The sequence below is a fragment of the Microtus oregoni genome, unplaced genomic scaffold, assembly GCF_018167655.1.
Source record: "Microtus oregoni isolate MIOR12 unplaced genomic scaffold, Mior012 000051F_ref0000332, whole genome shotgun sequence".
NCBI classification, from domain to species: Eukaryota; Metazoa; Chordata; class Mammalia; order Rodentia; family Cricetidae; genus Microtus; species Microtus oregoni.
This window is the reverse complement of record NW_024543811.1, coordinates 13,972,959-14,045,047: the sequence shown is the minus strand read 5'-3', so window position 1 is coordinate 14,045,047 and position 72,089 is coordinate 13,972,959.

The following is a 72,089-nucleotide window of genomic DNA, read 5'->3' as shown; positions in this document are numbered from 1 at the left end:
CAGCACCCTGAGTACTGAGCACACTGAGGACTGAGCACCGATCACCCTGAGCACTGAGCACCCAGCACCCTGAGTACTGAGCACCCAGCACCCTGAGTACTGAGCACCCAGCACCCTGAGCACTGAGCACGCAGCACCCTGAGTACTGAGCACCCAGCACCCTGAGTACTGAGCACCCAGCACCCTGAGTACTGAGCACCCAGCACCCCGAGCACTGAGCACCCAGCACCCTGAGTACTGAGCACCGAGCACCAAGAGTACTGAGCACCGAGCATCCTGAGCACTGAGCACCGAGCACCCCGAGCACTGAGCACCTAGCACCCTGAGTACTGAGCACCCAGAACCAAGAGTACTGAGCACCGAGCACCCCGAGCACTGAGCACCCAGCACCCTGAGTAATGACCACCCAGCACCCCGAGTACTGAGCACCGAGCACCGTGAGTACTGAACACCCAGCACCCTGAGTACTGAGCACCCAGCACCCTGAGCACTGAGCACAAAGCACGCTGAGTACTGAGCACTGAGCACCCTGAGTACTGAGCACCAAGGACCCTGAGCACTGAGCACCCAGCACGCTGAGTACTGAGCGCTGAGCACCCTGAGTACTGAGCACCGAGCACCCTGAGTACTGAGCACCCAGCACCCTGAGCACTGAGCAGCCAGCACCCTGAGCACTGAGCACCCAGCTCCCCGGGCACTGAGCACCCAGCACCCTGAGCACTGAGCACCAAGCACCCCGAGTACTGAGCACCCAGCACCCTGAGTACTGAGCACCGAGCACCCCGAGCACTGAGCACCCAGCACCCCGAGCACTGAGAACCCAGCACCCCGAGAATTAGCACCCAGCACCCTGAGTACTGAGAACCGAGTACCCTCAGTACTGAGCACCCAGCACGCTGAGCACTGAGCACCCAGCACCCCGAGTACTGAGCAAACAGCACACCGAGCACTGAGCACCCAGCACCCCGAGAATGAGCACCCAGCACCCTGAGTACTGAGCACCCAGCACCCTGAGTACTGAGCACCATGAGGACTGAGCACCGATCACCCTGAGCACTGAGCACCCAGCACCCTGAGTACTGAGCACCCAGCACCCTGAGTACTGAGCACCGAGCACCCCGAGTACTGAGCACCCAGCACCCTGAGCACTGAGCACCTAGCAACCCGAGCACTGAGCACGCAGCACCCTGAGTACTGAGCACCCAGCACTCCGAGCCCTGAGCACACAGCACCCTGAGTACTGAGCACCCTGAGTACTGAGCACCTAGCACCCCGAGCACTGAGCACCCAGCACCCTGAGCACTGAGCACCCAGCACCCTGAGCACTGAGCACCCAGGACCCTGAGCACTGAGCACCCAGCACCCTGAGTACTGAGCACCCAACCTACTGAGCATCGAGCACCCCGAGCACTGAGCACCCAGCATTCTGAGTACTGAGCACCGAGCACCCCGAGTACTGAGCACCCAGCACCCTGAGCACTGAGCACCCAGCACCCTGAGTACTGAGCACCGAGAACCCTGAGTACTGAGCACCCAGCACCCCGCGCACTGAGCACCCTGAGTACTGAGCACTAAGCACCCTGAGCGCTGATCACCCAGCACCCCAAGCACGGAGCACCCAGGACACCCAGCACTTAGTACTGAGCACCCAGCACCCTGAGTACTGAGCACCGAGCTCCCCGAGCACTGAGCACCCTGAGTACTGAGCACCCAGCACCCCGATCACAGAGCACACAGCACCCTCAGCACTGAGCACCTAGCACCCCGAGCACTGAGCACCCAGCACCCTGAGTACTGAGCACACTGAGGACTGAGCACCGATCACCCTGAGCACTGAGCACTCAGCACCCTGAGTACTGAGCACCCAGCACCCTGAGTACTGAGCACCCAGCACCCTGAGCACTGAGCACGCAGCACCCTGAGTACTGAGCACCCAGCACCCTGAGTACTGAGCACCCAGCACCCTGAGTACTGAGAACCCAGCACCCTGAGTACTGAGCACCCAGCACCCTGAGTACTGAGCACTGAGCACCCCGAGTACTGAGCACCCAGCACCCCGAGCACTAAGCACCCAGCACCCTGAACACTGAGCACCCAGCACCCCAAGCACTGAGCACCCAGCAACCTGAGTACTGAGCACCCAGCACCCTGAGTACTGAGCACCCAGCACCCTGAGTACTGAGCACCCAGCACCCCGAGCACTGAGCACCCAGCACCCTGAGTACTGAGCACCGAGCACCAAGAGTACTGAGCACCGAGCATCCTGAGCACTGAGCACCGAGCACCCCGAGCACTGAGCACCTAGCACCCTGAGTACTGAGCACCCAGAACCAAGAGTACTGAGCACCGAGCACCCCGAGCACTGAGCACCCAGCACCCTGAGTAATGAGCACACAGCACCCCGAGTACTGAGCACCGAGCACCGTGAGTACTGAGCACCCAGCACCCTGAGTACTGAGCACCCAGCACCCTGAGCACTGAGCACAAAGCACGCTGAGTACTGAGCACTGAGCACCCTGAGTACTGAGCACCAAGGACCCTGAGCACTGAGCACCCAGCACGCTGAGTACTGAGCGCTGAGCACCCTGAGTACTGAGCACCGAGCACCCTGAGTACTGAGCACCCAGCACCCTGAGCACTGAGCAGCCAGCACCCTGAGCACTGAGCACCCAGCTCCCCGAGCACTGAGCACCCAGCACCCTGAGCACTGAGCACCCAGCACCCCGAGTACTGAGCACCCAGCACCCTGATTACTGAGCACCGAGCACCCCGAGCACTGAGCACCCAGCACCCCGAGCACTGAGAACCCAGCACCCCGAGAATTAGCACCCAGCACCCTGAGTACTGAGAACCGAGTACCCTCAGTACTGAGCACCCAGCACGCTGAGCACTGAGCACCCAGCACCCCGAGTACTGAGCAAACAGCACACCGAGCACTGAGCACCCAGCACCCCGAGAATGAGCACCCAGCACCCTGAGTACTGAGCACCCAGCACCCTGAGTACTGAGCACCGAGCACCCCGAGTACTGAGCACCCAGCACCCTGAGCACTGAGCACCCAGCACCCTGAGTACTGAGCACCGAGAACCCTGGGTACTGAGCACCCAGCACCCTGAGCACTGAGCACCCTGAGGACTGAGCACCGATCACCCTGAGCACTGAGCACCCAGCACCCTCAGTACTGAGCACCCAGCACCCTGAGTACTGAGCACCGAGCACCCCGAGTACTGAGCACCCAGCACCCTGAGCACTGAGCACCTAGCAACCCGAGCACTGAGCACGCAGCACCCTGAGTACTGAGCACCCAGCACCCCGAGCCCTGAGCACACAGCACCCTGAGTACTGAGCACCCTGAGTACTGAGCACCTAGCACCCCGAGCACTGAGCACCCAGCACCCTGAGCACTGAGCACCCTGCACCCTGAGTACTGAGCATCAAGCACCCTGAGCACTGAGCACCCAGCACCCTGAGCACTGAGCACCCAGGACCCTGAGCACTGAGCACCCAGCACCCTGAGTACTGAGCACCCAACCTACTGAGCATCGAGCACCCCGAGCACTGAGCACCCAGCATCCTGAGTACTGAGCACCGAGCACCCCGAGTACTGAGCACCCAGCACCCTGAGCACTGAGCACCCAGCACCCTGAGTACTGAGCACCGAGAACCCTGGGTACTGAGCACCCAGCACCCTGAGCACTGAGCACCCTGAGTACTGAGCACTAAGCACCCTGAGCGCTGATCACCCAGCACCCCAAGCACGGAGCACCCAGGACACCAAGCACTGAGTACTGAGCACCCAGCACCCTGAGTACTGAGCACCGAGCTCCCCGAGCACTGAGCACCCTGAGTACTGAGCACCCAGCACCCCGATCACAGAGCACACAGCACCCTCAGCACTGAGCACCCAGCACCCCGAGCACTGAGCACCCAGCACCCTGAGTACTGAGCACACTGAGGACTGAGCACCGATCACCCTGAGCACTGAGCACCCAGCACCCTGAGTACTGAGCACCCAGCACCCTGAGTACTGAGCACCCAGCACCCTGAGCACTGAGCACGCAGCACCCTGAGTACTGAGCACCCAGCACCCTGAGTACTGAGCACCCAGCACCCTGAGTACTGAGCACCCAGCACCCTGAGTACTGAGCACCCAGCACCCAACATACTGAGCATCGAGCACCCCGAGCACTGAGCACCCAGCACCCTGAGTACTGAGCACCGAGCACCCCGAGTACTGAGCACCCAGCACCCTGAGCACTGAGCACCCAGCACCCTGAGTACTGAGCACCCAGAACCCTGCGTACTGAGCACCCAGCACCCCGAGCACTGAGCACCCTGAGTACTGAGCACTAAGCACCCTGAGTGCTGAGCACCCAGCACCCCAAGCACGGAGCACCCAGGACCCCGAGCACTGAGTACTGAGCACCCAGCACCCTGAGTACTGAGCACCGAGCTCCCCGAGCACTGAGCACCCTGAGTACTGAGCACCCAGCACCCCGATCACAGAGCACACAGCATCCTCAGCACTGAGCACCCAGCACCCCGAGCACTGAGCACCCAGCACCCTGAGTACTGAGCACACTGAGGACTGAGCACCGATCACCCTGAGCACTGAGCACCCAGCACCCTGAGTACTGAGCACCCAGCACCCTGAGTACTGAGCACCCAGCACCCTGAGCACTGAGCACGCAGCACCCTGAGTACTGAGCACCCAGCACCCTGAGTACTGAGCACCCAGCACCCTGAGTACTGAGCACCCAGCACCCCGAGCACTGAGCACCCAGCACCCTGAGTACTGAGCACCGAGCACCAAGAGTACTGAGCACCGAGCATCCTGAGCACTGAGCACCGAGCACCCCGAGCACTGAGCACCTAGCACCCTGAGTACTGAGCACCCAGAACCAAGAGTACTGAGCACCGAGCACCAAGAGCACTGAGCACCCAGCACCCTGAGTAATGACCACCCAGCACCCCGAGTACTGAGCACCGAGCACCGTGAGTACTGAACACCCAGCACCCTGAGTACTGAGCACCCAGCACCCTGAGCACTGAGCACAAAGCACGCTGAGTACTGAGCACTGAGCACCCTGAGTACTGAGCACCAAGGACCCTGAGCACTGAGCACCCAGCACGCTGAGTACTGAGCGCTGAGCACCCTGAGTACTGAGCACCGAGCACCCTGAGTACTGAGCACCCAGCACCCTGAGCACTGAGCAGCCAGCACCCTGAGCACTGAGCACCCAGCTCCCCGAGCACTGAGCACCCAGCACCCTCAGCACTGAGCACCCAGCACCCCGAGTACTGAGCAACCAGCACCCTGAGTACTGAGCACCGAGCACCCCGAGCACAGAGCACCCAGCACCCCGAGCACTGAGAACCCAGCACCCCGAGAATTAGCACCCAGCACCCTGAGTACTGAGAACTGAGTACCCTCAGTACTGAGCACCCAGCACGCTGAGCACTGAGCACCCAGCACCCCGAGTACTGAGCAAACAGCACACCGAGCACTGAGCACCCAGCACCCCGAGAATGAGCACCCAGCACCCTGAGTACTGAGCACCCAGCACCCTGAGTACTGAGCACCCTGAGGACTGAGCACCGATCACGCTGAGCACTGAGCACCCAGCACCCTGAGTACTGAGCACCCAGCACCCTGAGTACTGAGCACCGAGCACCCCGAGTACTGAGCACCCAGCACCCTGAGCACTGAGCACCTAGCAAACCGAGCACTGAGCACGCAGCACCCTGAGTACTGAGCACCCAGCACCCCGAGCCCTGAGCACACAGCACCCTGAGTACTGAGCACCCTGAGTACTGAGCACCTAGCACCCCGAGCACTGAGCACCCAGCACCCTGAGCACTGAGCACCCTGCACCCTGAGTACTGAGCATCAAGCACCCTGAGCACTGAGCTCCCAACACCCTGAGCACTGAGCACCCAGCACCCTGAGCACTGAGCACCCAGCACACTGAGTACTGAGCACCCAACGTACTGAGCATCGAGCACCCCGAGCACTGAGCACCCAGCACCCTGAGTACTGAGCACCGAGCACCCTGAGTACTGAGCACCGAGCACCCCGAGCACTGAGCACGCAGCACCCTGAGTACTGAGCACCCAGCACCCTGAGTACTGAGCACCGAGCTCCCCGAGCACTGAGCACCCTGAGTACTGAGCACCCAGCACCCCGATCACAGAGCACACAGCACCCTCAGCACTGAGCACCCAGCACCCCGAGCACTGAGCACCCAGCACCCTGAGTACTGAGCACCCAGCACCCTGAGTACTGAGCACCCAGCACCCTGAGCACTGAGCACGCAGCACCCTGAGTACTGAGCACCCAGCACCCTGAGTACTGAGCACCCAGCACCCTGAGTACTGAGCACCCAGCACCCTGAGTACTGAGCACCCAGCACCCTGAGTACTGAGCACCGAGCACCCCGAGTACTGAGCACCCAGCACCCCGAGCACTGAGCACCCAGCACCCTGAACACTGAGCACCCAGCACCCCAAGCACTGAGCACCCAGCAACCTGAGTACTGAGCACCCAGCACCCTGAGTACTGAGCACCCAGCACCCTGACTACTGAGCACAAAGCACGCTGAGTACTGAGCACCCTGAGTACTGAGCACCAAGGACCCTGAGCACTGAGCACCCAGCACGCTGAGTACTGAGCGCTGAGCACCCTGAGTACTGAGCACCGAGCACCCTGAGTACTGAGCACCCAGCACCCTGAGCACTGAGCAGCCAGCAACATGAGCACTGAGCACCCAGCACCCCGAGCACTGAGCACCCAGCACCCTGAGCACTGAGCACCGAGCACCCCGAGCACTGAGCACCCAGCACCCCGAGCACTGAGAACCCAGCACCCCGAGAATTAGCACCCAGCACCCCGAGTACTGAGCACCCAGCACCCTGAGTACTGAGCACCGAGCACCCCGAGCACTGAGCACCCAGCACCCCGAGCACTGAGAACCCAGCACCCCGAGAATTAGCACCCAGCACCCTGAGTACTGAGAACCGAGTACCCTGAATACTGAGCACCCAGCACGCTGAGCACTGAGCACCCAGCACCCCGAGTACTGAGCAAACAGCACACCGAGCACTGAGCACCCAGCACCCCGAGAATGAGCACCCAGCACCCTGAGTACTGAGCACCCAGCACCCTGAGTACTGAGCACACTGAGGACTGAGCACCGATCACCCTGAGCACTGAGCACCCAGCACCCTGAGTACTGAGCACCCAGCACCCTGACTACTGAGCACCGAGCACCCCGAGTACTGAGCACCCAGCACCCTGAGCACTGAGCACCGATCACCCTGAGCACTGAGCACCCAGCACCCTGAGTACTGAGCACCCAGCACCCTGAGTACTGAGCACCGAGCACCCCGAGCACTGAGCACGCAGCACCCTGAGTACTGAGCACCCAGCACCCCGTGACCTGAGCACCCAGCACCCTGAGTACTGAGCACCCTGAGTACTGAGCACCTAGCACCCCGAGCACTGAGCACCCAGCACCCTGAGCACTGAGCACCCTGCACCCTGAGTACTGAGCATCAAGCACCCTGAGCACTGAGCACCCAGCACCCTGAGCACTGAGCACCCAGCACCCTGAGTACTGAGCACCCAACGTACTGAGCATTGAGCACCCCGAGCACTGAGCACCCAGCACCCTGAGTACTGAGCACCCAGCACCCCGAGCACTGAGGACCCAGCACCCTGAGTACTGAGCACCGCGCACCCTGAGTACTGAGCACCCAGCACCCCGAGCACTGAGCACCCAGCACCCCGAGCACTGAGCACCCAGCACCCTGAGCACTGAGCACCCTGAGGACTGAGCACCCAGCACCCTGAGTACTGAGCACCCAGCATCCTGATTACTGAGCACCGATCACCGTGAGCACTGAGCATCCAGCAACCCGAGCACTGAGCACCCAGCACCCTGAGTACTGAGCACCCTGAGTACTGAGCACCCAGCACCCCGAGCACTGAGCACCCTGCACCCTGAGTACTGAGCACCCTGAGTACTGAGCACCCAGCACCCTGAGCACTGAGCACCCAGCACCGTGAGTACTGAGCACCCAGCACCCTGAGCACTGAGCACCCAGCACCCTGAGTACTGAGCAACCAGCACCCTGAGTACTTAGCACCCAGCACCCTGAGCACTGAGCACCCAGCACCCTGAGTACTGAGCACCAAGCACCCTGAGTACTGAGCACCCAGCACCCTGAGTACTGAGCACCCAGCACCCTGAGTACTGAGCACCGAGCACCCCGAGTACTGAGCACCCAGCACCCTGAGCACTGAGCACCCAGCACCCTGAGTACTGAGCACCCAGCACACTGAGTACTGAGCACCCAGCACCCCGAGCACTGAGCACCCTGAATACTGAGCACTAAGCACCCTGAGCGCTGAGCACCCAGCACCCCAAGCACGGAGCACCCAGGACCCCGAGCACTGAGTACTGAGCACCCAGCACCCTGAGTACTGAGCACCAAGCTCCCCGAGCACTGAGCACCCTGAGTACTGAGCACCCAGCACCCCGAGCACTGAGCACCCAGCACCCTGAGTAATGAGCACCCAGCACCCCGAGTACTGAGCACCCAGCACCGTGAGTACTGAGCACTCAGCACACTGAGTACTGAGCACCCAGCACCCTGAGCACTGAGCACAAAGCACGCTGAGTACTGAGCACTGAGCACCCTGAGTACTGAGCACCAAGGACCCTGAGTACTGAGCCCCCAGCTCCCTGAGCACTGAGCACAAAGCACGCTGAGTACTGAGCGCTGAGCACCCTGAGTACTGAGCACCGAGCACCCTGAGTACTGAGCACCCAGCAGCCTGAGCACTGAGCACCCAGCACCCTGAGCACTGAGCACCCAGCACCCCGAGCACTGAGCACCCAGCACCCTGAGCACTGAGCACCCAGCACAACGAGTACTGAGCACCCAGCACCCTGAGTACTGAGCACCCAGCACAACGAGCACTGAGCACCCAGCACCCCGAGCACTGAGCACCCAGCACCCCGAGAATGAGCACCCAGCACCCTGAGTACTGATAACCGAGCACCCTGAGTACTGAGCACCCAGCACGCTGAGCACTGAGCACACAGCACCCCGAGTACTGAGCAAACAGCACACCGAGCACTGAGCACCCAGTACCCCGAGAATGAGCACCCAGCACCCTGAATACTGAGCACCCAGCACCCTGAGTACTGAGCACCCAGCACAAGGAGCACTGAGCACCCTGAGTACTGAGCACCCAGCACCCTGAGTACTGAGCACTAAGCACCCTGAGCGCTGAGCACCCAGCACCCCAAGCACGGAGCACCCAGGACCCCGAGCACTGAGTACTGAGCACCCAGCACCCTGAGTACTGAGCACCAAGTTCCCCGAGAACTGAGCACCCTGAGTACTGAGCACCCAGCACCCCGATAACAGAGCACCCAGCACCCTCAGCACTGTGCACCCAGCACCCCGAGCACTGAGCACTCAGCACCCTGAGTACTGAGCTCCCTGAGTACTGAGCACCGATCACCCTGAGCACTGAGCACCCAGCACCCTGAGCACTGAGCACCCAGCACCCTGAGTACTGAGCACCGAGCACCCCGAGCACTGAGCACCCAGCACCCTGAGGACTGAGCACCCAGCACGAAGAGTACTGAGCACCGAGCATCCTGAGCACTGAGCACCGAGCACCCCGAACACTGAGCACCCAGCACCCTGAGGACTGAGCACCCAGCACCAAGAGTACTGAGCACCGAGCACCCCGAGCACTGAGCACCAAGCACCCCAAGCACTGAGCAACCAGCACCCTGAGTACTGAGCACCCAGCACCCCGAGCACTGAGCACCCAGCACCCTGAGTAATGAGCACCCAGCACCCAGAGTACTGAGCACCCAGCACCGTGAGTACTGAGCACCCAGCACCCTGAGTACTGAGCACCCAGCACCCTGAGCACTGAGCACAAAGCACGCTGAGTACTGAGCACTGAGCACCCTGAGTACTGAGCACCAAGGACCCTGAGTACTGAGCACCCAGCACCCTGAGCACTGAGCACAAAGCACTCTGAGTACTGACCGCTGAGCACCCTGAGTACTGAGCACCGAGCACCCTGAGTACTGAGCACCCAGCACCCTGAGCACTGAGCACCCAGCACCCTGAGCACTGAGCACCCTGCACCCCGAGCACTGAGCACCCAGCACCCTGAGCACTGAGCACCCAGCACCCCGAGTACTGAGCACCCAGCGCCCTGAGTACTGAGTACCCAGCACAACGAGCACTGAGCACCCAGCACCCCGAGCACTGAGCAACCAGCACCCCGAGAATAAGCACCCAGCACCCTGAGTACTGAGAACCGAGCACCCTGAGTACTGAGCACCCAGCACGCTGAGCACTGAACACCCAGCACCCCGATTACTGAGCAAACAGCACACCGAGCACTGAGCACCCAGCACCCCGAGAATGAGCACCCAGCACACTGAGTACTGAGCACCCAGCACCCTGAGTACTGAGCACCCAGCACAACGAGCACTGAGCACCCTGAGTACTGAGCACCCAGCACCCTGAGTACTGAGCACTAAGCATCCAGAGCGCTGAGCACCCAGCAGCCCAAGCACGGAGCACCCAGGACACCGAGCACTGAGTAATGAGCACCCAGCACCCTGAGTACTGAGCACCGAGCTGCCTGAGCACTGAGCACCCTGAGTACTGAGCACCCAGCACCCCGATCACAGAGCAGCCAGCACCCTCAGCACTGAGCTCCCATCACCCCGAGCACTGAGCACCCAGCACCCTGAGTACTGAGCACCCTGAGGACTGAGCACCGATCACCCTGAGCACTGAGCACCCATCACCCTGAGTACTGAGCACCCAGCACCCTGAGTACTGAGCACCGAGCACCCCGAGTACTGAGCACCCAGCACCCTGAGCACTGAGCACCCAGCACCCTGAGCACTGAGCCCCCAGCACCCTGAGTACTAAGCACCCAGCACCCTGAGTACTGAGCACCCTGCACCCTGAGTACTGAGCACAAAGCACACTGAGTACTGATCACCCAGCGTACTGAGCACCGAGCACCCCGAGCACTGAGCACCCAGCACCCTGAGTACTGAGCACCCAGCATACTGAGCACCGAGCACCCAGCACCCTGAGTACTGAGCACCCAGCACCCTGAGCACTGAGCACCCAGCACCCTGAGCACTGAGCCCCCAGCACCCTGAGGACTGAGCACCCAACGTACTGAGCACCGAGCACCCTGAGCACTGAGCACCCAGCACCATGAGTACTGAGCACCCAGCACCCTGAGCAATGAGCACCCTGAGTACTGAGCACCCAGCACCTTGAGCACTGAGCACCGAGCACCCCGAGCACTGAGCACCCATCACCCGGAGTACTGAGCACCCAGCACGCTGCGTACTAAGCACCGAGCACCCTGAGTACTGAGCACCCAGCACCCTGAGCACTGAACACACAGCACCCTGAGTACTGAGCACCTCGAGCACTGAGCACCCAGCACCCTGAGTACTGAGCACCGAGCACCCCGAGCACTGAGCACCCAGCACCCCGAGCACTGAGCACCCAGCACCCCGAGCACTGAGCACCCAGCACCCTGAGTTCTGAGCACCCAGCACCCTGAGTACATAGCACCCAGCACACTGAGCACTGAGTACCCAGCACCCTGAGCACTGAGCACCCAGCACCCTGAGCACTGAGCACACAGCACCTGAGCACTGAGCACCCAGCACCCTGAGTACTGAGCACTGAGCACCCAGCACCCTGAGTACTGAGCACTGAGCACCCAGCACACTGAGCACTGAGCACCCAGCACCCTGAGCACTGAGCACCCAGCTCCCGAGTACAGAGCACCCAGCACCCTGAGTACTGAACACCCAGCACCCTGAGTACTGAGCACCCAGCACCCCGAGTACTGAGCACCCAGCACCCTGAGTACTGAGCACCCAGCACCCTGAGCACTGAGCACCCAGCACCCCGAGCACTGAGCACCCAGCACCCTGAGTACTGAGCACCCAGCACCCTGAGCACTCAGCACCCAGCACCCTGAGCACTGAGCACCCAGCACCCTGAGCACTGAGCACCCAGCACCCTGAGTAGTGAGAAACCAACGTACTGAGCACCGAGCACCCCGAGCACTGAGCACCCAGCACCCTGAGTACTGAGCACCGATCACCCCGAGCAATGAGTACCCAGCACCCTGAGTACTGAGCTCCGAGCACCCCGAGCACTGAGCACCCAGCGCCCCGAGCACTGAGCACCCAGCACCCTGAATACTGAGCACTGAGCACCCAGCACCCCGAATACTGAGCACCCAGCACAATGAGTACTGAGCACCCACCACCCTGAATACTGAGCACCCAGCACCCTGAGTACTGAGCACCCAGCACCCTGAGCACTGAGCACCCAGCACCCCGAGCACTGAGCACCCAGCACCCTGAGTACTGAGCACCCAGCACCCTGAGCACTGAGCACCCAGCACCCTGAGCACTGAGCACCCAGCACCCTGAGCACTGAGCACCCAGCACCCTGAGTAGTGAGCACCCAACGTACTGAGCACCGAGCACCCCGAGCACTGAGCACCCAGTACCCGGAGTACTGAGCACCCAGCACCATGAGTACTAAGCAACGAGCACCCTGAGTACTGAGCACCCAGCACCCTGAGCACTGAACACACAGCACTCTGAGTACTGAGCACCTCGCGCACTGAGCACCCAGCACCCTGAGTACTGGGCACCGAGCACCCCGAGCACTGAGCACCAAGCACCGCGAGCCCTGAGCACCCAGCACCCCGAGCACTGAGCACCCAGCCCCCTGAGTACTGAGCACCCAGCACCCTGAGTACTGAGCACCCAGCACCCTTAGCACTGAGTACCCAGCACCCTGAGCACTGAGCACCCAGCACCCTGAGCACTGAGCACACAGCACCCTGAGCACTGAGCACCCAGCACCCTGAGTACTGAGCACTGAGCACCCAGAACCCCGAGCACTGTGCACCGAGCACCCTGAGTACTGAGCACTGAGCACCCAGCACCCCGAGCACTGAGCACCCAGCACCCTGAGCACTGAGCACCCAGCACCCGAGTACTGAGTACCCAGCACCCTGAGTACTGAGCACCCAACACCCTGAGTACTGAGCACCGAGCACTCTGAGAACTGAGCACCCAGCACCCCGAGTACTGAGCACCCAGCACGGTGAGCACTGAGCACCCAGCACCCCGAGCACTGAGCACCCAGCACCCTGAGTACTGAGCACCCAGCACCCTGAGCACTGAGCACCCAGCACCCTGAGCACTGAGCACCCAGCACCCTGAGCACTGAGCACCCAGCACCCTGAGTAGTGAGCACCCAACGTACTGAGCACCGAGCACCACGAGCACTGAGCACCCAGCACCCTGAGTACTGAGCACCGATTACCCCGAGCACTGAGCACCCAGCACCCTGGGTACTGAGCTCCGAGCACCCCGAGCACTGAGCACACAGCGCCCCGAGCACTGAGCACCGAGCACCCTGAGCACTGAGCACCCAGCAGCCTGAGTACTGAGCACCCAGCACCCCGAGCACTGAGCACCCAGCACCCTGATCACTGAGCACCCAGCACACTGAGCACTGATCACCCAGCACACTGCGCACTGAGCACCCAGCACCCTGAGTACTGAGCACCCAGCACCCTGAGTACTGAGCACTCAGCACCCTGAGTACTGAGCACCGAGCACCCCGAGCACTGAGCACCCAGCACCCTGAGCACTGAGCACCCTGAGGACTGAGCACCCAGCACCCTGAGCACTGAGCACCCAGAACCCCGAGCACTGAGCACCCAGCTCCCTGAGTACTGAGCACCCAGCACCCCGAGCACTGAGCACCCAGCACCCTGAGTACTGAGCACCCTGAGTACTGAGCACCGATCACCCTGAGCACTGAGCTCCCAGAACCCTGAGTACTGAGCACCCAGCACCCTGAGCACTGACCACCCAGCACCCTGAGTACTGAGCACCCAGCACCCTGAGCACTGAGCACCCAGCACCCTGAGTACTGAGCACCCAGCACCCTTAGCACTGAGCACCCAGCACGCTGAGTACTGAGCACACAGCACCCCGAGCACTGAGCACCCAGCACCCCGAGAATGAGCACCCAGCACCCCGAGTACTGAGCACCGAGCACCCTGAGCACTGAGTACCCAGCACGCTGAGCACTGAGCACCCAGCACCCTGAGTACTGAGCACCCAGCACCCTGAGTACTGAGCCCCCAGCACCCTGAGCACTGAGCACCCAGCACCCCGAGTACTGAGCACCCAGCACCCTGAGCACTGAGCCCCCAGCACCTTGAGTACTGAGCACCCAGCACCCTGAGTACTGAACACCCAGCACACTGAGCACTGAGCACTGAGCACCCTGAGCCCTGAGTACTGAGCACCGAGCACCCCGAGAACTCAGCACCCAGCACCCGGCGTACTGAGCACCCAGCACCCTGAGTACTGAGCACCCAGCACCCCGAGCACTGAGCACCCAGCACCCTGAGCACTGAGCACCCAGCACCCTGAGTACTGAGCACTGAGCACCCAGCACCCCGAGCACTGAGCACCCAGCACCCTGAGTACTAAGCACCCAGCACCCTGAGCACTGAACACACAGCACCCTGAGCACTGAACACAGAGCACCCTGAGTACTGAGCACATCGAGCACTGAGCACCCAGCACCCAGCGTACTGAGCACCGAGCACCCCGAGCACTGAGCACCCAGCACCCTGAGTACTGAGCACCCAGCACCCCGAGCACTGAGCACGCAGCACCCTGAGTACTGAGCACCCAGCGTACTGAGCACCGAGCACCAAGCACCCTGAGTACTGAGCACCCAGCAATCTGAGAACTGAGCACCCAGCACCCTGAGCACTGAGCACCCAGCACCCCGAGCACTGAGCACCCAGCACCCCGAGCACTGAGCCTGAGCACCCTGAGTACTGAGCACTGAGCACCCTGAGTACTGAGCACAGAGCACCCTGAGTACTGAGCACCCAGCACCCCGAGCACTGAGCACCGAGCACCCTGAGTAGTGAGCACCCAGCACCCTGAGCACTGAGCACCCAGCACAACGAGTACTGAGCACCCAGCACCCGGATTACTGAGCACCAAGCACCCTGAGCACTGAGCACCCAGCACCCCGAGCCCTGAGCACCCAGCACCCTGAGTACTACGCACCCAGCACCCTGAGTACTGAGCACCCTGCACCCTGAGTACTGAGCACCCAGCACACTGAGTACTGATCACCCAGCGTACTGAGCACCGAGCACCCCGAGCACTGAGCACCCAGCACCCTGAGTACTGAGCACCCTGCACCCTGAGTACTGAGCACCCAGCACACTGAGTACTGAGCACCCAGCGTACTGAGCACCCAGCACCTTGAGCACTGAGCACCGAGCACCCCGAGCACTGAGCACCCAGCACCCGGAGTACTGAGCACCCAGCACCCTGCGTACTAAGCACCGAGCACCCTGAGTACTGAGCACCCAGCACTCTGAGCACTGAACACACAGCACCCTGAGTACTGAGCACCTCGAGCACTGAACACCCAGCACCCTGAGTACTGAGCACCGAGCACCCCGAGCACTGAGCACCCAGCACCCCGAGCACTGAGCACCCAGCACCCCGAGCACTGAGCACCCAGCACCCTGAGTTCTGAGCACCCAGCACCCTGAGTACTGAGCACCCTGCACCCTGAGCACTGAGTACCCAGCACACTGAGCACTGAGCACCCAGCACCCTGAGCACTGAGCACACAGCACCCTGAGCACTGAGCACCCAGCACCCTGAGTACTGAGCACTGAGCACCCAGCACCCTGAGTACTGAGAACCCAGCACCCCGAGTACTGAGCACCCAGCACCCTGAGTACTGAGCACCCAGCACCCTGAGCACTGAGCACCCAGCACCCCGAGCACTGAGCAACCAGCACCCTGAGTACTGAGCACCCAGCACCCTGATCACTGAGCACCCAGCACCCTGAGTACTGAACACCCAGCACCCAGAGCACTGAGCACTGAGCACACTCAGCAGTGAGTACTGAGCACTGAGCACCCTGAGCACTGAGTACCCAGCACCCTGAGTACTGAGCAACCAGCACCCTGAGCACTGAGCACTGAGCACCCAGCACCCTGAGCAATGAGCACTGAACACCCAGCACCCCGAGCACTGAGCACCCAGCACCCCGAGCACTGAGCACCCAGCACCCTGAGTACTGAGCACCCTGAGTACTGAGCACCGATCACCCTGAGCACTGAGCTCCCAGCTCCCTGAGTACTGAGCACCCAGCACCCTGAGCACTGAGCACACAGCACCCTGAGTACTGAGCACCCAGCACCCTGAGCACTGAGCACCCAGCACCCTGAGTACTGAGCACCCAGCACCCTGAGCACTGAGCACCCAGCACCCTGAGTACTGCGCACCCAGCACCCCGAGCACTGAGCACCCAGCACCCCAAGAATGAGCACCCAGCACCCCGAGTACTGAGCACCGAGCACCCTGAGCACTGAGTACCCAGCACCCTGAGCACTGAGCACCCAGCACCCTGAGCACTGAGCACCCAGCACCCTGAGTACTGAGCAACCAGCACCCTGAGCACTGAGTACCCAGCACCCTGAGCACTGAGCACCCAGCACCCTGAGCACTGAGCACCCGGCACCCTGAGCACTGAGCACCCAGCACCCTGAGTACTGAGCACCCAGCACCCTGAGCACTGAGTACCCAGCACCCTGAGCACTGAGCACCCAGCACCCTGAGCACTGAGCACCCGGCACCCTGAGCACTGAGCACCCAGCACCCTGAGTACTGAGCACTGAGCACCCAGCACCCCGAGTACTGAGCACCCAGCACCCTGAGTACTGAGCACTGAGCACCCAGCACCCCGAGCACTGAGCACCCAGCACCCTGAGCACTGAGCACCCAGCACCCTGAGTACTGAGCACAAAGCACCCCGAGTGCTGGGCAACCAACACCCTGAGTACTGAGCACCCAGCACCCTGAGCACTAAGCACCCAGCACCCCGTGCACTGAGCACCCAGCACCCTGAGTACTGAGAACCCAGCACCCTGAGCACTGAGCACCCAGCACCCTGAGCACTGAGCACCCAGCACCCTGAGCACTGAGCACGCAGCACCCTGAGTAGTGAGCACCCAACGTACTGAGCATCGAGCACCCTGAGCACTGAGCACCCAGCACCCTGAGTACTGAGCACCGAGCACCCCGAGCACTGAGCACCCAGCACCCTGAGTACTGAGCTCCGTGCACCCCGAGCACTGAGCACCCAGCGCCCCGAGCACCGAGCACCCTGAGCACTGAGCACCCAGCACCCTGAGTACTGAGCACCCAGCACCCTGAGCAATGAGCACCCTGAGGACTGAGCACCCAGCACCCTGAGCACTGAGCACACAGCACACTGAGCACTGAGCACCCAGCACCCTGAGTAATGAGCACTGAGCACGCAGCACCCCGAGCACCGAGCACCCTGAGCACTGAGCACCCAGCACCCTGAGGACTGAGCACACAGCACCCCGAGCACTGCGCACCCAGCACCCTGAGCACTGAGCACCCAGCACCCTGAGCAATGAGCACCCAGCACCCTGAGCACTGAGCACCCAGGACCCTGAGTAGTGAGCACTCAACGTACTGAGCACCGAGCACCCCGAGCACTGAGCACCCAGCACCCTGAGTACTGAGCACCGAGCACCCCGAGCACTGAGCACCCAGCACCCTGAGTACTGAGCTCCGAGCACCCCGAGCACTGAGCACCCAGCGCCCTGAGTACTGAGCACCCAGCACCCTGAGTACTGAACACCCAGCACCCTGAGCACTGAGCACTGAGCACACTCAGCACTGAGTACTGAGCACTGAGCACCCTGAGCACTGAGCAACCAGCACCCTGAGTACTGAACACCCAGCACCCTGAGCACTGAGCACTGAGCACACTCAGCACTGAGTACTGAGCACTGAGCACCCTGAGCACTGAGCAACCAGCACCCTGAGTACTGAGCAACCAGCACCCTGAGCACTGAGCACCCAGCACCCTGAGTACTGAGCACCCAGCACCCTGAGTACTGAACACCCAGCACCCAGAGCACTGAGCACTGAGCACACTCAGCAGTGAGTACTGAGCACTGAGCACCCTGAGCACTGAGTACCCAGCACCCTGAGTACTGAGCAACCAGCACCCTGAGCACTGAGCACTGAGCACCCAGCACCCTGAGCAATGAGCACTGAACACCCAGCACCCCGAGCACTGAGCACCCAGCACCCCGAGCACTGAGCACCCAGCACCCTGAGTACTGAGCACCCTGAGTACTGAGCACCGATCACCCTGAGCACTGAGCTCCCAGCTCCCTGAGTACTGAGCACCCAGCACCCTGAGCACTGAGCACACAGCACCCTGAGTACTGAGCACCCAGCACCCTGAGCACTGAGCACCCAGCACCCTGAGTACTGAGCACCCAGCACCCTGAGCACTGAGCACCCAGCACCCTGAGTACTGCGCACCCAGCACCCCGAGCACTGAGCACCCAGCACCCCAAGAATGAGCACCCAGCACCCCGAGTACTGAGCACCGAGCACCCTGAGCACTGAGTACCCAGCACCCTGAGCACTGAGCACCCAGCACCCTGAGCACTGAGCACCCAGCACCCTGAGTACTGAGCACCCAGCACCCTGAGCACTGAGTACCCAGCACCCTGAGCACTGAGCACCCAGCACCCTGAGCACTGAGCACCCGGCACCCTGAGCACTGAGCACCCAGCACCCTGAGTACTGAGCACCCAGCACCCTGAGCACTGAGTACCCAGCACCCTGAGCACTGAGCACCCAGCACCCTGAGCACTGAGCACCCGGCACCCTGAGCACTGAGCACCCAGCACCCTGAGTACTGAGCACTGAGCACCCAGCACCCCGAGTACTGAGCACCCAGCACCCTGAGTACTGAGCACTGAGCACCCAGCACCCCGAGCACTGAGCACCCAGCACCCTGAGCACTGAGCACCCAGCACCCGAGTACTGGGCACCCAGCACCCTGAGTACTGAGCACCCAGCACCCTGAGTACTGAGCACAAAGCACCCCGAATGCTGGGCAACCAACACCCTGAGTACTGAGCACCCAGCACCCTGAGCACTAAGCACCCAGCACCCCGTGCACTGAGCACCCAGCACCCTGAGTACTGAGAACCCAGCACCCTGAGCACTGAGCACCCAGCACCCTGAGCACTGAGCACCCAGCACCCTGAGCACTGAGCACGCAGCACCCTGAGTAGTGAGCACCCAACGTACTGAGCATCGAGCACCCTGAGCACTGAGCACCCAGCACCCTGAGTACTGAGCACCGAGCACCCCGAGCACTGAGCACCCAGCACCCTGAGTACTGAGCTCCGTGCACCCCGAGCACTGAGCACCCAGCGCCCCGAGCACCAAGCACCCTGAGCACTGAGCACCCAGCACCCTGAGTACTGAGCACCCAGCACCCTGAGCAATGAGCACCCTGAGGACTGAGCACCCAGCACCCTGAGCACTGAGCACACAGCACCCTGAGCACTGAGCACCCAGCACCCTGAGTAATGAGCACTGAGCACGCAGCACCCCGAGCACTGAGCACCCAGCACCCTGAATACTGAGCACTGAGCACCCAGCACCCCGAGCACTGAGCACCCAGCACCCAGAGCACTGAGCACGCAGCACCTGAGTACTGAGCACCCAGCACCCTGAGTACTGAGCACCCAGCACCCTGAGTACTGAGCACCCAGCACCCCGAGCACTGAGCACCCAGCACCCTGAGTACTGAGCACCCAGCACCCTGAGCACTGAGCACCCAGCACCCTGAGCACGGAGCACCCAGCACCCTGAGCACTGAGCACGCAGCACCCTGAGTAGTGAGCACCCAACGTACTGAGCATCGAGCACCCTGAGCACTGAGCACCCAGCACCCTGAGTACTGAGCACCGAGCACCCCGAGCACTGAGCACCCAGCACCCTGAGTACTGAGCTCCGAGCACCCCGAGCACTGAGCACAAAGCGCCCCGAGCACTGAGCACCCTGAGCACTGAGCACCCAGCACCCTGAGTACTGAGCACCCAGCACCCTGAGCAATGAGCACCCTGAGGACTGAGCACCCAGCACCCTGAGCACTGAGTACCCAGCACCCTGAGTACTGAGCACTGAGATCCCTGATTACTGAGCACGGAGCACCCTGAGTACTGAGCACCCAGCACCCTGATCACTGAGCACCCAGCACCCTGAGCACTGAGCACCAAGCACCCTGAGTACTGAGCACCCAGCACCCTGAGCACTGAGCACCCAGAACCCTGAGTATTGAGCACTGAGCACCGAGCACCCCGAGCACTGAGCATCCAGCACCCTGAGTACTGAGCACTGAGCACCCAGCACACCGAGCACTGAGCACCCAGCACCCTGAGCACTGAGCACCCAGCACCCTGAGTACTGAGCACCGAGCACCCTGAGTACTTAGCACCCAGCACCCTGAGTACTGAGCACCCAGCACCCTGAGTACTGAGCACCCAGCAACCTGAGCACTGAGCACCCAGCACCCTGAGCACTGAGCACCCAGCATCCTGAGTACTGAGCACCCAGCACCCTGAGCACTGAGCACCCAGCACCCTGAGCACTGAGCACCCAGCACCCTGAGCACTGAGCACCCAGCACCCTGAGTAGTGAGCACCCAACGTACTGAGCACCGAGCACCCCGAGCACTGAGCACCCAGCACCCTGAGTACTGAGCTCCGAGCACCCTGAGCACTGAGCACCCAGCGCCCCGAGCACCGAGCACCCTGAGCACTGAGCACCCAGCACCCTGAGTACTGAGCATACAGCACCCTGAGCAATGAGCACCCTGAGTACTGAGCACCCAGCACCTTGAGCACTGAGCACCTAGCACCCCGAGCACTGAGCACCCAGCACCCGGAGTACTGAGCACCCAGCACCCTGAGTACTAAGCACCTAGCACCCTGAGTACTGAGCACCCAGCACCCTGAGCACTGAATACAAGGCACCCTGATTACTGAGCACCTCGAGCACTGAGCACCCAGCACCGCGAGCACTGAGCACATAGTACCCCGAGCACTGAGCACCCAGCACCCTGAGTACTGAGCACCCAGCACCCTGAGTACTGAGCACCCAGCACCCTGAGCACTGAGTACCCAGCACCTGAGCACTGAGCACCCAGCACCCTGAGCACTGAGCACACAGCACCCTGAGCACTGAGCACCCAGCACCCTGAGTACTGAGCACTGAGCACCCAGCACCCGAGCACTGAGCACCCAGCAACCTGAGTACTGAGCACCGAGCACCCCGAGTACTGAGCACCCAGCACCCTGAGTACTGAGCTCCGAGCACCCCGAGCATTGAGCACCCAGAACCCTGAGTACTGAGCACATAGCACCCTAAGCAATGAGCACCCTGAGTACTGAGCACCCAGCACCTTGAGCACTGAGCACCGAGCACCCCGAGCACTGAGCACCCAGCACCTGGAGTACTGAGCACCCAGCACCCTGAGTACTAAGCACCGAGCACCCTGAGTACTGAGCACCCAGCACCCTGAGCACTGAACACACAGCACCCTGAGTACTGAGCACCTCGAGCACTGAGCACCCAGCACCCTGAGTACTGAGCACCGAGCACCCCGAGCACTGAGCACCCAGCACCGCGAGCACTGAGCACCCAGCACCCTGAGTACTGAGCACCCAGCACCCCGAGCACTGATCACCCAGCACCCTGAGCACTGAGCACCCAGCACCCTGAGCACTGAGCACACAGCACCCTGAGCACTGAGCACCCAGCACCCTGAGTACTGAGCACTGAGCACCCAGCACCCGAGCACTGAGCACCCAGCAACCTGAGTACTGAGCACCGAGCACCCCGAGTACTGAGCACCCAGCACCCTGAGTACTGAGCTCCGAGCACCCCGAGCATTGAGCACCCAGAACCCTGAGTACTGAGCACATAGCACCCTAAGCAATGAGCACCCTGAGTACTGAGCACCCAGCACCTTGAGCACTGAGCACCGAGCACCCCGAGCACTGAGCAACCAGCACCTGGAGTACTGAGCACCCAGCACCCTGAGTACTAAGCACCGAGCACCCTGAGTACTGAGCACCCAGCACCCTGAGCACTGAACACACAGCACCCTGAGTACTGAGCACCTCGAGCACTGAGCACCCAGCACCCTGAGTACTGAGCACCGAGCACCCCGAGCACTGAGCACCCAGCACCGCGAGCACTGAGCACCCAGCACCCTGAGTACTGAGCACCCAGCACCCCGAGCACTGATCACCCAGCACCCTGAGTACTGAGCACCCAGCACCCTGAGCACTGAGCACCCAGCACCCTGAGTACTGAGCACCCAGCACCCTGAGTACTGAGCAACCAGCACCCTGAGCACTGAGCACTGAGCACCCAGCACCCTGAGCACTGAGCACCCAGCACCCCGAGCACTGAGCACCCAGCACCCCGAGCACTGAGCACCCAGCACACTGATCACCCAGCACCCTGAGTACTGAGCACCCAGCACCCTGAGCACTGAGCACCCAGCACCCTGAGTACTGAGCACTGATCACCCTGAGCACTGAGCACCCAGCACCCCGAGCACTGAGCACCCAGCACCCTGAGTACTGAGCTCCCAGCACCCCGAGCACTGAGCACCCAGTACCCTGAGTACTGAGCACCCTGAGTACTGAGCACCGATCACCCTGAGCACTGAGCTCCCAGCACCCTGAGTACTGAGCACCCAGCACCCTGAGTACTGAGCACCCAGCACCCTGAGCACTGAGCACCCAGCACCCTGAGTACTGAGCACCCAGCACCCTGAGTACTGAGCACTGAGCACCCAGCACCCCGAGCACTGAGCACCCAGCACCCTGAGCACTGAGCACCCAGCACCCTGAGCACTGAGCACCCAGCACCCTGAGTACTGATCACTGACCACCTAGCACCCCGAGTACTGAGCACCCAGCACCCTGAGTACTGAGCACTGAGCACCCAGCACCCCGAGCACTGAGCACCCAGCACCCTGAGCACTGAGCACCCAGCACCCGAGTACTGAGCACCCAGCACCCTGAGTACTGAGCACCCAGCACCCTGAGTACTGAGCACCCAGTACCCCGAGTACTGAGCACCCAACACCCTGAGTACTGAGCACCCAGCACCCTGAGCACTGAGCACCCAGCACCCTGAGCACTGAGCACCCAGCACCCTGAGTACTGAGCACCCAGCACCCTGAGCACTGAGCACCCAGCACCCTGAGCACTGAGCACCCAGCACCCTGAGCACTGAGCACACAGCACCCTGAGTACTGAGCACCCAGGACCCTGAGTACTGAGCACTGAGCACGCAGCACCCTGAGCACTGAGCACCCAGCACCCTGAGTACTGAGCACTGAGCACCCAGCACCCCGAGCACTGAGCACCCAGCACACTGAGCACTGAGCACCCAGCACCCTGAGCACTGAGCACCCAGCACCCTGAGCACTGAGCACCCAGCACCGGAGTACTGAGCACCCAGCACCCTGAGTACTGAGCACACAGCACCCTGAGTACTGAGCACCCAGCACCCTGAGCACTGAGCACCCAGCACCCTGAGCACTGAGCACCCAGCACCCTGAGCACTGAGCACCCAGCACCCTGAGTAGTGAGCACCCAACGTACTGAGCACCGAGCACCCCGAGCACTGAGCACCCAGCACCCTGAGTACTGAGCACCGATCACCCCGAGCACTGAGCACCCAGCACCCTGAGTACTGAGCTCCGAGCACCCCGAGCACTGAGCACCCAGCGCCCCGAGCACTGAGCACCCAGCACCCTGAGCACTGAGCACCCAGCACCCTGAGTACTGAGCACCCAGCACCCTGAGTACTGAACACCCAGCACCCTGAGCACTGAGCACTGAGCACCCTGAGCACTGAGTACTGAGCACTGAGCAACCTGAGCACTGAGCACCCAGCACCCCGAGTACTGAGCACCCAGCACGCCGAGCACTGAGCACCCAGCGCCCTGAGCACTGAGCACCCAGCACCCCGAGCACTGAGCACTGAGCACCCTGAGCACTGTGCACCCAGCACACCGAGTACTGAGCACTGAGCACCCTGAGTACTGAGCACCAAGCACCCTAAGTACTGAGCACTGAGCACCCTGAGTACTGAGCACACAGCACCCTGAGCACTGAGTACCCAGCACCCTGAGTACTGAGCACTGAGAACCCTGAGTACTGAGCACCGAGCACCCTGAGTACTGAGCACCCAGCACCCTGATCACTGAGCACCCAGCACCCTGAGCACTGAGCACCCAGCACCTTGAGTACTGAGCACCGAGCACCCCGAGCACTGAGCACCCAGCACCCTGAGTACTGAGCACCCAGCACCCTGAGCACTGAGCACCCAGCACCCTGAGCACTGAGCACCCAGCAGCCCGAGCACTGATCACCCAGCACCCTGAGTACTGAGCACCCAGCACCCTGAGCACTGAGCACCCAGCACCCTGAGTACTGAGCACCCAGCATCCTGAGTACTGAGAAACCAGCACCCTGAGCACTGAGCACTGAGCACCCAGCACCCTGAGCACTGAGCACTGAACACCCAGCACCCCGAGCACTGAGCACCCAGCACCCCGAGCACTGAGCACCCAGCACCCTGAGCACTGAGCACCCTGTGGACTGAACACCCAGCACCCTGAGCACTGAGCACCCAGCACCCTGAGTACTGAGCACCGATCACCCTTAGCACTGAGCACCCAGCACCCCGAGCACTGAGCACCCAGCACCCTGAGTACTGAGCTCCCAGCACCCCGAGTACTGAGCACCCAGCACCCTGAGCACTGAGAACCCAGCACCCTGAGTACTGAGCACCCAGCACCCTGAGCACTGAGCACCCAGCACCCTGAGTACTGAGCTCCCAGCACCCCGAGTACTGAGCACCCAGCACCCTGAGCACTGAGAACCCAGCACCCTGAGTACTGAGCACCCAGCACCCCGAGCACTGAGCACCCAGCACCCTGAGTACTGAGCTCCCAGCACCCCGAGTACTGAGCACCCAGCACCCTGAGCACTGAGAACCCAGCACCCTGAGTACTGAGCACCCAGCACCCCGAGTACTGAGCACCCAGCACCCCGAGCACTGAGCACCCAGCACCCCAAGAATGAGCACCCAGGACACCGAGTACTGAGCACCGAGCACCCTGAGCACTGAGTACCCAGCACCCTGAGCACAGAGCACCCAGCACCCTGAGTACTGAGCAACCAGCACCCTGAGTACTGAGCACCCAGCACCCTGAGCACTGAGCACCGAGCACCCCGAGTACTGAGCACCCATCAACCTGAGTACTGAACACCCAGCACCCTGTGCACTGAGCACTTAGCACCCTGAGCACTGAGTACTGAGCACCGAGCACCCCGAGCACTGAGCACCCAGCACCCGGAGTACTGAGCACCCAGCACCCTGAGTACTAAGCACCGAGCACCCTGAGTACTGAGCACCCAGCACCCTGAACACTGAACATACAGCACCCTGAGTACTGAGCACCTCGAGCACTGAGCACCCAGCACCCTGAGTACTGAGCACCGAGCACCCCGAGCACTGAGCACCCAGCACCTCGAGCACTGAGCACCCAGCACCCCGAGCACTGAGCACCCAGCACCCTGAGCACTGAGCACCCAGCACCCTGAGTACTGAGCACCCAGCACCCTGAGCACTGAGTACCCAGCACCCTGAGCACTGAGCACCCAGCACCCTGAGCACTGAGCACCCGGCACCCTGAGCACTGAGCACCCAGCACCCTGAGTACTGAGCACTGAGCACCCAGCACCCCAAGTACTGAGCACCCAGCACCCTGAGTACTGAGCACTGAGCACCCAGCAACCCGAGCACTGAGCACCCAGCACCCTGAGCACTGAGCACCCAGCACCCGAGTACTGGGCACCCAGCACCCTGAGTACTGAGCACCCAGCACCCTGAGTACTGAGCACAAAGCACCCCGAGTGCTGGGCAACCAACACCCTGAGTACTGAGCACCCAGCACCCTGAGCACTGAGCACCCAGCACCCCGAGCACTGAGCACCCAGCACCCTGAGCACTGAGCACCCAGCACCCTGAGCACGGAGCACCCAGCACCCTGAGCACTGAGCACGCAGCACCCTGAGTAGTGAGCACCCAACGTACTGAGCATCGAGCACCCTGAGCACTGAGCACCCAGCACCCTGAGTACTGAGCACCGAGCACCCCGAGCACTGAGCACCCAGCACCCTGAGTACTGAGCTCGGAGCACCCCGAGCACTGAGCACCCAGCGCCCCGAGCACTGAGCACCCTGAGCACTGAGCACCCAGCACCCTGAGTACTGAGCACCCAGCACCCTGAGCAATGAGCACCCTGAGGACTGAGCACCCAGCACCCTGAGCACTGAGCACACAGCACCCTGAGCACTGAGCACCCAGCACCCTGAGTACTGAGCACTGAGCACGCAGCACCCCGAGCACTGAGCACCCAGCACCCTGAGTACTGAGCACTGAGCACCCAGCACCCCGAGCACTGAGCACCCAGCACCCTGAGCACTGAGCACCCAGCACCCGAGTACTGAGCACCCAGCACCCTGAGTACTGAGCACCCCGCACCCTGAGTACTAAGCACACAGCACCCCGAGTACTGAGCACCCAGCACCCTGAGTACTGAGCACCCAGCACCCTGAGCACTGAGCACCCAGCACCCCGAGCACTGAGCACCCAGCACCCTGAGTACTGAGCACCCAGCACCCTGAGCACTGAGCACCCAGCACCCTGAGCACTGAGCACCCAGCACCCTGAGCACTGAGCACCCAGCACCCCGAGCACTGAGCACCCAGCACCCCGAGTACTGATCACCCAGCACCCTGAGTACTGAGCAGCCAGCACCCTGAGCACTGAGCACCTAGCACCCCGAGCACTGAGCACCCAGCACCCTGAGTACTGAGCACCCAGCACCCTGAGCATTGAGCACCCAGCACCCTGAGTACTGAGCACCGAGCACCCCGAGCACTGAGCACCCAGCACCCTGAGTACTGAGCTCCGAGCACCCCGAGCACTGAGCACCCAGCGCCCCGAGCACCGAGCACCCTGAGCACTGAGCACCCAGCACCCTGAGTACTGAGCACCCAGCACCCTGAGTACTGAACACCCAGCACCCTGAGCACTGAGCACACTCAGCACTGAGTACTGAGCTCCGAGCACCCCGAGCACTGAGCACCCAGCGCCCCGAGCACCGAGCACCCTGAGCACTGAGCACCCAGCACCCCGAGCACTGAGCACCCAGTACCCTGAGTACTGAGCACCCTGAGTACTGAGCACCGATCACCCTGAGCACTGAGCTCCCAGCACCCTGAGTACTGAGCACCCAGCACCCTGAGCACTGAGCACCCAGGACCCTGAGTACTGAGCACCCAGCATCCTGATCACTGAGCACCCAGCACCCTGAGTACTGAGCACCCAGCACCCTGAACACTGAGCACCCAGCACCCTGAGTACTGCGCACCCAGCACCCCGAGCACTGAGCACCCAGCACCCCAAGAATGAGCACCCAGCACCCCGAGTACTGAGCACCGAGCACCCTGAGCACTGAGTACCCAGCACCCTGAGCACTGAGCACCCAGCACCCTGAGTACTGAGCACCCAGCACACTGAGTACTGAGCACCCAGCACACTGAGCACTGAGCACCGAGCACCCCGAGTACTGAGCACCCAGCACCCTGAGTACTGAGCTCCCAGCACCCTGAGTACTGAACACCCAGCACCCTGAGCACTGAGCACTGAGCACCCTGAGCACTGAGTACTGAGCACTGAGCACCCCGAGCACTGAGCACCCAGCACCCGGAGTACTGAGCACCCAGCACCCTGAGTACTAAGCACCGAGCACCCTGAGTACTGAGCACCCAGCACCCTGAACACTGAACATACAGCACCCTGAGTACTGAGCACCTCGAGCACTGAGCACGCAGCACCCTGAGAACTGAGCACCGAGCACCCAGAGCACTGAGCACCCAGCACCCCGAGCACTGAGCACCCAGCACCCCGAGCACTGAGCACCCAGCACCCTGAGCACTGAGCACCCAGCACCCTGAGTACTGAGCACCCAGCACCCTGAACACTGAACATACAGCACCCTGAGTACTGAGCACCTCGAGCACTGAGCACCCAGCACCCTGAGTACTGAGCACCGAGCACCCCGAGCACTGAGCACCCAGCACCCCGAGCACTGAGCACCCAGCACCCCGAGCACTGAGCACCCAGCACCCTGAGCACTGAGCACCCAGCACCCTGAGTACTGAGCACCCAGCACCCTGAGCACTGAGTACCCAGCACCCTGAGCACTGAGCACCCAGCACCCTGAGCACTGAGCACCCGGCACCCTGAGCACTGAGCACCCAGCACCCTGAGTACTGAGCACTGAGCACCCAGCACCCCAAGTACTGAGCACCCAGCACCCTGAGTACTGAGCACTGAGCACCCAGCAACCCGAGCACTGAGCACCCAGCACCCTGAGCACTGAGCACCCAGCACCCGAGTACTGGGCACCCAGCACCCTGAGTACTGAGCACCCAGCACCCTGAGTACTGAGCACAAAGCACCCCGAGTGCTGGGCAACCAACACCCTGAGTACTGAGCACCCAGCACCCTGAGCACTGAGCACCCAGCACCCCGAGCACTGAGCACCCAGCACCCTGAGTACTGAGCACCCAGCACCCTGAGCACTGAGCACCCAGCACCCTGAGCACGGAGCACCCAGCACCCTGAGCACTGAGCACGCAGCACCCTGAGTAGTGAGCACCCAACGTACTGAGCATCGAGCACCCTGAGCACTGAGCACCCAGCACCCTGAGTACTGAGCACCGAGCACCCCGAGCACTGAGCACCCAGCACCCTGAGTACTGAGCTCGGAGCACCCCGAGCACTGAGCACCCAGCGCCCCGAGCACTGAGCACCCTGAGCACTGAGCACCCAGCACCCTGAGTACTGAGCACCCAGCACCCTGAGCAATGAGCACCCTGAGGACTGAGCACCCAGCACCCTGAGCACTGAGCACACAGCACCCTGAGCACTGAGCACCCAGCACCCTGAGTACTGAGCACTGAGCACGCAGCACCCCGAGCACTGAGCACCCAGCACCCTGAGTACTGAGCACTGAGCACCCAGCACCCCGAGCACTGAGCACCCAGCACCCTGAGCACTGAGCACCCAGCACCCGAGTACTGAGCACCCAGCACCCTGAGTACTGAGCACCCCGCACCCTGAGTACTAAGCACACAGCACCCCGAGTACTGAGCACCCAGCACCCTGAGTACTGAGCACCCAGCACCCTGAGCACTGAGCACCCAGCACCCCGAGCACTGAGCACCCAGCACCCTGAGTACTGAGCACCCAGCACCCTGAGCACTGAGCACCCAGCACCCTGAGCACTGAGCACCCAGCACCCTGAGCACTGAGCACCCAGCACCCCGAGCACTGAGCACCCAGCACCCCGAGTACTGATCACCCAGCACCCTGAGTACTGAGCAGCCAGCACCCTGAGCACTGAGCACCTAGCACCCCGAGCACTGAGCACCCAGCACCCTGAGTACTGAGCACCCAGCACCCTGAGCATTGAGCACCCAGCACCCTGAGTACTGAGCACCGAGCACCCCGAGCACTGAGCACCCAGCACCCTGAGTACTGAGCTCCGAGCACCCCGAGCACTGAGCACCCAGCGCCCCGAGCACCGAGCACCCTGAGCACTGAGCACCCAGCACCCTGAGTACTGAGCACCCAGCACCCTGAGTACTGAACACCCAGCACCCTGAGCACTGAGCACACTCAGCACTGAGTACTGAGCTCCGAGCACCCCGAGCACTGAGCACCCAGCGCCCCGAGCACCGAGCACCCTGAGCACTGAGCACCCAGCACCCCGAGCACTGAGCACCCAGTACCCTGAGTACTGAGCACCCTGAGTACTGAGCACCGATCACCCTGAGCACTGAGCTCCCAGCACCCTGAGTACTGAGCACCCAGCACCCTGAGCACTGAGCACCCAGGACCCTGAGTACTGAGCACCCAGCATCCTGATCACTGAGCACCCAGCACCCTGAGTACTGAGCACCCAGCACCCTGAACACTGAGCACCCAGCACCCTGAGTACTGCGCACCCAGCACCCCGAGCACTGAGCACCCACCACCCCAAGAATGAGCACCCAGCACCCCGAGTACTGAGCACCGAGCACCCTGAGCACTGAGTACCCAGCACCCTGAGCACTGAGCACCCAGCACCCTGAGTACTGAGCACCCAGCACACTGAGTACTGAGCACCCAGCACACTGAGCACTGAGCACCGAGCACCCCGAGTACTGAGCACCCAGCACCCTGAGTACTGAGCTCCCAGCACCCTTAGTACTGAACACCCAGCACCCTGAGCACTGAGCACTGAGCACCCTGAGCACTGAGTACTGAGCACTGAGCACCCCGAGCACTGAGCACCCAGCACCCGGAGTACTGAGCACCCAGCACCCTGAGTACTAAGCACCGAGCACCCTGAGTACTGAGCACCCAGCACCCTGAACACTGAACATACAGCACCCTGAGTACTGAGCACCTCGGGCACTGAGCACGCAGCACCCTGAGTACTGAGCACCGAGCACCCAGAGCACTGAGCACCCAGCACCCCGAGCACTGAGCACCCAGCACCCCGAGCACTGAGCACCCAGCACCCTGAGCACTGAGCACCCAGCACCCTGAGTACTGAGCACCCAGCACCCTGAGCACTGAGTACCCAGCACCCTGAGCACTGAGCACCCAGCACCCTGAGCACTGAGCACCCGGCACCCTGAGCACTGAGCACCCAGCACCCTGAGTACTGAGCACTGAGCACCCAGCACCCCGAGTACTGAGCACCCAGCACCCTGAGTACTGAGCACTGAGCACCCAGCACCCCGAGCACTGAGCACCCAGCACCCTGAGCACTGAGCACCAAGCACCCGAGTACTGGGCACCCAGCACCCTGAGTACTGAGCACCCAGCACCCTGAGTACTGAGCACAAAGCACCCCGAGTGCTGGGCAACCAACACCCTGAGTACTGAGCACCCAGCACCCTGAGCACTGAGCACCCAGCACCCCGAGCACTGAGCACCCAGCACCCTGAGTACTGAGCACCCAGCACCCTGAGCACTGAGCACCCAGCACCCTGAGCACTGAGCACCCAGCACCCTGAGCACTGAGCACGCAGCACCCTGAGTAGTGAGCACCCAACGTACTGAGCATCGAGCACCCTGAGCACTGAGCACCCAGCACCCTGAGTACTGAGCACCGAGCACCCCGAGCACTGAGCAGCCAGCACCCTGAGTACTGAGCTCCGAGCACCCCGAGCACTGAGCACCCAGCGCCCCGAGCACCGAGCACCCTGAGCACTGAGCACTCAGCACCCTGAGTACTGAGCACCCAGCACCCTGAGCAATGAGCACCCTGAGGACTGAGCACCCAGCACCCTGAGCACTGAGCACACAGCACCCTGAGCACTGAGCACCCAGCACCCTGAGTACTGAGCACTGAGCACGCAGCACCCCGAGAACTGAGCACCCAGCACCCTGAGTACTGAGCACCCAGCACCCCGAGCACTGAGCACCCAGCACCCAGAGCACTGAGCACCCAGCACCCGAGTACTGAGCACCCAGCACCCTGAGTACTGAGCACCCAGCACCCTGAGTACTGAGCACACAGCACCCCGAGTACTGAGCACCCAGCACCCTGAGTACTGAGCACCCAGCACGCTGAGCACTGAGCACCCAGCACCCCGTGCACTGAGCACCCAGCACCCTGAGTACTGAGCACCCAGCACCCTGAGCACTGAGCACCCAGCACCCTGAGCACTGAGCACCCAGCACCCTGAGTACTGAGCACCCAGCACCCTGAGTAGTGTGCACCCAACGTACTGAGCACAGAGCACCCCGAGCACTGAGCACCCAGCACCCTGAGCACTGAGCACCCAGCACCCTGTGCACTGAGCACCCAGCACCCGAGTACTGAGCACCCAGCACCCTGAGTACTGAGCACCCAGCACCCTGAGTACTGAGCACCCAGCACCCCGAGTAATGAGCACCCAGCACCCTGAGTACTGAGCAGCCAGCACCCTGAGCACTGAGCACCTAGCACCCCGAGCACTGCGCACCCAGCACCCTGAGCACTGAGCACCCAGCACCCTGAGCACTGAGCACCCAGCACCCTGAGCACTGAGCACCCAGGACCCTGAGTAGTGAGCACTCAACGTACTGAGCACCGAGCACCCCGAGCACTGAGCACCCAGCACCCTGAGCACTGAGCACCCAGCACCCCGAGCACTGAGCACCCAGCACCCCGAGTACTGATCACCCAGCACCCTGAGTACTGAGCAGCCAGCACCCTGAGCACTGAGCACCTAGCACCCCGAGCACTGAGCACCCAGCACCCTGAGTACTGAGCACCCAGCACCCTGAGCATTGAGCACCCAGCACCCTGAGTACTGAGCACCGAGCACCCCGAGCACTGAGCACCCAGCACCCTGAGTACTGAGCTCCGAGCACCCCGAGCACTGAGCACCCAGCGCCCCGAGCACCGAGCACCCTGAGCACTGAGCACCCAGCACCCTGAGTACTGAGCACCCAGCACCCTGAGTACTGAACACCCAGCACCCTGAGCACTGAGCACACTCAGCACTGAGTACTGAGCTCCGAGCACCCCGAGCACTGAGCACACAGCGCCCCGAGCACCGAGCACCCTGAGCACTGAGCACCCAGCACCCCGAGCACTGAGCACCCAGTACCCTGAGTACTGAGCACCCTGAGTACTGAGCACCGATCACCCTGAGCACTGAGCTCCCAGCACCCTGAGTACTGAGCACCCAGCACCCTGAGCACTGAGCACCCAGGACCCTGAGTACTGAGCACCCAGCATCCTGATCACTGAGCACCCAGCACCCTGAGTACTGAGCACCCAGCACCCTGAACACTGAGCACCCAGCACCCTGAGTACTGCGCACCCAGCACCCCGAGCACTGAGCACCCAGCACCCCAAGAATGAGCACCCAGCACCCCGAGTACTGAGCACCGAGCACCCTGAGCACTGAGTACCCAGCACCCTGAGCACTGAGCACCCAGCACCCTGAGTACTGAGCACCCAGCACACTGAGTACTGAGCACCCAGCACACTGAGCACTGAGCACCGAGCACCCCGAGTACTGAGCACCCAGCACCCTGAGTACTGAGCTCCCAGCACCCTGAGTACTGAACACCCAGCACCCTGAGCACTGAGCACTGAGCACCCTGAGCACTGAGTACTGAGCACTGAGCACCCCGAGCACTGAGCACCCAGCACCCGGAGTACTGAGCACCCAGCACCCTGAGTACTAAGCACCGAGCACCCTGAGTACTGAGCACCCAGCACCCTGAACACTGAACATACAGCACCCTGAGTACTGAGCACCTCGAGCACTGAGCACGCAGCACCCTGAGAACTGAGCACCGAGCACCCAGAGCACTGAGCACCCAGCACCCCGAGCACTGAGCACCCAGCACCCCGAGCACTGAGCACCCAGCACCCTGAGCACTGAGCACCCAGCACCCTGAGTACTGAGCACCCAGCACCCTGAACACTGAACATACAGCACCCTGAGTACTGAGCACCTCGAGCACTGAGCACCCAGCACCCTGAGTACTGAGCACCGAGCACCCCGAGCACTGAGCACCCAGCACCCCGAGCACTGAGCACCCAGGACCCCGAGCACTGAGCACCCAGCACCCTGAGCACTGAGCACCCAGCACCCTGAGTACTGAGCACCCAGCACCCTGAGCACTGAGTACCCAGCACCCTGAGCACTGAGCACCCAGCACCCTGAGCACTGAGCACCCGGCACCCTGAGCACTGAGCACCCAGCACCCTGAGTACTGAGCACTGAGCACCCAGCACCCCAAGTACTGAGCACCCAGCACCCTGAGTACTGAGCACTGAGCACCCAGCAACCCGAGCACTGAGCACCCAGCACCCTGAGCACTGAGCACCCAGCACCCGAGTACTGGGCACCCAGCACCCTGAGTACTGAGCACCCAGCACCCTGAGTACTGAGCACAAAGCACCCCGAGTGCTGGGCAACCAACACCCTGAGTACTGAGCACCCAGCACCCTGAGCACTGAGCACCCAGCACCCCGAGCACTGAGCACCCAGCACCCTGAGTACTGAGCACCCAGCACCCTGAGCACTGAGCACCCAGCACCCTGAGCACGGAGCACCCAGCACCCTGAGCACTGAGCACGCAGCACCCTGAGTAGTGAGCACCCAACGTACTGAGCATCGAGCACCCTGAGCACTGAGCACCCAGCACCCTGAGTACTGAGCACCGAGCACCCCGAGCACTGAGCACCCAGCACCCTGAGTACTGAGCTCGGAGCACCCCGAGCACTGAGCACCCAGCGCCCCGAGCACTGAGCACCCTGAGCACTGAGCACCCAGCACCCTGAGTACTGAGCACCCAGCACCCTGAGCAATGAGCACCCTGAGGACTGAGCACCCAGCACCCTGAGCACTGAGCACACAGCACCCTGAGCACTGAGCACCCAGCACCCTGAGTACTGAGCACTGAGCACGCAGCACCCCGAGCACTGAGCACCCAGCACCCTGAGTACTGAGCACTGAGCACCCAGCACCCCGAGCACTGAGCACCCAGCACCCTGAGCACTGAGCACCCAGCACCCGAGTACTGAGCACCCAGCACCCTGAGTACTGAGCACCCCGCACCCTGAGTACTAAGCACACAGCACCCCGAGTACTGAGCACCCAGCACCCTGAGTACTGAGCACCCAGCACCCTGAGCACTGAGCACCGAGCACCCAGAGCACTGAGCACCCAGCACCCCGAGCACTGAGCACCCAGCACCCCGAGCACTGAGCACCCAGCACCCTGAGCACTGAGCACCCAGCACCCTGAGTACTGAGCACCCAGCACCCTGAACACTGAGCACCCAGCACCCTGAGTACTGCGCACCCAGCACCCCGAGCACTGAGCACCCACCACCCCAAGAATGAGCACCCAGCACCCCGAGTACTGAGCACCGAGCACCCTGAGCACTGAGTACCCAGCACCCTGAGCACTGAGCACCCAGCACCCTGAGTACTGAGCACCCAGCACACTGAGTACTGAGCACCCAGCACACTGAGCACTGAGCACCGAGCACCCCGAGTACTGAGCACCCAGCACCCTGAGTACTGAGCTCCCAGCACCCTTAGTACTGAACACCCAGCACCCTGAGCACTGAGCACTGAGCACCCTGAGCACTGAGTACTGAGCACTGAGCACCCCGAGCACTGAGCACCCAGCACCCGGAGTACTGAGCACCCAGCACCCTGAGTACTAAGCACCGAGCACCCTGAGTACTGAGCACCCAGCACCCTGAACACTGAACATACAGCACCCTGAGTACTGAGCACCTCGGGCACTGAGCACGCAGCACCCTGAGTACTGAGCACCGAGCACCCAGAGCACTGAGCACCCAGCACCCCGAGCACTGAGCACCCAGCACCCCGAGCACTGAGCACCCAGCACCCTGAGCACTGAGCACCCAGCACCCTGAGTACTGAGCACCCAGCACCCTGAGCACTGAGTACCCAGCACCCTGAGCACTGAGCACCCAGCACCCTGAGCACTGAGCACCCGGCACCCTGAGCACTGAGCACCCAGCACCCTGAGTACTGAGCACTGAGCACCCAGCACCCCGAGTACTGAGCACCCAGCACCCTGAGTACTGAGCACTGAGCACCCAGCACCCCGAGCACTGAGCACCCAGCACCCTGAGCACTGAGCACCAAGCACCCGAGTACTGGGCACCCAGCACCCTGAGTACTGAGCACCCAGCACCCTGAGTACTGAGCACAAAGCACCCCGAGTGCTGGGCAACCAACACCCTGAGTACTGAGCACCCAGCACCCTGAGCACTGAGCACCCAGCACCCCGAGCACTGAGCACCCAGCACCCTGAGTACTGAGCACCCAGCACCCTGAGCACTGAGCACCCAGCACCCTGAGCACTGAGCACCCAGCACCCTGAGCACTGAGCACGCAGCACCCTGAGTAGTGAGCACCCAACGTACTGAGCATCGAGCACCCTGAGCACTGAGCACCCAGCACCCTGAGTACTGAGCACCGAGCACCCCGAGCACTGAGCAGCCAGCACCCTGAGTACTGAGCTCCGAGCACCCCGAGCACTGAGCACCCAGCGCCCCGAGCACCGAGCACCCTGAGCACTGAGCACTCAGCACCCTGAGTACTGAGCACCCAGCACCCTGAGCAATGAGCACCCTGAGGACTGAGCACCCAGCACCCTGAGCACTGAGCACACAGCACCCTGAGCACTGAGCACCCAGCACCCTGAGTACTGAGCACTGAGCACGCAGCACCCCGAGCACTGAGCACCCAGCACCCTGAGTACTGAGCACCCAGCACCCCGAGCACTGAGCACCCAGCACCCAGAGCACTGAGCACCCAGCACCCGAGTACTGAGCACCCAGCACCCTGAGTACTGAGCACCCAGCACCCTGAGTACTGAGCACACAGCACCCCGAGTACTGAGCACCCAGCACCCTGAGTACTGAGCACCCAGCACGCTGAGCACTGAGCACCCAGCACCCCGTGCACTGAGCACCCAGCACCCTGAGTACTGAGCACCCAGCACCCTGAGCACTGAGCACCCAGCACCCTGAGCACTGAGCACCCAGCACCCTGAGTACTGAGCACCCAGCACCCTGAGTAGTGTGCACCCAACGTACTGAGCACAGAGCACCCCGAGCACTGAGCACCCAGCACCCTGAGCACTGAGCACCCAGCACCCTGTGCACTGAGCACCCAGCACCCGAGTACTGAGCACCCAGCACCCTGAATACTGAGCACCCAGCACCCTGAGTACTGAGCACCCAGCACCCCGAGTAATGAGCACCCAGCACCCTGAGTACTGAGCAGCCAGCACCCTGAGCACTGAGCACCTAGCACCCCGAGCACTGCGCACCCAGCACCCTGAGCACTGAGCACCCAGCACCCTGAGCACTGAGCACCCAGCACCCTGAGCACTGAGCACCCAGGACCCTGAGTAGTGAGCACTCAACGTACTGAGCACCGAGCACCCCGAGCACTGAGCACCCAGCACCCTGAGCACTGAGCACCCAGCACCCCGAGCACTGAGCACCCAGCACCCCGAGTACTGATCACCCAGCACCCTGAGTACTGAGCAGCCAGCACCCTGAGCACTGAGCACCTAGCACCCCGAGCACTGAGCACCCAGCACCCTGAGTACTGAGCACCCAGCACCCTGAGCATTGAGCACCCAGCACCCTGAGTACTGAGCACCGAGCACCCCGAGCACTGAGCACCCAGCACCCTGAGTACTGAGCTCCGAGCACCCCGAGCACTGAGCACCCAGCGCCCCGAGCACCGAGCACCCTGAGCACTGAGCACCCAGCACCCTGAGTACTGAGCACCCAGCACCCTGAGTACTGAACACCCAGCACCCTGAGCACTGAGCACACTCAGCACTGAGTACTGAGCTCCGAGCACCCCGAGCACTGAGCACACAGCGCCCCGAGCACCGAGCACCCTGAGCACTGAGCACCCAGCACCCCGAGCACTGAGCACCCAGTACCCTGAGTACTGAGCACCCTGAGTACTGAGCACCGATCACCCTGAGCACTGAGCTCCCAGCACCCTGAGTACTGAGCACCCAGCACCCTGAGCACTGAGCACCCAGGACCCTGAGTACTGAGCACCCAGCATCCTGATCACTGAGCACCCAGCACCCTGAGTACTGAGCACCCAGCACCCTGAACACTGAGCACCCAGCACCCTGAGTACTGCGCACCCAGCACCCCGAGCACTGAGCACCCAGCACCCCAAGAATGAGCACCCAGCACATCGAGTACTGAGCACCGAGCACCCTGAGCACTGAGTACCCAGCACCCTGAGCACTGAGCACCCAGCACCCTGAGTACTGAGCACCCAGCACACTGAGTACTGAGCACCCAGCACACTGAGCACTGAGCACCGAGCACCCCGAGTACTGAGCACCCAGCACCCTGAGTACTGAGCTCCCAGCACCCTGAGTACTGAACACCCAGCACCCTGAGCACTGAGCACTGAGCACCCTGAGCACTGAGTACTGAGCACTGAGCACCCCGAGCACTGAGCACCCAGCACCCGGAGTACTGAGCACCCAGCACCCTGAGTACTAAGCACCGAGCACCCTGAGTACTGAGCACCCAGCACCCTGAACACTGAACATACAGCACCCTGAGTACTGAGCACCTCGAGCACTGAGCACGCAGCACCCTGAGAACTGAGCACCGAGCACCCAGAGCACTGAGCACCCAGCACCCCGAGCACTGAGCACCCAGCACCCCGAGCACTGAGCACCCAGCACCCTGAGCACTGAGCACCCAGCACCCTGAGTACTGAGCACCCAGCACCCTGAACACTGAACATACAGCACCCTGAGTACTGAGCACCTCGAGCACTGAGCACCCAGCACCCTGAGTACTGAGCACCGAGCACCCCGAGCACTGAGCACCCAGCACCCCGAGCACTGAGCACCCAGCACCCCGAGCACTGAGCACCCAGCACCCTGAGCACTGAGCACCCAGCACCCTGAGTACTGAGCACCCAGCACCCTGAGCACTGAGTACCCAGCACCCTGAGCACTGAGCACCCAGCACCCTGAGCACTGAGCACCCGGCACCCTGAGCACTGAGCACCCAGCACCCTGAGTACTGAGCACTGAGCACCCAGCACCCCAAGTACTGAGCACCCAGCACCCTGAGTACTGAGCACTGAGCACCCAGCAACCCGAGCACTGAGCACCCAGCACCCTGAGCACTGAGCACCCAGCACCCGAGTACTGGGCACCCAGCACCCTGAGTACTGAGCACCCAGCACCCTGAGTACTGAGCACAAAGCACCCCGAGTGCTGGGCAACCAACACCCTGAGTACTGAGCACCCAGCACCCTGAGCACTGAGCACCCAGCACCCCGAGCACTGAGCACCCAGCACCCTGAGTACTGAGCACCCAGCACCCTGAGCACTGAGCACCCAGCACCCTGAGCACGGAGCACCCAGCACCCTGAGCACTGAGCACGCAGCACCCTGAGTAGTGAGCACCCAACGTACTGAGCATCGAGCACCCTGAGCACTGAGCACCCAGCACCCTGAGTACTGAGCACCGAGCACCCCGAGCACTGAGCACCCAGCACCCTGAGTACTGAGCTCGGAGCACCCCGAGCACTGAGCACCCAGCGCCCCGAGCACTGAGCACCCTGAGCACTGAGCACCCAGCACCCTGAGTACTGAGCACCCAGCACCCTGAGCAATGAGCACCCTGAGGACTGAGCACCCAGCACCCTGAGCACTGAGCACACAGCACCCTGAGCACTGAGCACCCAGCACCCTGAGTACTGAGCACTGAGCACGCAGCACCCCGAGCACTGAGCACCCAGCACCCTGAGTACTGAGCACTGAGCACCCAGCACCCCGAGCACTGAGCACCCAGCACCCTGAGCACTGAGCACCCAGCACCCGAGTACTGAGCACCCAGCACCCTGAGTACTGAGCACCCCGCACCCTGAGTACTAAGCACACAGCACCCCGAGTACTGAGCACCCAGCACCCTGAGTACTGAGCACCCAGCACCCTGAGCACTGAGCACCCAGCACCCCGAGCACTGAGCACCCAGCACCCTGAGTACTGAGCACCCAGCACCCTGAGCACTGAGCACCCAGCACCCTGAGCACTGAGCACCCAGCACCCTGAGCACTGAGCACCCAGCACCCCGAGCACTGAGCACCCAGCACCCCGAGTACTGATCACCCAGCACCCTGAGTACTGAGCAGCCAGCACCCTGAGCACTGAGCACCTAGCACCCCGAGCACTGAGCACCCAGCACCCTGAGTACTGAGCACCCAGCACCCTGAGCATTGAGCACCCAGCACCCTGAGTACTGAGCACCGAGCACCCCGAGCACTGAGCACCCAGCACCCTGAGTACTGAGCTCCGAGCACCCCGAGCACTGAGCACCCAGCGCCCCGAGCACCGAGCACCCTGAGCACTGAGCACCCAGCACCCTGAGTACTGAGCACCCAGCACCCTGAGTACTGAACACCCAGCACCCTGAGCACTGAGCACACTCAGAACTGAGTACTGAGCTCCGAGCACCCCGAGCACTGAGCACCCAGCGCCCCGAGCACCGAGCACCCTGAGCACTGAGCACCCAGCACCCCGAGCACTGAGCACCCAGTACCCTGAGTACTGAGCACCCTGAGTACTGAGCACCGATCACCCTGAGCACTGAGCTCCCAGCACCCTGAGTACTGAGCACCCAGCACCCTGAGCACTGAGCACCCAGGACCCTGAGTACTGAGCACCCAGCATCCTGATCACTGAGCACCCAGCACCCTGAGTACTGAGCACCCAGCACCCTGAACACTGAGCACCCAGCACCCTGAGTACTGCGCACCCAGCACCCCGAGCACTGAGCACCCACCACCCCAAGAATGAGCACCCAGCACCCCGAGTACTGAGCACCGAGCACCCTGAGCACTGAGTACCCAGCACCCTGAGCACTGAGCACCCAGCACCCTGAGTACTGAGCACCCAGCACACTGAGTACTGAGCACCCAGCACACTGAGCACTGAGCACCGAGCACCCCGAGTACTGAGCACCCAGCACCCTGAGTACTGAGCTCCCAGCACCCTTAGTACTGAACACCCAGCACCCTGAGCACTGAGCACTGAGCACCCTGAGCACTGAGTACTGAGCACTGAGCACCCAGCACCCTGAGTACTGAGCACTGAGCACCCAGCACCCCAAGTACTGAGCACCCAGCACCCTGAGTACTGAGCACTGAGCACCCAGCAACCCGAGCACTGAGCACCCAGCACCCTGAGCACTGAGCACCCAGCACCCGAGTACTGGGCACCCAGCACCCTGAGTACTGAGCACCCAGCACCCTGAGTACTGAGCACAAAGCACCCCGAGTGCTGGGCAACCAACACCCTGAGTACTGAGCACCCAGCACCCTGAGCACTGAGCACCCAGCACCCCGAGCACTGAGCACCCAGCACCCTGAGTACTGAGCACCCAGCACCCTGAGCACTGAGCACCCAGCACCCTGAGCACGGAGCACCCAGCACCCTGAGCACTGAGCACGCAGCACCCTGAGTAGTGAGCACCCAACGTACTGAGCATCGAGCACCCTGAGCACTGAGCACCCAGCACCCTGAGTACTGAGCACCGAGCACCCCGAGCACTGAGCACCCAGCACCCTGAGTACTGAGCTCGGAGCACCCCGAGCACTGAGCACCCAGCGCCCCGAGCACTGAGCACCCTGAGCACTGAGCACCCAGCACCCTGAGTACTGAGCACCCAGCACCCTGAGCAATGAGCACCCTGAGGACTGAGCACCCAGCACCCTGAGCACTGAGCACACAGCACCCTGAGCACTGAGCACCCAGCACCCTGAGTACTGAGCACTGAGCACGCAGCACCCCGAGCACTGAGCACCCAGCACCCTGAGTACTGAGCACTGAGCACCCAGCACCCCGAGCACTGAGCACCCAGCACCCTGAGCACTGAGCACCCAGCACCCGAGTACTGAGCACCCAGCACCCTGAGTACTGAGCACCCCGCACCCTGAGTACTAAGCACACAGCACCCCGAGTACTGAGCACCCAGCACCCTGAGTACTGAGCACCCAGCACCCTGAGCACTGAGCACCCAGCACCCCGAGCACTGAGCACCCAGCACCCTGAGTACTGAGCACCCAGCACCCTGAGCACTGAGCACCCAGCACCCTGAGCACTGAGCACCCAGCACCCTGAGCACTGAGCACCCAGCACCCCGAGCACTGAGCACCCAGCACCCCGAGTACTGATCACCCAGCACCCTGAGTACTGAGCAGCCAGCACCCTGAGCACTGAGCACCTAGCACCCCGAGCACTGAGCACCCAGCACCCTGAGTACTGAGCACCCAGCACCCTGAGCATTGAGCACCCAGCACCCTGAGTACTGAGCACCGAGCACCCCGAGCACTGAGCACCCAGCACCCTGAGTACTGAGCTCCGAGCACCCCGAGCACTGAGCACCCAGCGCCCCGAGCACCGAGCACCCTGAGCACTGAGCACCCAGCACCCTGAGTACTGAGCACCCAGCACCCTGAGTACTGAACACCCAGCACCCTGAGCACTGAGCACACTCAGAACTGAGTACTGAGCTCCGAGCACCCCGAGCACTGAGCACCCAGCGCCCCGAGCACCGAGCACCCTGAGCACTGAGCACCCAGCACCCCGAGCACTGAGCACCCAGTACCCTGAGTACTGAGCACCCTGAGTACTGAGCACCGATCACCCTGAGCACTGAGCTCCCAGCACCCTGAGTACTGAGCACCCAGCACCCTGAGCACTGAGCACCCAGGACCCTGAGTACTGAGCACCCAGCATCCTGATCACTGAGCACCCAGCACCCTGAGTACTGAGCACCCAGCACCCTGAACACTGAGCACCCAGCACCCTGAGTACTGCGCACCCAGCACCCCGAGCACTGAGCACCCACCACCCCAAGAATGAGCACCCAGCACCCCGAGTACTGAGCACCGAGCACCCTGAGCACTGAGTACCCAGCACCCTGAGCACTGAGCACCCAGCACCCTGAGTACTGAGCACCCAGCACACTGAGTACTGAGCACCCAGCACACTGAGCACTGAGCACCGAGCACCCCGAGTACTGAGCACCCAGCACCCTGAGTACTGAGCTCCCAGCACCCTTAGTACTGAACACCCAGCACCCTGAGCACTGAGCACTGAGCACCCTGAGCACTGAGTACTGAGCACTGAGCACCCCGAGCACTGAGCACCCAGCACCCGGAGTACTGAGCACCCAGCACCCTGAGTACTAAGCACCGAGCACCCTGAGTACTGAGCACCCAGCACCCTGAACACTGAACATACAGCACCCTGAGTACTGAGCACCTCGGGCACTGAGCACGCAGCACCCTGAGTACTGAGCACCGAGCACCCAGAGCACTGAGCACCCAGCACCCCGAGCACTGAGCACCCAGCACCCCGAGCACTGAGCACCCAGCACCCTGAGCACTGAGCACCCAGCACCCTGAGTACTGAGCACCCAGCACCCTGAGCACTGAGTACCCAGCACCCTGAGCACTGAGCACCCAGCACCCTGAGCACTGAGCACCCGGCACCCTGAGCACTGAGCACCCAGCACCCTGAGTACTGAGCACTGAGCACCCAGCACCCCGAGTACTGAGCACCCAGCACCCTGAGTACTGAGCACTGAGCACCCAGCACCCCGAGCACTGAGCACCCAGCACCCTGAGCACTGAGCACCAAGCACCCGAGTACTGGGCACCCAGCACCCTGAGTACTGAGCACCCAGCACCCTGAGTACTGAGCACAAAGCACCCCGAGTGCTGGGCAACCAACACCCTGAGTACTGAGCACCCAGCACCCTGAGCACTGAGCACCCAGCACCCCGAGCACTGAGCACCCAGCACCCTGAGTACTGAGCACCCAGCACCCTGAGCACTGAGCACCCAGCACCCTGAGCACTGAGCACCCAGCACCCTGAGCACTGAGCACGCAGCACCCTGAGTAGTGAGCACCCAACGTACTGAGCATCGAGCACCCTGAGCACTGAGCACCCAGCACCCTGAGTACTGAGCACCGAGCACCCCGAGCACTGAGCAGCCAGCACCCTGAGTACTGAGCTCCGAGCACCCCGAGCACTGAGCACCCAGCGCCCCGAGCACCGAGCACCCTGAGCACTGAGCACTCAGCACCCTGAGTACTGAGCACCCAGCACCCTGAGCAATGAGCACCCTGAGGACTGAGCACCCAGCACCCTGAGCACTGAGCACACAGCACCCTGAGCACTGAGCACCCAGCACCCTGAGTACTGAGCACTGAGCACGCAGCACCCCGAGCACTGAGCACCCAGCACCCTGAGTACTGAGCACCCAGCACCCCGAGCACTGAGCACCCAGCACCCAGAGCACTGAGCACCCAGCACCCGAGTACTGAGCACCCAGCACCCTGAGTACTGAGCACCCAGCACCCTGAGTACTGAGCACACAGCACCCCGAGTACTGAGCACCCAGCACCCTGAGTACTGAGCACCCAGCACGCTGAGCACTGAGCACCCAGCACCCCGTGCACTGAGCACCCAGCACCCTGAGTACTGAGCACCCAGCACCCTGAGCACTGAGCACCCAGCACCCTGAGCACTGAGCACCCAGCACCCTGAGTACTGAGCACCCAGCACCCTGAGTAGTGTGCACCCAACGTACTGAGCACAGAGCACCCCGAGCACTGAGCACCCAGCACCCTGAGCACTGAGCACCCAGCACCCTGTGCACTGAGCACCCAGCACCCGAGTACTGAGCACCCAGCACCCTGAGTACTGAGCACCCAGCACCCTGAGTACTGAGCACCCAGCACCCCGAGTAATGAGCACCCAGCACCCTGAGTACTGAGCAGCCAGCACCCTGAGCACTGAGCACCTAGCACCCTGAGCACTGAGCACCCAGCACCCTGAGCACTGAGCACCCAGGACCCTGAGTAGTGAGCACTCAACGTACTGAGCACCGAGCACCCCGAGCACTGAGCACCCAGCACCCTGAGCACTGAGCACCCAGCACCCCGAGCACTGAGCACCCAGCACCCCGAGTACTGATCACCCAGCACCCTGAGTACTGAGCAGCCAGCACCCTGAGCACTGAGCACCTAGCACCCCGAGCACTGAGCACCCAGCACCCTGAGTACTGAGCACCCAGCACCCTGAGCATTGAGCACCCAGCACCCTGAGTACTGAGCACCGAGCACCCCGAGCACTGAGCACCCAGCACCCTGAGTACTGAGCTCCGAGCACCCCGAGCACTGAGCACCCAGCGCCCCGAGCACCGAGCACCCTGAGCACTGAGCACCCAGCACCCTGAGTACTGAGCACCCAGCACCCTGAGTACTGAACACCCAGCACCCTGAGCACTGAGCACACTCAGCACTGAGTACTGAGCTCCGAGCACCCCGAGCACTGAGCACACAGCGCCCCGAGCACCGAGCACCCTGAGCACTGAGCACCCAGCACCCCGAGCACTGAGCACCCAGGACCCTGAGTACTGAGCACCCTGAGTACTGAGCACCGATCACCCTGAGCACTGAGCTCCCAGCACCCTGAGTACTGAGCACCCAGCACACTGAGTACTGCGCACCCAGCACCCCGAGCACTGAGCACCCACCACCCCAAGAATGAGCACCCAGCACCCCGAGTACTGAGCACCGAGCACCCTGAGCACTGAGTACCCAGCACCCTGAGCACTGAGCACCCAGCACCCTGAGTACTGAGCACCCAGCACACTGAGTACTGAGCACCCAGCACACTGAGCACTGAGCACCGAGCACCCCGAGTACTGAGCACCCAGCACCCTGAGTACTGAGCTCCCAGCACCCTTAGTACTGAACACCCAGCACCCTGAGCACTGAGCACTGAGCACCCTGAGCACTGAGTACTGAGCACTGAGCACCCCGAGCACTGAGCACCCAGCACCCGGAGTACTGAGCACCCAGCACCCTGAGTACTAAGCACCGAGCACCCTGAGTACTGAGCACCCAGCACCCTGAACACTGAACATACAGCACCCTGAGTACTGAGCACCTCGGGCACTGAGCACGCAGCACCCTGAGTACTGAGCACCGAGCACCCAGAGCACTGAGCACCCAGCACCCCGAGCACTGAGCACCCAGCACCCCGAGCACTGAGCACCCAGCACCCTGAGCACTGAGCACCCAGCACCCTGAGTACTGAGCACCCAGCACCCTGAGCACTGAGTACCCAGCACCCTGAGCACTGAGCACCCAGCACCCTGAGCACTGAGCACCCGGCACCCTGAGCACTGAGCACCCAGCACCCTGAGTACTGAGCACTGAGCACCCAGCACCCCGAGTACTGAGCACCCAGCACCCTGAGTACTGAGCACTGAGCACCCAGCACCCCGAGCACTGAGCACCCAGCACCCTGAGCACTGAGCACCAAGCACCCGAGTACTGGGCACCCAGCACCCTGAGTACTGAGCACCCAGCACCCTGAGTACTGAGCACAAAGCACCCCGAGTGCTGGGCAACCAACACCCTGAGTACTGAGCACCCAGCACCCTGAGCACTGAGCACCCAGCACCCCGAGCACTGAGCACCCAGCACCCTGAGTACTGAGCACCCAGCACCCTGAGCACTGAGCACCCAGCACCCCGAGCACTGAGCACCCAGCACCCTGAGTACTGAGCACCCAGCACCCTGAGCACTGAGCACCCAGCACCCTGAGCACTGAGCACCCAGCACCCTGAGCACTGAGCACCCAGCACCCCGAGCACTGAGCACCCAGCACCCCGAGTACTGATCACCCAGCACCCTGAGTACTGAGCAGCCAGCACCCTGAGCACTGAGCACCTAGCACCCCGAGCACTGAGCACCCAGCACCCTGAGTACTGAGCACCCAGCACCCTGAGCATTGAGCACCCAGCACCCTGAGTACTGAGCACCGAGCACCCCGAGCACTGAGCACCCAGCACCCTGAGTACTGAGCTCCGAGCACCCCGAGCACTGAGCACCCAGCGCCCCGAGCACCGAGCACCCTGAGCACTGAGCACCCAGCACCCTGAGTACTGAGCACCCAGCACCCTGAGTACTGAACACCCAGCACCCTGAGCACTGAGCACACTCAGAACTGAGTACTGAGCTCCGAGCACCCCGAGCACTGAGCACCCAGCGCCCCGAGCACCGAGCACCCTGAGCACTGAGCACCCAGCACCCCGAGCACTGAGCACCCAGTACCCTGAGTACTGAGCACCCTGAGTACTGAGCACCGATCACCCTGAGCACTGAGCTCCCAGCACCCTGAGTACTGAGCACCCAGCACCCTGAGCACTGAGCACCCAGGACCCTGAGTACTGAGCACCCAGCATCCTGATCACTGAGCACCCAGCACCCTGAGTACTGAGCACCCAGCACCCTGAACACTGAGCACCCAGCACCCTGAGTACTGCGCACCCAGCACCCCGAGCACTGAGCACCCACCACCCCAAGAATGAGCACCCAGCACCCCGAGTACTGAGCACCGAGCACCCTGAGCACTGAGTACCCAGCACCCTGAGCACTGAGCACCCAGCACCCTGAGTACTGAGCACCCAGCACACTGAGTACTGAGCACCCAGCACACTGAGCACTGAGCACCGAGCACCCCGAGTACTGAGCACCCAGCACCCTGAGTACTGAGCTCCCAGCACCCTTAGTACTGAACACCCAGCACCCTGAGCACTGAGCACTGAGCACCCTGAGCACTGAGTACTGAGCACTGAGCACCCAGCACCCTGAGTACTGAGCACTGAGCACCCAGCACCCCAAGTACTGAGCACCCAGCACCCTGAGTACTGAGCACTGAGCACCCAGCAACCCGAGCACTGAGCACCCAGCACCCTGAGCACTGAGCACCCAGCACCCGAGTACTGGGCACCCAGCACCCTGAGTACTGAGCACCCAGCACCCTGAGTACTGAGCACAAAGCACCCCGAGTGCTGGGCAACCAACACCCTGAGTACTGAGCACCCAGCACCCTGAGCACTGAGCACCCAGCACCCCGAGCACTGAGCACCCAGCACCCTGAGTACTGAGCACCCAGCACCCTGAGCACTGAGCACCCAGCACCCTGAGCACGGAGCACCCAGCACCCTGAGCACTGAGCACGCAGCACCCTGAGTAGTGAGCACCCAACGTACTGAGCATCGAGCACCCTGAGCACTGAGCACCCAGCACCCTGAGTACTGAGCACCGAGCACCCCGAGCACTGAGCACCCAGCACCCTGAGTACTGAGCTCGGAGCACCCCGAGCACTGAGCACCCAGCGCCCCGAGCACTGAGCACCCTGAGCACTGAGCACCCAGCACCCTGAGTACTGAGCACCCAGCACCCTGAGCAATGAGCACCCTGAGGACTGAGCACCCAGCACCCTGAGCACTGAGCACACAGCACCCTGAGCACTGAGCACCCAGCACCCTGAGTACTGAGCACTGAGCACGCAGCACCCCGAGCACTGAGCACCCAGCACCCTGAGTACTGAGCACTGAGCACCCAGCACCCCGAGCACTGAGCACCCAGCACCCTGAGCACTGAGCACCCAGCACCCGAGTACTGAGCACCCAGCACCCTGAGTACTGAGCACCCCGCACCCTGAGTACTAAGCACACAGCACCCCGAGTACTGAGCACCCAGCACCCTGAGTACTGAGCACCCAGCACCCTGAGCACTGAGCACCCAGCACCCCGAGCACTGAGCACCCAGCACCCTGAGTACTGAGCACCCAGCACCCTGAGCACTGAGCACCCAGCACCCTGAGCACTGAGCACCCAGCACCCTGAGCACTGAGCACCCAGCACCCCGAGCACTGAGCACCCAGCACCCCGAGTACTGATCACCCAGCACCCTGAGTACTGAGCAGCCAGCACCCTGAGCACTGAGCACCTAGCACCCCGAGCACTGAGCACCCAGCACCCTGAGTACTGAGCACCCAGCACCCTGAGCATTGAGCACCCAGCACCCTGAGTACTGAGCACCGAGCACCCCGAGCACTGAGCACCCAGCACCCTGAGTACTGAGCTCCGAGCACCCCGAGCACTGAGCACCCAGCGCCCCGAGCACCGAGCACCCTGAGCACTGAGCACCCAGCACCCTGAGTACTGAGCACCCAGCACCCTGAGTACTGAACACCCAGCACCCTGAGCACTGAGCACACTCAGAACTGAGTACTGAGCTCCGAGCACCCCGAGCACTGAGCACCCAGCGCCCCGAGCACCGAGCACCCTGAGCACTGAGCACCCAGCACCCCGAGCACTGAGCACCCAGTACCCTGAGTACTGAGCACCCTGAGTACTGAGCACCGATCACCCTGAGCACTGAGCTCCCAGCACCCTGAGTACTGAGCACCCAGCACCCTGAGCACTGAGCACCCAGGACCCTGAGTACTGAGCACCCAGCATCCTGATCACTGAGCACCCAGCACCCTGAGTACTGAGCACCCAGCACCCTGAACACTGAGCACCCAGCACCCTGAGTACTGCGCACCCAGCACCCCGAGCACTGAGCACCCACCACCCCAAGAATGAGCACCCAGCACCCCGAGTACTGAGCACCGAGCACCCTGAGCACTGAGTACCCAGCACCCTGAGCACTGAGCACCCAGCACCCTGAGTACTGAGCACCCAGCACACTGAGTACTGAGCACCCAGCACACTGAGCACTGAGCACCGAGCACCCCGAGTACTGAGCACCCAGCACCCTGAGTACTGAGCTCCCAGCACCCTTAGTACTGAACACCCAGCACCCTGAGCACTGAGCACTGAGCACCCTGAGCACTGAGTACTGAGCACTGAGCACCCCGAGCACTGAGCACCCAGCACCCGGAGTACTGAGCACCCAGCACCCTGAGTACTAAGCACCGAGCACCCTGAGTACTGAGCACCCAGCACCCTGAACACTGAACATACAGCACCCTGAGTACTGAGCACCTCGGGCACTGAGCACGCAGCACCCTGAGTACTGAGCACCGAGCACCCAGAGCACTGAGCACCCAGCACCCCGAGCACTGAGCACCCAGCACCCCGAGCACTGAGCACCCAGCACCCTGAGCACTGAGCACCCAGCACCCTGAGTACTGAGCACCCAGCACCCTGAGCACTGAGTACCCAGCACCCTGAGCACTGAGCACCCAGCACCCTGAGCACTGAGCACCCGGCACCCTGAGCACTGAGCACCCAGCACCCTGAGTACTGAGCACTGAGCACCCAGCACCCCGAGTACTGAGCACCCAGCACCCTGAGTACTGAGCACTGAGCACCCAGCACCCCGAGCACTGAGCACCCAGCACCCTGAGCACTGAGCACCAAGCACCCGAGTACTGGGCACCCAGCACCCTGAGTACTGAGCACCCAGCACCCTGAGTACTGAGCACAAAGCACCCCGAGTGCTGGGCAACCAACACCCTGAGTACTGAGCACCCAGCACCCTGAGCACTGAGCACCCAGCACCCCGAGCACTGAGCACCCAGCACCCTGAGTACTGAGCACCCAGCACCCTGAGCACTGAGCACCCAGCACCCTGAGCACTGAGCACCCAGCACCCTGAGCACTGAGCACGCAGCACCCTGAGTAGTGAGCACCCAACGTACTGAGCATCGAGCACCCTGAGCACTGAGCACCCAGCACCCTGAGTACTGAGCACCGAGCACCCCGAGCACTGAGCAGCCAGCACCCTGAGTACTGAGCTCCGAGCACCCCGAGCACTGAGCACCCAGCGCCCCGAGCACCGAGCACCCTGAGCACTGAGCACTCAGCACCCTGAGTACTGAGCACCCAGCACCCTGAGCAATGAGCACCCTGAGGACTGAGCACCCAGCACCCTGAGCACTGAGCACACAGCACCCTGAGCACTGAGCACCCAGCACCCTGAGTACTGAGCACTGAGCACGCAGCACCCCGAGCACTGAGCACCCAGCACCCTGAGTACTGAGCACCCAGCACCCCGAGCACTGAGCACCCAGCACCCAGAGCACTGAGCACCCAGCACCCGAGTACTGAGCACCCAGCACCCTGAGTACTGAGCACCCAGCACCCTGAGTACTGAGCACACAGCACCCCGAGTACTGAGCACCCAGCACCCTGAGTACTGAGCACCCAGCACGCTGAGCACTGAGCACCCAGCACCCCGTGCACTGAGCACCCAGCACCCTGAGTACTGAGCACCCAGCACCCTGAGCACTGAGCACCCAGCACCCTGAGCACTGAGCACCCAGCACCCTGAGTACTGAGCACCCAGCACCCTGAGTAGTGTGCACCCAACGTACTGAGCACAGAGCACCCCGAGCACTGAGCACCCAGCACCCTGAGCACTGAGCACCCAGCACCCTGTGCACTGAGCACCCAGCACCCGAGTACTGAGCACCCAGCACCCTGAGTACTGAGCACCCAGCACCCTGAGTACTGAGCACCCAGCACCCCGAGTAATGAGCACCCAGCACCCTGAGTACTGAGCAGCCAGCACCATGAGCACTGAGCACCTAGCACCCTGAGCACTGAGCACCCAGCACCCTGAGCACTGAGCACCCAGGACCCTGAGTAGTGAGCACTCAACGTACTGAGCACCGAGCACCCCGAGCACTGAGCACCCAGCACCCTGAGCACTGAGCACCCAGCACCCCGAGCACTGAGCACCCAGCACCCCGAGTACTGATCACCCAGCACCCTGAGTACTGAGCAGCCAGCACCCTGAGCACTGAGCACCTAGCACCCCGAGCACTGAGCACCCAGCACCCTGAGTACTGAGCACCCAGCACCCTGAGCATTGAGCACCCAGCACCCTGAGTACTGAGCACCGAGCACCCCGAGCACTGAGCACCCAGCACCCTGAGTACTGAGCTCCGAGCACCCCGAGCACTGAGCACCCAGCGCCCCGAGCACCGAGCACCCTGAGCACTGAGCACCCAGCACCCTGAGTACTGAGCACCCAGCACCCTGAGTACTGAACACCCAGCACCCTGAGCACTGAGCACACTCAGCACTGAGTACTGAGCTCCGAGCACCCCGAGCACTGAGCACACAGCGCCCCGAGCACCGAGCACCCTGAGCACTGAGCACCCAGCACCCCGAGCACTGAGCACCCAGTACCCTGAGTACTGAGCACCCTGAGTACTGAGCACCGATCACCCTGAGCACTGAGCTCCCAGCACCCTGAGTACTGAGCACCCAGCACACTGAGTACTGCGCACCCAGCACCCCGAGCACTGAGCACCCACCACCCCAAGAATGAGCACCCAGCACCCCGAGTACTGAGCACCGAGCACCCTGAGCACTGAGTACCCAGCACCCTGAGCACTGAGCACCCAGCACCCTGAGTACTGAGCACCCAGCACACTGAGTACTGAGCACCCAGCACACTGAGCACTGAGCACCGAGCACCCCGAGTACTGAGCACCCAGCACCCTGAGTACTGAGCTCCCAGCACCCTTAGTACTGAACACCCAGCACCCTGAGCACTGAGCACTGAGCACCCTGAGCACTGAGTACTGAGCACTGAGCACCCCGAGCACTGAGCACCCAGCACCCGGAGTACTGAGCACCCAGCACCCTGAGTACTAAGCACCGAGCACCCTGAGTACTGAGCACCCAGCACCCTGAACACTGAACATACAGCACCCTGAGTACTGAGCACCTCGGGCACTGAGCACGCAGCACCCTGAGTACTGAGCACCGAGCACCCAGAGCACTGAGCACCCAGCACCCCGAGCACTGAGCACCCAGCACCCCGAGCACTGAGCACCCAGCACCCTGAGCACTGAGCACCCAGCACCCTGAGTACTGAGCACCCAGCACCCTGAGCACTGAGTACCCAGCACCCTGAGCACTGAGCACCCAGCACCCTGAGCACTGAGCACCCGGCACCCTGAGCACTGAGCACCCAGCACCCTGAGTACTGAGCACTGAGCACCCAGCACCCCGAGTACTGAGCACCCAGCACCCTGAGTACTGAGCACTGAGCACCCAGCACCCCGAGCACTGAGCACCCAGCACCCTGAGCACTGAGCACCAAGCACCCGAGTACTGGGCACCCAGCACCCTGAGTACTGAGCACCCAGCACCCTGAGTACTGAGCACAAAGCACCCCGAGTGCTGGGCAACCAACACCCTGAGTACTGAGCACCCAGCACCCTGAGCACTGAGCACCCAGCACCCCGAGCACTGAGCACCCAGCACCCTGAGTACTGAGCACCCAGCACCCTGAGCACTGAGCACCCAGCACCCTGAGCACTGAGCACCCAGCACCCTGAGCACTGAGCACGCAGCACCCTGAGTAGTGAGCACCCAACGTACTGAGCATCGAGCACCCTGAGCACTGAGCACCCAGCACCCTGAGTACTGAGCACCGAGCACCCCGAGCACTGAGCAGCCAGCACCCTGAATACAGAGCTCCGAGCACCCCGAGCACTGAGCACCCAGCGCCCCGAGCACCGAGCACCCTGAGCACTGAGCACTCAGCACCCTGAGTACTGAGCACCCAGCACCCTGAGCAATGAGCACCCTGAGGACTGAGCACCCAGCACCCTGAGCACTGAGCACACAGCACCCTGAGCACTGAGCACCCAGCACCCTGAGTACTGAGCACTGAGCACGCAGCACCCCGAGCACTGAGCACCCAGCACCCTGAGTACTGAGCACCCAGCACCCCGAGCACTGAGCACCCAGCACCCAGAGCACTGAGCACCCAGCACCCGAGGACTGAGCACCCAGCACCCTGAGTACTGAGCACCCAGCACCCTGAGTACTGAGCACACAGCACCCCGAGTACTGAGCACCCAGCACCCTGAGTACTGAGCACCCAGCACGCTGAGCACTGAGCACCCAGCACCCCGTGCACTGAGCACCCAGCACCCTGAGTACTGAGCACCCAGCACCCTGAGCACTGAGCACCCAGCACCCTGAGCACTGAGCACCCAGCACCCTGAGTACTGAGCACCCAGCACCCTGAGTAGTGTGCACCCAACGTACTGAGCACAGAGCACCCCGAGCACTGAGCACCCAGCACCCTGAGCACTGAGCACCCAGCACCCTGTGCACTGAGCACCCAGCACCCGAGTACTGAGCACCCAGCACCCTGAGTACTGAGCACCCAGCACCCTGAGTACTGAGCACCCAGCACCCCGAGTAATGAGCACCCAGCACCCTGAGTACTGAGCAGCCAGCACCCTGAGCACTGAGCACCTAGCACCCTGAGCACTGAGCACCCAGCACCCTGAGCACTGAGCACCCAGGACCCTGAGTAGTGAGCACTCAACGTACTGAGCACCGAGCACCCCGAGCACTGAGCACCCAGCACCCTGAGCACTGAGCACCCAGCACCCCGAGCACTGAGCACCCAGCACCCCGAGTACTGATCACCCAGCACCCTGAGTACTGAGCAGCCAGCACCCTGAGCACTGAGCACCTAGCACCCCGAGCACTGAGCACCCAGCACCCTGAGTACTGAGCACCCAGCACCCTGAGCATTGAGCACCCAGCACCCTGAGTACTGAGCACCGAGCACCCCGAGCACTGAGCACCCAGCACCCTGAGTACTGAGCTCCGAGCACCCCGAGCACTGAGCACCCAGCGCCCCGAGCACCGAGCACCCTGAGCACTGAGCACCCAGCACCCTGAGTACTGAGCACCCAGCACCCTGAGTACTGAACACCCAGCACCCTGAGCACTGAGCACACTCAGCACTGAGTACTGAGCTCCGAGCACCCCGAGCACTGAGCACACAGCGCCCCGAGCACCGAGCACCCTGAGCACTGAGCACCCAGCACCCCGAGCACTGAGCACCCAGTACCCTGAGTACTGAGCACCCTGAGTACTGAGCACCGATCACCCTGAGCACTGAGCTCCCAGCACCCTGAGTACTGAGCACCCAGCACCCTGAGCACTGAGCACCCAGGACCCTGAGTACTGAGCACCCAGCATCCTGATCACTGAGCACCCAGCACCCTGAGTACTGAGCACCCAGCACCCTGAACACTGAGCACCCAGCACCCTGAGTACTGCGCACCCAGCACCCCGAGCACTGAGCACCCAGCACCCCAAGAATGAGCACCCAGCACCCCGAGTACTGAGCACCGAGCACCCTGAGCACTGAGTACCCAGCACTCTGAGCACTGAGCACCCAGCACCCTGAGTACTGAGCACCCAGCACACTGAGTACTGAGCACCCAGCACACTGAGCACTGAGCACCGAGCACCCCGAGTACTGAGCACCCAGCACCCTGAGTACTGAGCTCCCAGCACCCTGAGTACTGAACACCCAGCACCCTGAGCACTGAGCACTGAGCACCCTGAGCACTGAGTACTGAGCACTGAGCACCCCGAGCACTGAGCACCCAGCACCCGGAGTACTGAGCACCCAGCACCCTGAGTACTAAGCACCGAGCACCCTGAGTACTGAGCACCCAGCACCCTGAACACTGAACATACAGCACCCTGAGTACTGAGCACCTCGAGCACTGAGCACGCAGCACCCTGAGTACTGAGCACCGAGCACCCAGAGCACTGAGCACCCAGCACCCCGAGCACTGAGCACCCAGCACCCCGAGCACTGAGCACCCAGCACCCTGAGCACTGAGCACCCAGCACCCTGAGTACTGAGCACCCAGCACCCTGAGCACTGAGTACCCAGCACCCTGAGCACTGAGCACCCAGCACCCTGAGCACTGAGCACCCGGCACCCTGAGCACTGAGCACCCAGCACCCTGAGTACTGAGCACTGAGCACCCAGCACCCCGAGTACTGAGCACCCAGCACCCTGAGTACTGAGCACTGAGCACCCAGCACCCCGAGCACTGAGCACCCAGCACCCTGAGCACTGAGCACCCAGCACCCGAGTACTGGGCACCCAGCACCCTGAGTACTGAGCACCCAGCACCCTGAGTACTGAGCACAAAGCACCCCGAGTGCTGGGCAACCAACACCCTGAGTACTGAGCACCCAGCACCCTGAGCACTGAGCACCCAGCACCCCGAGCACTGAGCACCCAGCACCCTGAGTACTGAGCACCCAGCACCCTGAGCACTGAGCACCCAGCACCCTGAGCACTGAGCACCCAGCACCCTGAGCACTGAGCACGCAGCACCCTGAGTAGTGAGCACCCAACGTACTGAGCATCGAGCACCCTGAGCACTGAGCACCCAGCACCCTGAGTACTGAGCACCGAGCACCCCGAGCACTGAGCAGCCAGCACCCTGAGTACTGAGCTCCGAGCACCCCGAGCACTGAGCACCCAGCGCCCCGAGCACCGAGCACCCTGAGCACTGAGCACTCAGCACCCTGAGTACTGAGCACCCAGCACCCTGAGCAATGAGCACCCTGAGGACTGAGCACCCAGCACCCTGAGCACTGAGCACACAGCACCCTGAGCACTGAGCACCCAGCACCCTGAGTACTGAGCACTGAGCACGCAGCAACCCGAGCACTGAGCACCCAGCACCCTGAGTACTGAGCACCCAGCACCCCGAGCACTGAGCACCCAGCACCCAGAGCACTGAGCACCCAGCACCCGAGTACTGAGCACCCAGCACCCTGAGTACTGAGCACCCAGCACCCTGAGTACTGAGCACACAGCACCCCGAGTACTGAGCACCCAGCACCCTGAGTACTGAGCACCCAGCACGCTGAGCACTGAGCACCCAGCACCCCGTGCACTGAGCACCCAGCACCCTGAGTACTGAGCACCCAGCACCCTGAGCACTGAGCACCCAGCACCCTGAGCACTGAGCACCCAGCACCCTGAGTACTGAGCACCCAGCACCCTGAGTAGTGTGCACCCAACGTACTGAGCACAGAGCACCCCGAGCACTGAGCACCCAGCACCCTGAGCACTGAGCACCCAGCACCCTGTGCACTGAGCACCCAGCACCCGAGTACTGAGCACCCAGCACCCTGAGTACTGAGCACCCAGCACCCTGAGTACTGAGCACCCAGCACCCCGAGTAATGAGCACCCAGCACCCTGAGTACTGAGCAGCCAGCACCCTGAGCACTGAGCACCTAGCACCCCGAGCACTGCGCACCCAGCACCCTGAGCACTGAGCACCCAGCACCCTGAGCACTGAGCACCCAGCACCCTGAGCACTGAGCACCCAGGACCCTGAGTAGTGAGCACTCAACGTACTGAGCACCGAGCACCCCGAGCACTGAGCACCCAGCACCCTGAGTACTGAGCACCGAGCACCCCGAGCACTGAGCACCCAGCACCCTGAGTACTGAGCTCCGAGCACCCCGAGCACTGAGCACCCAGCGCCCTGAGTACTGAGCACCCAGCACCCTGAGTACTGAACACCCAGCACCCTGAGCACTGAGCACTGAGCACACTCAGCACTGAGTACTGAGCACTGAGCACCCTGAGCACTGAGCAACCAGCACCCTGAGTACTGAACACCCAGCACCCTGAGCACTGAGCACTGAGCACACTCAGCACTGAGTACTGAGCACTGAGCACCCTGAGCACTGAGCAACCAGCACCCTGAGTACTGAGCAACCAGCACCCTGAGCACTGAGCACCCAGCACCCTGAGTACTGAGCACCCAGCACCCTGAGTACTGAACACCCAGCACCCAGAGCACTGAGCACTGAGCACACTCAGCAGTGAGTACTGAGCACTGAGCACCCTGAGCACTGAGTACCCAGCACCCTGAGTACTGAGCAACCAGCACCCTGAGCACTGAGCACTGAGCACCCAGCACCCTGAGCAATGAGCACTGAACACCCAGCACCCCGAGCACTGAGCACCCAGCACCCCGAGCACTGAGCACCCAGCACCCTGAGTACTGAGCACCCTGAGTACTGAGCACCGATCACCCTGAGCACTGAGCTCCCAGCTCCCTGAGTACTGAGCACCCAGCACCCTGAGCACTGAGCACACAGCACCCTGAGTACTGAGCACCCAGCACCCTGAGCACTGAGCACCCAGCACCCTGAGTACTGAGCACCCAGCACCCTGAGCACTGAGCACCCAGCACCCTGAGTACTGCGCACCCAGCACCCCGAGCACTGAGCACCCAGCACCCCAAGAATGAGCACCCAGCACCCCGAGTACTGAGCACCGAGCACCCTGAGCACTGAGTACCCAGCACCCTGAGCACTGAGCACCCAGCACCCTGAGCACTGAGCACCCAGCACCCTGAGTACTGAGCACCCAGCACCCTGAGCACTGAGTACCCAGCACCCTGAGCACTGAGCACCCAGCACCCTGAGCACTGAGCACCCGGCACCCTGAGCACTGAGCACCCAGCACCCTGAGTACTGAGCACCCAGCACCCTGAGCACTGAGTACCCAGCACCCTGAGCACTGAGCACCCAGCACCCTGAGCACTGAGCACCCGGCACCCTGAGCACTGAGCACCCAGCACCCTGAGTACTGAGCACTGAGCACCCAGCACCCCGAGTACTGAGCACCCAGCACCCTGAGTACTGAGCACTGAGCACCCAGCACCCCGAGCACTGAGCACCCAGCACCCTGAGCACTGAGCACCCAGCACCCGAGTACTGGGCACCCAGCACCCTGAGTACTGAGCACCCAGCACCCTGAGTACTGAGCACAAAGCACCCCGAGTGCTGGGCAACCAACACCCTGAGTACTGAGCACCCAGCACCCTGAGCACTAAGCACCCAGCACCCCGTGCACTGAGCACCCAGCACCCTGAGTACTGAGAACCCAGCACCCTGAGCACTGAGCACCCAGCACCCTGAGCACTGAGCACCCAGCACCCTGAGCACTGAGCACGCAGCACCCTGAGTAGTGAGCACCCAACGTACTGAACATCGAGCACCCTGAGCACTGAGCACCCAGCACCCTGAGTACTGAGCACCGAGCACCCCGAGCACTGAGCACCCAGCACAATGAGTACTGAGCTCCGTGCACCCCGAGCACTGAGCACCCAGCGCCCCGAGCACCGAGCACCCTGAGCACTGAGCACCCAGCACCCTGAGTACTGAGCACCCAGCACCCTGAGCAATGAGCACCCTGAGGACTGAGCACCCAGCACCCTGAGCACTGAGCACACAGCACCCTGAGCACTGAGCACCCAGCACCCTGAGTAATGAGCACTGAGCACGCAGCACCCCGAGCACCGAGCACCCTGAGCACTGAGCACCCAGCACCCTGAGGACTGAGCACACAGCACCCCGAGCACTGCGCACCCAGCACCCTGAGCACTGAGCACCCAGCACCCTGAGCAATGAGCACCCAGCACCCTGAGCACTGAGCACCCAGGACCCTGAGTAGTGAGCACTCAACGTACTGAGCACCGAGCACCCCGAGCACTGAGCACCCAGCACCCTGAGTACTGAGCACCGAGCACCCCGAGCACTGAGCACCCAGCACCCTGAGTACTGAGCTCCGAGCACCCCGAGCACTGAGCACCCAGCGCCCTGAGTACTGAGCACCCAGCACCCTGAGTACTGAACACCCAGCACCCTGAGCACTGAGCACACTCAGCACTGAGTACTGAGCACTGAGCACCCTGAGCACTGAGCAACCAGCACCCTGAGTACTGAACACCCAGCACCCTGAGCACTGAGCACTGAGCACACTCAGCACTGAGTACTGAGCACTGAGCACCCTGAGCACTGAGCAACCAGCACCCTGAGTACTGAGCAACCAGCACCCTGAGCACTGAGCACCCAGCACCCTGAGTACTGAGCACCCAGCACCCTGAGTACTGAACACCCAGCACCCAGAGCACTGAGCACTGAGCACACTCAGCAGTGAGTACTGAGCACTGAGCACCCTGAGCACTGAGTACCCAGCACCCTGAGTACTGAGCAACCAGCACCCTGAGCACTGAGCACTGAGCACCCAGCACCCTGAGCAATGAGCACTGAACACCCAGCACCCCGAGCACTGAGCACCCAGCACCCCGAGCACTGAGCACCCAGCACCCTGAGTACTGAGCACCCTGAGTACTGAGCACCGATCACCCTGAGCACTGAGCTCCCAGCTCCCTGAGTACTGAGCACCCAGCACCCTGAGCACTGAGCACACAGCACCCTGAGTACTGAGCACCCAGCACCCTGAGCACTGAGCACCCAGCACCCTGAGTACTGAGCACCCAGCACCCTGAGCACTGAGCACCCAGCACCCTGAGTACTGCGCACCCAGCACCCCGAGCACTGAGCACCCAGCACCCCAAGAATGAGCACCCAGCACCCCGAGTACTGAGCACCGAGCACCCTGAGCACTGAGTACCCAGCACCCTGAGCACTGAGCACCCAGCACCCTGAGCACTGAGCACCCAGCACCCTGAGTACTGAGCACCCAGCACCCTGAGCACTGAGTACCCAGCACCCTGAGCACTGAGCACCCAGCACCCTGAGCACTGAGCACCCGGCACCCTGAGCACTGAGCACCCAGCACCCTGAGTACTGAGCACCCAGCACCCTGAGCACTGAGTACCCAGCACCCTGAGCACTGAGCACCCAGCACCCTGAGCACTGAGCACCCGGCACCCTGAGCACTGAGCACCCAGCACCCTGAGTACTGAGCACTGAGCACCCAGCACCCCGAGTACTGAGCACCCAGCACCCTGAGTACTGAGCACTGAGCACCCAGCACCCCGAGCACTGAGCACCCAGCACCCTGAGCACTGAGCACCCAGCACCCGAGTACTGGGCACCCAGCACCCTGAGTACTGAGCACCCAGCACCCTGAGTACTGAGCACAAAGCACCCCGAGTGCTGGGCAACCAACACCCTGAGTACTGAGCACCCAGCACCCTGAGCACTAAGCACCCAGCACCCCGTGCACTGAGCACCCAGCACCCTGAGTACTGAGAACCCAGCACCCTGAGCACTGAGCACCCAGCACCCTGAGCACTGAGCACCCAGCACCCTGAGCACTGAGCACGCAGCACCCTGAGTAGTGAGCACCCAACGTACTGAGCATCGAGCACCCTGAGCACTGAGCACCCAGCACCCTGAGTACTGAGCACCGAGCACCCCGAGCACTGAGCACCCAGCACCCTGAGTACTGAGCTCCGTGCACCCCGAGCACTGAGCACCCAGCGCCCCGAGCACCAAGCACCCTGAGCACTGAGCACCCAGCACCCTGAGTACTGAGCACCCAGCACCCTGAGCAATGAGCACCCTGAGGACTGAGCACCCAGCACCCTGAGCACTGAGCACACAGCACCCTGAGCACTGAGCACCCAGCACCCTGAGTAATGAGCACTGAGCACGAAGCACCCCGAGCACTGAGCACCCAGCACCCTGAATACTGAGCACTGAGCACCCAGCACCCCGAGCACTGAGCACCCAGCACCCAGAGCACTGAGCACGCAGCACCTGAGTACTGAGCACCCAGCACCCTGAGTACTGAGCACCCAGCACCCTGAGTACTGAGCACCCAGCACCCCGAGCACTGAGCACCCAGCACCCTGAGTACTGAGCACCCAGCACCCTGAGCACTGAGCACCCAGCACCCTGAGCACGGAGCACCCAGCACCCTGAGCACTGAGCACGCAGCACCCTGAGTAGTGAGCACCCAACGTACTGAGCATCGAGCACCCTGAGCACTGAGCACCCAGCACCCTGAGTACTGAGCACCGAGCACCCCGAGCACTGAGCACCCAGCACCCTGAGTACTGAGCTCCGAGCACCCCGAGCACTGAGCACAAAGCGCCCCGAGCACTGAGCACCCTGAGCACTGAGCACCCAGCACCCTGAGTACTGAGCACCCAGCACCCTGAGCAATGAGCACCCTGAGGACTGAGCACCCAGCACCCTGAGCACTGAGCACACAGCACCCTGAGCACTGAGCACCCAGCACCCTGAGTACTGAGCACCCAGCACACTGAGTACTGAGCACCCAGCACACTGAGCACTGAGCACCGAGCACCCCGAGTACTGAGCTCCCAGCACCCTGAGTACTGAACACCCAGCACCCTGAGCACTGAGCACTGAGCACCCTGAGCACTGAGTACTGAGCACTGAGCACCCCGAGCACTGAGCACCCAGCACCCGGAGTACTGAGCACCCAGCACCCTGAGTACTAAGCACCGAGCACCCTGAGTACTGAGCACCCAGCACCCTGAATACTGAACATACAGCACCCTGAGTACTGAGCACCTCGAGCACTGAGCACCCAGCACCCTGAGTACTGAGCACCGAGCACCCAGAGCACTGAGCACCCAGCACCCCGAGCACTGAGCACCCAGCACCCCGAGCACTGAGCACCCAGCACCCTGAGCACTGAGCACCCAGCACCCTGAGTACTGAGCACCCAGCACCCTGAGCACTGAGTACCCAGCACCCTGAGCACTGAGCACCCAGCACCCTGAGCACTGAGCACCCGGCACCCTGAGCACTGAGCACCCAGCACCCTGAGTACTGAGCACTGAGCACCCAGCACCCCGAGTACTGAGCACCCAGCACCCTGAGTACTGAGCACTGAGCACCCAGCACCCCGAGCACTGAGCACCCAGCACCCTGAGCACTGAGCACCCAGCACCCGAGTACTGGGCACCCAGCACCCTGAGTACTGAGCACCCAGCACCCTGAGTACTGAGCACAAAGCACCCCGAGTGCTGGGCAACCAACACCCTGAGTCCTGAGCACCCAGCACCCTGAGCACTGAGCACCCAGCACCCCGAGCACTGAGCACCCAGCACCCTGAGTACTGAGCACCCAGCACCCTGAGCACTGAGCACCCAGCACCCTGAGCACTGAGCACCCAGCACCCTGAGCACTGAGCACGCAGCACCCTGAGTAGTGAGCACCCAACGTACTGAACATCGAGCACCCTGAGCACTGAGCACCCAGCACCCTGAGTACTGAGCACCGAGCACCCCGAGCACTGAGCACCCAGCACAATGAGTACTGAGCTCCGTGCACCCCGAGCACTGAGCACCCAGCGCCCCGAGCACCGAGCACCCTGAGCACTGAGCACCCAGCACCCTGAGTACTGAGCACCCAGCACCCTGAGCAATGAGCACCCTGAGGACTGAGCACCCAGCACCCTGAGCACTGAGCACACAGCACCCTGAGCACTGAGCACCCAGCACCCTGAGTAATGAGCACTGAGCACGCAGCACCCCGAGCACCGAGCACCCTGAGCACTGAGCACCCAGCACCCTGAGGACTGAGCACACAGCACCCCGAGCACTGCGCACCCAGCACCCTGAGCACTGAGCACCCAGCACCCTGAGCAATGAGCACCCAGCACCCTGAGCACTGAGCACCCAGGACCCTGAGTAGTGAGCACTCAACGTACTGAGCACCGAGCACCCCGAGCACTGAGCACCCAGCACCCTGAGTACTGAGCACCGAGCACCCCGAGCACTGAGCACCCAGCACCCTGAGTACTGAGCTCCGAGCACCCCGAGCACTGAGCACCCAGCGCCCTGAGTACTGAGCACCCAGCACCCTGAGTACTGAACACCCAGCACCCTGAGCACTGAGCACACTCAGCACTGAGTACTGAGCACTGAGCACCCTGAGCACTGAGCAACCAGCACCCTGAGTACTGAACACCCAGCACCCTGAGCACTGAGCACTGAGCACACTCAGCACTGAGTACTGAGCACTGAGCACCCTGAGCACTGAGCAACCAGCACCCTGAGTACTGAGCAACCAGCACCCTGAGCACTGAGCACCCAGCACCCTGAGTACTGAGCACCCAGCACCCTGAGTACTGAACACCCAGCACCCAGAGCACTGAGCACTGAGCACACTCAGCAGTGAGTACTGAGCACTGAGCACCCTGAGCACTGAGTACCCAGCACCCTGAGTACTGAGCAACCAGCACCCTGAGCACTGAGCACTGAGCACCCAGCACCCTGAGCAATGAGCACTGAACACCCAGCACCCCGAGCACTGAGCACCCAGCACCCCGAGCACTGAGCACCCAGCACCCTGAGTACTGAGCACCCTGAGTACTGAGCACCGATCACCCTGAGCACTGAGCTCCCAGCTCCCTGAGTACTGAGCACCCAGCACCCTGAGCACTGAGCACACAGCACCCTGAGTACTGAGCACCCAGCACCCTGAGCACTGAGCACCCAGCACCCTGAGTACTGAGCACCCAGCACCCTGAGCACTGAGCACCCAGCACCCTGAGTACTGCGCACCCAGCACCCCGAGCACTGAGCACCCAGCACCCCAAGAATGAGCACCCAGCACCCCGAGTACTGAGCACCGAGCACCCTGAGCACTGAGTACCCAGCACCCTGAGCACTGAGCACCCAGCACCCTGAGCACTGAGCACCCAGCACCCTGAGTACTGAGCACCCAGCACCCTGAGCACTGAGTACCCAGCACCCTGAGCACTGAGCACCCAGCACCCTGAGCACTGAGCACCCGGCACCCTGAGCACTGAGCACCCAGCACCCTGAGTACTGAGCACCCAGCACCCTGAGCACTGAGTACCCAGCACCCTGAGCACTGAGCACCCAGCACCCTGAGCACTGAGCACCCGGCACCCTGAGCACTGAGCACCCAGCACCCTGAGTACTGAGCACTGAGCACCCAGCACCCCGAGTACTGAGCACCCAGCACCCTGAGTACTGAGCACTGAGCACCCAGCACCCCGAGCACTGAGCACCCAGCACCCTGAGCACTGAGCACCCAGCACCCGAGTACTGGGCACCCAGCACCCTGAGTACTGAGCACCCAGCACCCTGAGTACTGAGCACAAAGCACCCCGAGTGCTGGGCAACCAACACCCTGAGTACTGAGCACCCAGCACCCTGAGCACTAAGCACCCAGCACCCCGTGCACTGAGCACCCAGCACCCTGAGTACTGAGAACCCAGCACCCTGAGCACTGAGCACCCAGCACCCTGAGCACTGAGCACCCAGCACCCTGAGCACTGAGCACGCAGCACCCTGAGTAGTGAGCACCCAACGTACTGAGCATCGAGCACCCTGAGCACTGAGCACCCAGCACCCTGAGTACTGAGCACCGAGCACCCCGAGCACTGAGCACCCAGCACCCTGAGTACTGAGCTCCGTGCACCCCGAGCACTGAGCACCCAGCGCCCCGAGCACCAAGCACCCTGAGCACTGAGCACCCAGCACCCTGAGTACTGAGCACCCAGCACCCTGAGCAATGAGCACCCTGAGGACTGAGCACCCAGCACCCTGAGCACTGAGCACACAGCACCCTGAGCACTGAGCACCCAGCACCCTGAGTAATGAGCACTGAGCACGCAGCACCCCGAGCACTGAGCACCCAGCACCCTGAATACTGAGCACTGAGCACCCAGCACCCCGAGCACTGAGCACCCAGCACCCAGAGCACTGAGCACGCAGCACCTGAGTACTGAGCACCCAGCACCCTGAGTACTGAGCACCCAGCACCCTGAGTACTGAGCACCGAGCACCCCGAGCACTGAGCACCCAGCACCCTGAGTACTGAGCACCCAGCACCCCGAGCACTGAGCACCCAGCGCCCTGAGTACTGAGCACCCAGCACCCTGAGTACTGAACACCCAGCACCCTGAGCACTGAGCACTGAGCACACTCAGCACTGAGTACTGAGCACTGAGCACCCTGAGCACTGAGCAACCAGCACCCTGAGTACTGAGCAACCAGCACCCTGAGCACTGAGCACCCAGCACCCTGAGTACTGAGCACCAAGCACCCTGAGTACTGAACACCCAGCACCCAGAGCACTGAGCACTGAGCACACTCAGCAGTGAGTACTGAGCACTGAGCACCCTGAGCACTGAGTACCCAGCACCCTGAGTACTGAGCAACCAGCACCCTGAGCACTGAGCACTGAGCACCCAGCACCCTGAGCAATGAGCACTGAACACCCAGCACCCCGAGCACTGAGCACCCAGCACCCCGAGCACTGAGCACCCAGCACCCTGAGTACTGAGCACCCTGAGCACTGAGCTCCCAGCTCCCTGAGTACTGAGCACCCAGCACCCTGAGCACTGAGCACACAGCACCCTGAGTACTGAGCACCGAGCACCCTGAGCACTGAGCACCCAGCACCCTGAGTACTGAGCACCCAGCACCCTGAGCACTGAGCACCCAGCACCCTGAGTACTGCGCACCCAGCACCCCGAGCACTGAGCACCCAGCACCCCAAGAATGAGCACCCAGCACCCCGAGTACTGAGCACCGAGCACCCTGAGCACTGAGTACCCAGCACCCTGAGCACTGAGCACCCAGCACCCTGAGCACTGAGCACCCAGCACCCTGAGTACTGAGCACCCAGCACCCTGAGCACTGAGTACCCAGCACCCTGAGCACTGAGCACCCAGCACCCTGAGCACTGAGCACCCGGCACCCTGAGCACTGAGCACCCAGCACCCTGAGTACTGAGCACCCAGCACACTGAGCACTGAGTACCCAGCACCCTGAGCACTGAGCACCCAGCACCCTGAGCACTGAGCACCCGGCACCCTGAGCACTGAGCACCCAGCACCCTGAGTACTGAGCACTGAGCACCCAGCACCCCGAGTACTGAGCACCCAGCACCCTGAGTACTGAGCACTGAGCACCCAGCACCCCGAGCACTGAGCACCCAGCACCCTGAGCACTGAGCACCCAGCACCCCGAGTACTGAGCACCCAGCACCCTGAGTACTGAGCACTGAGCACCCAGCACCCCGAGCACTGAGCACCCAGCACCCAGAGCACTGAGCACGCAGCACCTGAGTACTGAGCACCCAGCACCCTGAGTACTGAGCACCCAGCACCCTGAGCACTGAGCACCCAGCACCCTGAGTACTGCGCACCCAGCACCCCGAGCACTGAGCACCCAGCACCCCAAGAATGAGCACCCAGCACCCCGAGTACTGAGCACCGAGCACCCTGAGCACTGAGTACCCAGCACCCTGAGCACTGAGCACCCAGCACCCTGAGCACTGAGCACCCAGCACCCTGAGTACTGAGCACCCAGCACCCTGAGCACTGAGTACCCAGCACCCTGAGCACTGAGCACCCAGCACCCTGAGCACTGAGCACCCGGCACCCTGAGCACTGAGCACCCAGCACCCTGAGTACTGAGCACCCAGCACCCTGAGCACTGAGTACCCAGCACCCTGAGCACTGAGCACCCAGCACCCTGAGCACTGAGCACCCGGCACCCTGAGCACTGAGCACCCAGCACCCTGAGTACTGAGCACTGAGCACCCAGCACCCCGAGTACTGAGCACCCAGCACCCTGAGTACTGAGCACTGAGCACCCAGCACCCCGAGCACTGAGCACCCAGCACCCTGAGCACTGAGCACCCAGCACCCGAGTACTGGGCACCCAGCACCCTGAGTACTGAGCACCCAGCACCCTGAGTACTGAGCACAAAGCACCCCGAGTGCTGGGCAACCAACACCCTGAGTACTGAGCACCCAGCACCCTGAGCACTAAGCACCCAGCACCCCGTGCACTGAGCACCCAGCACCCTGAGTACTGAGAACCCAGCACCCTGAGCACTGAGCACCCAGCACCCTGAGCACTGAGCACCCAGCACCCTGAGCACTGAGCACGCAGCACCCTGAGTAGTGAGCACCCAACGTACTGAGCATCGAGCACCCTGAGCACTGAGCACCCAGCACCCTGAGTACTGAGCACCGAGCACCCCGAGCACTGAGCACCCAGCACCCTGAGTACTGAGCTCCGTGCACCCCGAGCACTGAGCACCCAGCGCCCCGAGCACCAAGCACCCTGAGCACTGAGCACCCAGCACCCTGAGTACTGAGCACCCAGCACCCTGAGCAATGAGCACCCTGAGGACTGAGCACCCAGCACCCTGAGCACTGAGCACACAGCACCCTGAGCACTGAGCACCCAGCACCCTGAGTAATGAGCACTGAGCACGCAGCACCCCGAGCACTGAGCACCCAGCACCCTGAATACTGAGCACTGAGCACCCAGCACCCCGAGCACTGAGCACCCAGCACCCAGAGCACTGAGCACGCAGCACCTGAGTACTGAGCACCCAGCACCCTGAGTACTGAGCACCCAGCACCCTGAGTACTGAGCACCGAGCACCCCGAGCACTGAGCACCCAGCACCCTGAGTACTGAGCACCCAGCACCCCGAGCACTGAGCACCCAGCGCCCTGAGTACTGAGCACCCAGCACCCTGAGTACTGAACACCCAGCACCCTGAGCACTGAGCACTGAGCACACTCAGCACTGAGTACTGAGCACTGAGCACCCTGAGCACTGAGCAACCAGCACCCTGAGTACTGAGCAACCAGCACCCTGAGCACTGAGCACCCAGCACCCTGAGTACTGAGCACCAAGCACCCTGAGTACTGAACACCCAGCACCCAGAGCACTGAGCACTGAGCACACTCAGCAGTGAGTACTGAGCACTGAGCACCCTGAGCACTGAGTACCCAGCACCCTGAGTACTGAGCAACCAGCACCCTGAGCACTGAGCACTGAGCACCCAGCACCCTGAGCAATGAGCACTGAACACCCAGCACCCCGAGCACTGAGCACCCAGCACCCCGAGCACTGAGCACCCAGCACCCTGAGTACTGAGCACCCTGAGCACTGAGCTCCCAGCTCCCTGAGTACTGAGCACCCAGCACCCTGAGCACTGAGCACACAGCACCCTGAGTACTGAGCACCGAGCACCCTGAGCACTGAGCACCCAGCACCCTGAGTACTGAGCACCCAGCACCCTGAGCACTGAGCACCCAGCACCCTGAGTACTGCGCACCCAGCACCCCGAGCACTGAGCACCCAGCACCCCAAGAATGAGCACCCAGCACCCCGAGTACTGAGCACCGAGCACCCTGAGCACTGAGTACCCAGCACCCTGAGCACTGAGCACCCAGCACCCTGAGCACTGAGCACCCAGCACCCTGAGTACTGAGCACCCAGCACCCTGAGCACTGAGTACCCAGCACCCTGAGCACTGAGCACCCAGCACCCTGAGCACTGAGCACCCGGCACCCTGAGCACTGAGCACCCAGCACCCTGAGTACTGAGCACCCAGCACACTGAGCACTGAGTACCCAGCACCCTGAGCACTGAGCACCCAGCACCCTGAGCACTGAGCACCCGGCACCCTGAGCACTGAGCACCCAGCACCCTGAGTACTGAGCACTGAGCACCCAGCACCCCGAGTACTGAGCACCCAGCACCCTGAGTACTGAGCACTGAGCACCCAGCACCCCGAGCACTGAGCACCCAGCACCCTGAGCACTGAGCACCCAGCACCCCGAGTACTGAGCACCCAGCACCCTGAGTACTGAGCACTGAGCACCCAGCACCCCGAGCACTGAGCACCCAGCACCCAGAGCACTGAGCACGCAGCACCTGAGTACTGAGCACCCAGCACCCTGAGTACTGAGCACCCAGCACCCTGAGTACTGAGCACCCAGCACCCCGAGCACTGAGCACCCAGCACCCTGAGTACTGAGCACCCAGCACCCTGAGCACTGAGCACCCAGCACCCTGAGCACGGAGCACCCAGCACCCTGAGCACTGAGCACGCAGCAACCTGAGTAGTGAGCACCCAACGTACTGAGCATCGAGCACCCTGAGCACTGAGCACCCAGCACCCTGAGTACTGAGCACCGAGCACCCCGAGCACTGAGCACCCAGCACCCTGAGTACTGAGCTCCGAGCACCCCGAGCACTGAGCACAAAGCGCCCCGAGCACTGAGCACCCTGAGCACTGAGCACCCAGCACCCTGAGTACTGAGCACCCAGCACCCTGAGCAATGAGCACCCTGAGGACTGAGCACCCAGCACCCTGAGCACTGAGCACACAGCACCCTGAGCACTGAGCACCCAGCACCCTGAGTACTGAGCACTGAGCACGCAGCACCCCGAGCACTGAGCACCCAGCACCCTGAGTATTGAGCACTGAGCACCCAGCACACCGAGCACTGAGCACCCAGCACCCTGAGCACTGAGCACCCAGCACCCGAGTACTGAGCACCCAGCACCCTGAGTACTGAGCACCCAGCACCCTGGGTACTGAGCACACAGCACCCCGAGTACTGAGCACCCAGCACCCTGAGTACTGAGCACCCAGCACCCTGAGCACTGAGCACCCAGCACCCCGAGCACTGAGCACCCAGCACCCTGAGTACTGAGCACCCAGCACCCTGAGCACTGAGCACCCAGCACCCTGAGCACTGAGCACCCAGCACCCCGAGCACTGAGCACCCAGCACCCCGAGCACTGAGCACCCAGCACCCCGAGTACTGATCACCCAGCACCCTGAGTACTGAGCAGCCAGCACCCTGAGCACTGAGCACCTAGCACCCCGAGCACTGAGCACCCAGCACCCTGAGTACTGAGCACCCAGCACCCTGAGCACTGAGCACCCAGCACCCTGAGTACTGAGCACCGAGCACCCCGAGCACTGAGCACCCAGCACCCTGAGTACTGAGCTCCGAGCACCCCGAGCACTGAGCACCCAGCGCCCCGAGCACCGAGCACCCTGAGCTATGAGCACCCAGCACCCTGAGTACTGAGCACCCAGCACCCTGAGTACTGAACACCCAGCACCCTGAGCACTGAGCACACTCAGCACTGAGTACTGAGCTCCGAGCACCCCGAGCACTGAGCACCCAGCGCCCCGAGCACCGAGCACCCTGAGCACTGAGCACCCAGCACCCCGAGCACTGAGCACCCAGTACCCTGAGTACTGAGCACCCTGAGTACTGAGCACCGATCACCCTGAGCACTGAGCTCCCAGCACCCTGAGTACTGAGCACCCAGCACCCTGAGCACTGAGCACCCAGGACCCTGAGTACTGAGCACCCAGCATCCTGATCACTGAGCACCCAGCACCCTGAGTACTGAGCACCCAGCACCCTGAACACTGAGCACCCAGCACCGTGAGTACTGCGCACCCAGCACCCCGAGCACTGAGCACCCAGCACCCCAAGAATGAGCACCCAGCACCCCGAGTACTGAGCACCGAGCACCCTGAGCACTGAGTACCCAGCACCCTGAGCACCGAGCACCCTGAGCACTGAGCACCCAGCACCCCGAGTACTGAGCTCCGAGCACCCCGAGCACTGAGCACCCAGCGCCCCGAGCACCGAGCACCCTGAGCACTGAGCACTCAGCACCCTGAGTACTGAGCACCCAGCACCCTGAGCAATGAGCACCCTGAGGACTGAGCACCCAGCACCCTGAGCACTGAGCACACAGCACCCTGAGCACTGAGCACCCAGCACCCTGAGTACTGAGCACTGAGCACGCAGCACCCCGAGCACTGAGCACCCAGCACCCTGAGTACTGAGCACCCAGCACCCCGAGCACTGAGCACCCAGCAACCTGAGTACTGAGCACACAGCACCCCGAGTACTGAGCACCCAGCACCCTGAGTACTGAGCACCCAGCACGCTGAGCACTGAGCACCCAGCACCCCGTGCACTGAGCACCCAGCACCCTGAGTACTGAGCACCCAGCACCCTGAGCACTGAGCACCCAGCACCCTGAGCACTGAGCACCCAGCACCCTGAGCACTGAGCACCCAGCACCCTGAGTAGTGTGCACCCAACGTACTGAGCACCGAGCACCCCGAGCACTGAGCACCCAGCACCCTGAGCACTGAGCACCCAGCACCCTGTGCACTGAGCACCCAGCACCCGAGTACTGAGCACCCAGCACCCTGAGTACTGAGCACCCAGCACCCTGAGTACTGAGCACCCAGCACCCCGAGTAATGATCACCCAGCACCCTGAGTACTGAGCAGCCAGCACCCTGAGCACTGAGCACCTAGCACCCCGAGCACTGCGCACCCAGCACCCTGAGCACTGAGCACCCAGCACCCTGAGCACTGAGCACCCAGCACCCTGAGCACTGAGCACCCAGGACCCTGAGTAGTGAGCACTCAACGTACTGAGCACCGAGCACCCCGAGCACTGAGCACCCAGCACCCTGAGTACTGAGCACCGAGCACCCCGAGCACTGAGCACCCAGCACCCTGAGTACTGAGCTCCGAGCACCCCGAGCACTGAGCACCCAGCGCCCTGAGTACTGAGCACCCAGCACCCTGAGTACTGAACACCCAGCACCCTGAGCACTGAGCACTGAGCACACTCAGCACTGAGTACTGAGCACTGAGCACCCTGAGCACTGAGCACCCAGCACCCTGAGTACTGAGCAACCAGCACCCTGAGCACTGAGCACCCAGCACCCTGAGTACTGAGCACCCAGCACCCTGAGTACTGAACACCCAGCACCCAGAGCACTGAGCACTGAGCACACTCAGCAGTGAGTACTGAGCACTGAGCACCCTGAGCACTGAGTACCCAGCACCCTGAGTACTGAGCAACCAGCACCCTGAGCACTGAGCACTGAGCAGCCAGCACCCCGAGCAATGAGCACTGAACACCCAGCACCCCGAGCACTGAGCACCCAGCACCCCGAGCACTGAGCACCCAGCACCCTGAGTACTGAGCACCATGAGTACTGAGCACCGATCACCCTGAGCACTGAGCTC